Below are 72089 nucleotides of genomic sequence, written 5' to 3' on the forward strand. Positions count from 1 at the left end.
TTAAGTCCAAGTGGATCAAGGACCTCCACATCAAACCAGACACACTCAAACTAATAGAAGAAAAACTAGGGAAGCATCTGGAACACATGGGCACTGGAAAAAATTTCCTAAACAAAACACCAATGGCTTATGCTCTAAGATCAAGAATCGACAAATGGGATCTCATAAAACTACAAAGCTTCTGTAAGGCAAAGGACACGGTGGTTAGGACAAAACGGCAACCAACAGATTGGGAAAAGATCTTTACCAATCCTACAACAGATAGAGGCCTTATATCCAAAATATACAAAGAACTCAAGAAGTTAGACCGCAGGGAAACAAATAACCCGATTAAAAAATGGGGTTCAGAGCTAAACAAAGAATTCACAGCTGAGGAATGCCGAATGGCTGAGAAACACCTAAAGAAATGTTCAACATCTTTAGTCATAAGGGAAATGCAAATCAAAACAACCCTGAGATTTCACCTCACACCAGTGAGAATGGCTAAGATCAAAAACTCAGGGGACAACAGATGCTGGCGAGGATGTGGAGGAAGAGGAACACTCCTCCATTGTTGGTGGGATTGCAAACTGGTACAACCATTCTGGAAATCAGTCTGGAGAATCCTCAGAAAATTGGACATTGAACTGCCTGAGGATCCAGCTATACCTCTCTTGGGCATATACCCAAAAGATGCCCCAACATATAAAAAAGACACGTGCTCCACTATGTTCATTGCAGCCTTATTTATAATAGCCAGAAACTGGAAAGAACCCAGATGCCCTTCAACAGAGGAATGGATACAGAAAATGTGGTACATCTACACAATGGAATATTACTCAGCTATCAAAAACAACGAGTTTATGAAATTCGTAGGCAAATGGTTGGAACTGGAAAACATCATCCTGAGTGAGCTAACCCAATCACAGAAAGACATACATGGTATGCACTCATTGATAAGTGGCTATTAGCCCAAATGCTTGAATTACCCTAGATGCCTAGAGCAAATGAAACTCAAGACGGATGATCAAAATGTGAATGCTTCACTCCTTCTTTAAAAGGGGAACAAGAATACCCTTGGCAGGGAAGAGAGAGGCAAAGATTAAAACAGAGACTGAAGGAACACCCATTCAGAGTCTGCCCCACATGTGGCCCATACATATATAGCCACCCAATTAGACAAGATGGATGAAGCAAAGAAGTGCAGACGGACAGGAGCCGGATGTACATCGCTCCTAAGAGACACAGCCAGAATACAGCAAATACAGAGGCGAATGCCAGCAGCAAACCACTGAACTGAGAATAGGACCCCCGTTGAAGGAATCAGAGAAAGAACTGGAAGAGCTTGAAGGGGCTCGAGACCCCATATGTACAACAATGCCAAGCAACCAGAGCTTCCAGGGACTAAGCCACTACCCAAAGACTATACATGGACTGACCCTGGACTCTGACCTCATAGGTAGCAATGCATATCCTAGTAAGAGCACCAGTGGAAGGGGAAGCCCTGGGTCCTGCTAAGACTGAACCCCCAGTGAACTAGACTGGTGGGGGGAGGGCAGCAATGGGGGGAGGGTTGGGAGGGGAACACCCATAAAGAAGGGGAGGGGGGAGGGGGATGTTTGCCCGGATACCGGGAAAGGGAATAACACTTGAAATGTATATAAGAAATACTCAAGTTAATAAAAAAAAATATTTAAAAAAAAAAGTGGTCCTCAGTCCCAAGCTTGTCTCTGTGAGTAAATTACATTTGTACTTATCAAGACTGACCTCTAGCTTATATGTCTTCAGTATCTTTAACAGTTTACAATAAGTTAGTAACTGTTTTAAAAGATCGGAACTTTATCATTTTATCCATGTTTTGTTTGAGCCTTAAAGTTATAATTCTTGAATTAATTATGTTTATTATCAAAGGAAAACATTAAATCATAAATAAAGTTCACAGAGAGACTGGGAACCTTATTTTCCTGATCCTTTTATGGTGTACTTTATAAAATGCCATTTTTATATGACTTAATTTTAAAATAAACCATCTTGGAAACCTGGTATTGCCTCCTTAGTCTAAAAAGGGCAGCACATTGATGAGCAGAGGGGATACCATGTGATCTCCCTAAGCGAGATGTCAGTAAATCACATGGCATGATTGCATCCTGATGAGGTCACCAGCCAAGATGTTGGCAAGCCACATTATTGTTATTTACTGCAAGGCGAGCCTAGGTCATCAGCTGATGGTTGCAAGCTACATGATACTCTAAGGTAAGCCCATCAAGGAACTTACACTTTGCCTAAACAAGAGTCAAGTCCAGGTTACATGCATGGTACATTATAGAAAAGGCAGTAGGCATCTGGCTCTGGGTTGGTTGCTAACCGGAGCCATGAGTAAGTTTCAAGTGAACTGTGAGTTATAAGGGAGAGGAACATCAGACAACGCTACCATTCCATCTTGTAATTACCTAAATGAGTTTAGGTGCTAGAACTCAAAGGTTATGATTTTGACCCAGCAGTGGTCATTTGTATCCAGGATAGTTTTGTACCAAGAGCTGACAAGTGAAGTGCACACGTGGTCTCCCAGGGGAGCTCTTCACATTAGCCTGCGGCCAGGTGGCGCATAGGATCAAGATAAAAACAAGGTCAGTGTCCAGTTGCTTCACACATCCTCTAAGTTTTGAAATTACCAAGCACACCTGAAAAGTTCGGGGGTGTTACAGTTCCAGGGTGAAGAAACCACAGGAAGGTTCTCAGAGCTTTCGTCTAATGGTTCTCACACCAGTGGAAAGATCTCTGATGCCTTTGACCAAGCCAGCCTTAGGATTCAATAAAAGGTAGCTCTAGTGAGATTTCAGACCTAACTAAAGCACCTCTGTGCTGCACGGATGTTCTGGTCAAAAGTTAGCATGGCCTCCTACCTATGTCAGACTGTGTCTGGGAGAAGCAGTAAGGTGAAAGGATGGAAAAGAAAAGAAAAGAAATGAAAAGAAAAGAAAAGAAAAGAAAAGATAGTTTCCTGAAAGAAAAGAGTAGCCCTGTTTGACCCTCTTGCATCTGGGGCCCAGAGCGAATGAGAGCCAGAGGTTTTCTGTGGTTGAGCTTAAGCCCCAATAGACTCAGATTTCCCACCCTGGGTTTCTGCACCACTTCAGCAGGAAACAATCGTGAATTCCTCTTATAAACTAGCCCCAAAGGCCTACAAACATCATGGTCAGCTTTTCCACAGTCACAGATCCACCTCTCAGTACCAGTACTCTGCATTAGTTACTTTTCTGTTCCTTGTGATCAAACACCTGACAGAGTAAACTTAAGGGAAGAAGAAACCATCTTTCCTTGGTGAAAGGACACAACCTGTCACTGGGGAAGGCATGGCTGCAGGGGCTCTACCAGCAAGGCAGAAGGTGTTAGTCGGATTATCACGCCTCATCCGTTGTTTTTATTCTTTTATTTGTATGTATGTGAGAGGTGGGGAATAAGTATGCAAGTCAGTTCATTCCCCCTTTCAACCACATGGTTCTGGGAATGAGACTCAGGCCCTTAGACTTGAGGGACAAGTACTTTTACCCAACAAGCCACCTTGCTGGCCAATAGTCACTGTTAACTTAAGTTAACTGTTAAGTTAACTGTTAAGTTAGTAACTTCCCCAATCAATACCCTTTAGCGAACAAAAAAAAAAAAAAACACCTCTTGAAATTATAGCACTGTTATCTTCATGTACATTTCTTGAAATGGAATGCCCATATAAATAAAATGTACTATTAATGATTTGATGCATGGATCCTAACCTCTGAACACCCAGTGGCAGTTTATGCATATAACAAGAGAGCTGTCTCCTCTCTAGGTGGTGTGTCATAGTTTAGTCGGTCCTAGACTGGTAAGGTTTTACCTTATCTGCTGGGGATGGAGGAAAGACTCCCTCTGTCTATTGTCCAAATGAATTGTCTTGGTTGTAAGGTACTCATCCACATTGTTATTAAAATCTCTGATCAAATGTTTTAGGATAAGATTAAAAACAAACCTCACCCCACTCCAGAGTAAGAACATGAAATGATCCTCAGGAAAAGCTTCAAATCGCTCCTGTGTCAAGGACAACAAGCTTTCAAGTCTTTATTTGATAGTTTACTTTGAAACAGTTTTTTCAAGACAAGATTTCTGTGTAACACTGGCTGTCTTGGAACTCACTCTGCAGACCAGGCTGACAACTGTTACCTTGTCTCCTTCTGGTGTTTTGTTTTGTTTTGTTTTTTTATACTGTGCCTGTTTTTGTGTGTGTGTGTGTGTGTGTGTGTGTGTGTGTGTGTGTGTGTGCGCGCGCGCGCGCCCCCATGCACGCATCTAACATTACATCAGCTCTTCTAAATGTGTATGCTATAAAACACAGTTAGAAGACAAGGAATTTTTCAATTTTAAAATTTGATGGAATATTAATGACCTTAGTCCACATCCAACTTTCCACAATGAAGAAGTGTAAGCTTAAAGAGACTACATAATTAGCTAAGTGGTTAACCTGAAGAAAGTGAATAGACCACACCCAGCTTTCTCTGTTCCAAACCCTAATCTCTTTTCTGAACATGCTAGAAACTGTCACCATATGTGCATCAGTCCAACTAGATAGCTCCCTTCACAGAGTGTATTCTGTGGACCTGACATAATTATCTAAACATAAGTACTTCCTCACTACGGAATTCTATACTTAATGTAATTTCTGCTTATATTAACAAGTACCTACCAGCATACTTATGAAAATTAGAAAATAAATACCACCCTGAATTCTAAAAAAAAATTGTAAAGATTGACCGAGGAATACTGTGGTTTTCTTTCGTAGTCTAATTCTAAAATTATAATTATTTGATGACTTTTATAGTTAGTAAAATTCACTATATAATTATTTAATTGCAATAATGTCATGAATTTCCTTAAGCATGGCACTTCTCACACATAAATCAATTGTCTGAACAGTTGAGTTTTACTCCAGCCCACAGGCTGCACATACTTATTAATAGTTCTGCAAGCCATATGGAGTGCCTAAAAATTTGCTGCAGGGTATGTCAAGGATAGCATCTGCTATGTAGAGGGATACAACATGCCTAGTGATTGAGTTCTTAAGGTTCAGTGGGTAACTATCACATCAGCAAAGACGATTTTCTTCTGGGTAATTCTTATACCCTGATACCTAATGCTGGGGTGTAGATTTCTACAAAACTGCCAATGAACTGTAAAGTTGTTTGGCTAAGTCTTCACCTGGAGGACAATTCAATCCTGTCTGTTGTTTAAGATTAGACTATTTTCCTTTTACAAATGTACAGAGACTCCATTTTATTATGAAAAAGTATGGATTGAGCCAAAGGCTTTGTGCATGCTAGGGGCACACTCTACCATTGAGTTATAGCCATAGCCCTAATAATTCAAATATATTCACTGATGTAAAGACACATGTTCTCATAGATTTATATTCAGGCAGATCTTTGAATTCTTTTACAATGTTAAAAGAAAATGTAGACTCGTTGTCTGAATTCTTTAACAGACAGATGAGCTTCTGAGAGGTAAACTGAAGCTTTTGGAGTACATCTCTGTTCAACATAACAGTGTCCTGTATTTATTGGACTGACTGGATTGTTCCTTCCTCTAGTTTGTGGCTCTCTACTAAACTGTCAAGGATATTTAAGCATCACACAGGACCCTTTAAGACACAACTTTAGTCTTTGGTAGATGACACCAGTTGTCTTCAGTGAGCAAAATGTGCAAGTTGATGCTTGAAAGGATTCCTACAACAGTGCTGTGGATTTTAAAGACAAATAATTTCATGTCTGTTTTTAAAAAGTGAACAACCAAAACAGATACCCTCAGCATCCCAAAACAGGCCGCATGGAGAAACCAGTGGAAAGATGTATTTCTTACTGACTGCGCTGTTTCAGCTCTTGTGCAATCCTATCTTAACTTTGTTGGCTTCGTTGCCATGTTCTTCTGGCTTTGTTTGTGGTTTGTTTTTTGAAATTTAAATACAAGAACACTTTGTTTGCCATACAAGAGGGTACACCAAGATGAAAAATGTGCAGTCTTTAGAGTCAGACAATGAAAACCAGTATCTTATATCTGGTGTGTATTTGATGCAGGCTTTGATCCTGAGATGAGGTTGTAGAGTGCCTGTGCCCAGGTCCCACCAGTTTTCCTTCTCTGAAAAAAAAAACCAGAATATGTTTATCATTCTGTGACCCAGCTAGCTGAATCCCTGAGGTGGGACACTGACTATTGACTGGAACTAATAAACACGTCTAGACTGTTACTCGGAACACTGAAAACCAGAACTGATCTTGGCTGCCTCCCTACCATGCTGCTCTAGACAGCACCTGAACACTGTGCATCTTTTTACTCACTGTCCATTCTCAGGGTAAGCTGCAGCACTCTGTGAGCTCCGCCCCCATTACTTTGGTCCCACTATTGTGACATTGGGAACTTCTTTGAAATTTCAGCCTACCTCTAGGGATATGTTGGGGTGCTCCCCATGAGTGTCCTCTGCAGAGGTATATTTCAACAAAGTCTAACCACATGTTTGCCAAGACACAACAAAAACTTTTACTGAACAAAAATATTTTTCTACAGATTGAATGGTTTGAAAAGATATTTCAGATGTTAGCCTAAATGCTAATCACAGTGAGTGTTGTGTCAATGTAGTACCAAGAATGCTTCAGGCATTACATACCTGAGAAAGGAGAAAATCCTGCCTTATGAAGCAAAAAAGGGGATTGGGAAGAATGTGTGTCTACAATATTAGTAACTGTTTATGTCATCAATATATCTACTGATTCACTCATTAACAAATTGTTAGCAACTTATTTTTAAGAATGTCCCTCGATGCTCCTGTGTAGGGGAATGCCAGGGCAGGGGAGGTGGGAGGGAGTGGGTGGACTAGTGAGGGAGCACCCTCATAGAAGTGGGGATGGGGTGGGGTGGGGGTGAGATAGCTTGTTTCTAGAGGGGAAACCAGAAAATGGAATAACATTTAAAATGTAAATAAAAATTACCGGGGCTGGGGATTTAGCTCAGTGGTAGAGCGCTTACCTAGGAAGCGCAAGGCCCTGGGTTCGATCCCCAGCTCCGAAAAAAAAGAACCAAAAAAAAAAAAAATTACCATTAAAAAATAAAAAAAGAAAATTAAGAAGCAGTCATATTCATCTGACCAGTGTTCTCTTAAAGCCATTTCCAGGATTATAGTAATTATGGAACTCAATTATATTTTTTGTTTATCACTCTTGATAATAAACATTGAAAAAATATTCTAAAACAAAACAAAACAAAAGTCCTACAGGATTGCCCATACTCTGCAATTCCTCAAGATATAACAAGCATTCATTTCTTTTTTTTTTACAAAGACATTATTATTTTTTTTATTAACTTGAGTATTTCTTATTTACATTTCGAATGTTATTCCCTTTCCCGGTTTCTAGGCAAACATCCCCCTAATCCCTCCCCCTCCCCTTCTTTATGAGTGTTCCCCTCCCCATCCTCCTCCCATTGCCACCCTCCCCCCCCCAACAATCACGTTCACTGGGGGTTCAGTCTTAGCAGGACCAAGGGCTTCCCCTTCCACTGGTGATCTTACTAGGATATTCTTTGCTACCTATGAGGTCAGAGTCCAGGGTCAGTCCATGTATAGTCTTTAGGTAGTGGCTTAGTCCCTGGAAGCTCTGGTTGCTTGGCATTCTTGTTCATAAGGGGTCTCGAGACCCTTTGAGCTCTTCCAGTTCTTTCTCTGATTCCTTCAACGGGGGTCCTATTCTCAGTTCAGTGGTTTGCTGCTGGCATTCGCCTCTGTATTTGCTGTATTCTGGCTGTGTCTCTCAGGAGAGATCTACATCCGGCTCCTGTCGGTCTGCACTTCTTTGCTTCATCCATCTTGTCTAATTGGATGGCTGTATATGTATGGGCCACATGTGGGGCAGGCTCTGAATGGGTGTTCCTTCTGTCTCTGTTTTAATCTTTACTTCTCTATTCCCTGCCAAGGATATTCTTGTTCCCCTTTTAAAGAAGGAGTGAAGCATTAGCATTTTGGTCATTCTTCTTGAGTTTCATGTGTTCTGTGCATCTAGGGTAATTCAAGCATTTGGGCTAATAGCCATTTATCAATGAGTGCATACCATGTGTGTTTTTCTGTGATTGGGTTACCTCACTCAGGATGATATTTTCCAGTTCTGACCATTTGCCTATGAATTTCATAAAGTCATTGTTTTTGATAGCTGAGTAATATTCCATTGTGTAGATGTACCACATTTTCTGTATCCATTCCTCTGTTGAAGGGCATCTGGGTTCTTTCCAGCTTCTGGCTCTTATAAATAAGGCTGTGATGAACATAGTGGAGCACGTGTCTTTTTTATATGTTGGGGCATCTTTTGGGTATATGCCCAAGAGAGGTATAGCTGGATCCTCAGGCAGTTCAATGTCCAATTTTCTGAGGAACCTCCAGACTGATTTCCAGAATGGTTTTACCAGTCTGCAATCCCACCAACAATGGAGGAGTGTTCCTCTTTCTCCGCATCCTCGCCAGCATTTGCTGTCACCTGAGTTTTTGATCTTAGCCATTCTCACTGGTGTGAGGTGAAATCTCAGGGTTGTTTTGATTTGCATTTCCCTTATGACTAAAGATGTTGAACATTTCTTTAGGTGTTTCTCAGCCATTTGGCATTCCTCAGCTGTGAATTCTTTGTTTAGCTCTGAACCCCATTTTTTAATAGGGTTATTTGTCTCCCTGCAGTCTAACTTCTTGAGTTCTTTGTATATTTTGGATATAAGGCCTCTATCTGTTGTAGGATTGGTAAAGATCTTTTCCCAATCTGTTGGTTGCCATTTTGTCCTAACCACAGTGTCCTTTGCCTTACAGAAGCTTTACAGTTTTATCAGATCCCATTTGTCGATTCTTGATCTTAGAGCATAAACCATTGGTGTTTTGTTCAGGAAATTTTTTCCAGTGCCCATGTGTTCGAGAAAGCATTCATTTCTAAGGGAGAATGGTTACCTATTTTAGTAACCATTCAAAGATATACAAATATACTTTTGTGACTTTTCCCACTTTAAGTGACTTAAAGCAACCCACAAAGGGTGTGTGTGAAATGTAAGAGCGTTGATTTGTCTGTGCACGTATGCACGTTGCAGTGTTTCACCCAGAAGACCTAGTTTCTTCTACTTGAGGAGGAATTTATAATAAAAGCAAATAAAACTTTAAGCCTTATTCCAAAAGAAGTTACTTATGAAGACCATGACAGTATTTGATTGAGTCCCACAGATAGGAAAACAAATGGTGAATCTTCCTTGTGTCATTTAGAGACAAGAAAACCAGAAGAATGAGGAAAAGGAATTCAGAGAGTGCTGTTCACTAAGGGCACAGTAGATCAGTCACCCTATGTCCTTGTAGTTTCTTACACTTACATGGCATATATTCTATCTACTGAGTCATCTCCCCAACTGTCTTAGCTAGCATTTTATTGCTGTGGAAAAAACACCATGACCAAGGCAACTCTCATGGGGAAAAAATTAATTATGGTTGGCTTACAGTTTCAGAGGTTCAGTCTATTATCATCATGGTAGCATGAAGGCAGATATGGCGCTGGAGGAGGCAAGAGTTCTACATCTTGATCCGAAAGCAGCTAGGAGACTGTCCTGCAGACAGCCAGGAAGAGACTCTGAATTCACCCTGGGCAGAGATAGAACACTAATAGACCTCAAAGCCTGCCCACACAGTGGCCTACTTCCTCTAACAAGGCCACGTCTAATAGTGCCATTTCCCATGGGCCAAGCATTGAAACACACAAATCTATGGGAGCCAAACCTATTTAAACCACCACACCAACCCACGGTTTGTTACTCTTCAATGACTTACGTTTAAATGTCTCAAATACTATTTGAAGTTTGGTTTAGCAGAACAAACAAGGTCTAGCAACAGCAGCAACGACAGCCACTATGCTTTGCATTTTATAGGGTTTCTCTTTCTGAGAATGATACATTTCCTTTGCTTCTTAGTTTTCATTCTTGATTTAAAACAGAGAAACATTATGCTGTGTAGAGGAATTTTAACCCATTAACATGGCTGCTCTGGCTGGAATAAAGACACGTCCTTAGCACATACCTTTAATTCCAGGAGACAAAGGCAAGCAGATTTGTGAGTCTAAGGCCAGCCTGGTACAGAGAAAGTTCAAAGTAAAGAAAACCTTAGGTCCAGAAGTAGTCGTACATGCCTTTAATCTCAGTACTCAGGAGACAGAGGACGATGATCTGAGTTCTTGTAGTCAGTTTGGTGAGTCAGTGAATCAAGAGGTAGTACCTGAAATGGAGTCCATATCAGTTCAGTTTTGGAGTTCTTACAGGGACAGCTTAACAGAGACAAGTTGCAGAGAGAACAAGCTAGACACAGGTGAAGACAGACTGAGCCAGACTGTGAGAAGGAGCCAGGAGATTAGAACAGATTGCCAGAGTTAGTCTAAGGCCAAGCAAAACATTTCAGAGAGAAGCTGAGAGAAATTAAATTGAATCAGTCAACTTAGAGAGGAGATTGGGCCAGAATAGCTGTATTGAACCAGCCAGCCAGCATTCAGAAAAGGATAGAAAGGGTGGATTATTCATCAATCAAGCCCTTCAAGATAGCAATTCCATCAAGCAAATAAAAGTGACTTTTACATGGCTGCATTTTTAATGTCCTTAAGAGCTTTTTAATGAAATATTTTTTCCTTTTGAGACAGGGTTTTTCTGTAGTTCTGGATGTCCCAAAAAATCACTTTTTAGACAAAGCTGGCCTTGAACTCAGAGAGCCTCCTGCTCTGCCTCCCAAATTCCAGGATTAAAGGTGTAAGTCAGCAGGCCTGACTTAAAAAAAAAACAAGCAAAAAAACAAGACATTGTAAAATAAGAGTATTGATCACAAATATTTATTAACCATTTATCAATCATGGGTAAAGACTCTAAAATGAAATTCCCCAAGTGATACAGATAAAAGTGTGACTAAACAATATGATTATAGAGTTGAAAGTTGATTAAGGATGATAGTGAGGCAAAGGCTCACTAAGACAAAAAGGACAGGACAATATATGCTCAACACAGGTACATACACGTGCACAAGCATGCATGTACAAGGAGGAACAACATATTCACAACACATGTACAAATACACACAGGTGCATCCATTAGGAGAAGAGATGTGCTCACAACTCATGTATACAATGCATGTACACAGACACACATGGACCTACATTAGAAGAGGTATACTTATAATACATGTACATACATACACACATGTATGCACAAGGAGGACCAGTGTACTCACTACACATGCACATTTTTTTAATATATAAAGAAGAGCTGATTAAATCACTGAGTTGCTAACAAAACAGATGCAAATAGGTTGTTAAAATGTGTCTCTAGGTTAGGAACAAGACCTGGGCACTTAGTTGTATTCATTACTGACTCTGCTGTCCTTTCATGTTTAGAAATTACTGTAACAATTCCTGTTAATACGTTAAGAATATTGTGTCAAATGAAATAGAAGTAGAGTTGTGCAAATGAGACATAAATTTAGTGTGGTTAAAAAGGAACTTGAAGGAATTTTTACAAAAAAAAAACAAAAATTGAAGAGTATATCTCTCCTCTCTCTCTCTCTCTCTCTCTCTCTCTCTCTCTCTCTCTTTCTCTCTCTCTCTAGTATGTGTGTGTTTATCTGTGTGTGTTTGTGAGTCTGTCACGATTCTGCCATTTTTAATATATAGTCATATTGGCATTATCTCTTCAGATGAAAGTCCATACTACAAAACTGTATCAATTTAAATCTCATGAGAATGAATGGACATTATTTATCCAGTCTTTACACACACAATCACACACACACACACACACACACACACACACACACACACACACACACGTACAGTTACACAAAAACACATACATATGATGCGTTCACAATCAATGATACTTTAATAAAAATCACTTGAGTTTTTAAGTTATATTTGAATACTTTAATTTTTTAGTTTTTTCTAAAACTCCTTAATGCATATCTTTTACATGGAATTTTTATATCTATATTTCTCAAAGACATCAAAAGAAAATACATGCCAGGGTTTTGTTCATGTGGGGTTTTTTTTTCAACCTAGACATGATTTCATCAGTGAAAATTTGATTTAATGAGTGCTGCCTTCTAATGGCATTCTCAACCGGATGCCATGGAGATATGCAAATGAAGGAAAAGACATTGTCCTCATTCTCGGGGATTTACAATATAATAGGGGAACAAAGTGCAGATGAAAAGTATAACAGCTCTTTCAAAAAGGACATGAAAACAGGAACAAATTAACTTAGCACAAAGCAGCAGCGCTAAGCCATCAAGCAGTGGTGGGTGCTGAGGAAGGGTGCACCCTCTCAAGTGGACTTAATGAAGACAAGTCATTGTAAATAGGTGTTTGAGGGAGATGAATGGAGTGCAGACTTTCCATTCAGGGAGCATGGCACCATCTCTGGAGATAAAAAGACAAAAGATTGAGGTTCAGAGATCTCAAAGACATATAAAATTTGTGTGCTCACAAAATGACCAGGATAGTAAGACATCCTGAAGGGTGCAGTAGTGGTATTTATAGCCTGGGGGCAACTAAAAGCATCTAATTGCACTTAAGACCCACCTAGTCAGAAGGAATCAATGCCTGGTACTGTAAACATATCCCACAACTTGTGGCTAATGGATCCTAGAGGGGAACCAATTAATGCTGCTTCTCTAACCCAGTATAGTTTCTAAGTGCCACGTAAATACTCATTCTTATAATGCACAAGTAAGCATAGTTCTTACTCCTCTTTAAAGAAGTTTCTCATCCAGCAGACTATGACAGAAAAATGTAACCAGTGAAAAACGCAGAGAGCAACAGACTGAGGGATGCCCACCCCAACTGACATACCTATAACACAACACCTACGTCTAAGGCTCGGCGGGTAACACGATGCAAGAGAGAGTAGAAAGATTGAAAGAGCCAGACATCAAGATGTCTACTGCATGAGAGTGTCTCCTATAGATGACAGGAAGACTGCATCAGGAAATTGCTACATTATGGTCGCTTAAGCCGCACCTGGAAAATGACAATACCAACTGATATGTCAACATGGGTGGGGGAACTCTCATGATAAATAAAGAGCTATAGGCAAGTAATTGTGGCTGAGAGTGAATCAGTCTTCTTCAGGGGACATATCCTCTCATAGGTTATCAGTCATGTTGTTGAGACTGCATGGGTATGGCATCTACACTACACTAGTGAAAGACACAATCTCACCATGAAGTTCCTGATCCTCTGACTCTTACAATCTGCCTCCTCTTCCTTTAATGATTCCTGAGCCTTGTATGGGAGTATCTATGGGGACTTGCCTCCTCAATTCTGCATTTTGATCTGTTGTGGCTTTTATAGTGGTCTCCACCTGTTGCAGAAAGAGTTTCTTTTTTTTTTCTTTTCTTTTTTTCTCTCCATCTTTATTAAATTGGGTATTTCTTATTTACATTTCAAATGTTATTCCTTTTCCCGGTTTCCATGCCAACATCCCCCTAACCCTTCCCCCTCCTGTTCTATATGGGTGTTCCCCTCCTAATCCTCCTCCCCATTACCACCCTCCCCCCAAGAATCTCCTTCACTGAGGGCCCAGCCTTGGCAGAGCCAAGGGCTTCCTCTTCCACTGGTGCCCTTACTAGGCTATCTATTGTTACGAATGCAGTTGGAGTCCAGGGTCAGTCCATGTATAGTCTTTAGGTAGTGGCTTAGTCCCTGGAAGCTCTGGTTGTTTGGCATTGTTGTTCATATGGGGTCTCAAGCCCCTTCAGATCTTTCAGTCCTTTCTCTGATTCCTTCAACGGGGCTACCAACTCAGTTCAGAGGTTTGCTGCTGGCATTCGCCTCTGTATTTGCTGTATTCTGGCTGTGTCTCTCAGGAGAGATCTACATCCAGTTCCTGTTAGCCTGCACCTCTTTGCTTCATCCATTTTATCTAATTGGGTGGCTGTATATGTATGGGCCACATGTGGGGCAGGCTCTGAATGGGTGTTCCTTCAGTCTCTGTTCTAAGCTTTGCCTCCCAATCCCCTCCAAAGGGTATTCTTGTTCCCCTTTTAAAGGAGTGAAACATCCGCATTTTGGTCATCCTTCTTGAATTTCACGTGTTCGGTGCATCTAGGGTAGTTCGAGCATTTGGGCTAATAGCCACTTATCAATGAGTGCATACCATGTGTGTTTTTCTGTGACTGGGTTACCTCACTCAGGATGATATTTTCCAGTTCCATCCATTTGCCTATGAATTTCATAAAGTCATTGTTTTTGATAGCTGAGTAGTAGTCCATTGTGTAGATGTACCACATTTTCTGTATCCATTCCTCTGTTGAAGGGCATCTGGGTTGTTTCCAGCTTCTGGTGATCATGATCTTCTGATTTCAAACATCTTGATTTAGTTACAATCCAATACACAGGTTCTTGGAGAAGTTATCTTTCCTGCCCCCCACTTTTGAGTGCCTTCCCTGGAGCTGTGGAGGATGACACAAAGGGTAATAAAGGGGGGGAGTGGAGGAGGAGGAGGCAAAGGAGGAGGAGGAGAGCTGGGGAAGTGGCTGCTCCCGGTGTAGGGAGATGTCTCCAGCCAGGGCCAAGCAGCAGCAGCAGCAGCAACAGCAGCAGTAGCAGCAGCAGCAGCAGCAGCAGCAGCAGCAGCAGCAGCAGCAGCAGCAGCAGCAGCAGCAGCAAAGGGTCTGTGTTGCTAAGAGGCTTTTGGTCTCTTTCTCTCCTTCTCTCATGGCCAAGAGAAGGAGGGTGGAGGGGGCTCTGGAAGCAGGCGAGTAGAGGGGCTGAGGGGGTAGGAGTCGTGGATGGGGGTTTTCTAAGAAGAAGAAACTCCTCTCCTCTCTCAGGCTCAATCCCCCACTCAGGGCTCAGAGCTGGAGGGTGGGGGAGGAACTCAGCCGTCTTCCCCCCACCCCCCTCAATTCAAGGTTGAAGTGGGGTAAAATTAGTGTCCTGTCCCTTTAAAAATAGAAATAAAAGGTGCCCCCCCTCTGCCACTCCCTCTCTCTTCATCATCAGCTGCTGCTGCTGCTGGGGTCTCTCTGCTTGGGGCGGGGGGGGGGGGGGGGGAGGCTCGGGTAGAAGAGACGGGAGGCACTCACTCAAGAGTTTCTTTGAGGTGTGGGGACTAAACTTCTCCGTGGATAAAGGACACATATTTAGAATGTAGTTAGGGATTATGCTAGTTTAGTAAAATAACCACTGTAGGTTCTTTTCCAAGATCCAGGACCTCTCTACCCCTGGATAAGGTTTCTAGTACTATACATGGTTTCCCCTTTGTTGAGCAGGTTTTAAGTCCAATTAGAGAGCTGGTGGTTACTTCTGATGTATGTGTACCCTTACAGTTATTTGGCTGTCTTAGTCCTTGATATGGTTGCTAAGTATAGCTGGGTAGGACAGTTGATTGCTTCCTACCTTTGGAAGTTTGTGTGGCCCTGTTTCTTCAGTAATAGGCAATAGGCAATTTCTTTCCACCTCTTGAGGTGGGGGGTCTGCGGGAGTGGGCAGCAAAGGTCAATAGCAGTGAGCTGTATATTTTAGAAGTCCCTTGAATATCACTGACCAATAACTCAAAAGAAGTGATCTCATGTCAGATACTGGGGTTTTGGTTAGGTGATCTTTGGCTCTTAAAGGAAGCACCTACGTGGGAAAAACTCATTTAAACTGTATTCTTACTTTTAAGTAGTTAATAATATGACTCTTTATGATATTTTTTAGACATCCTTCTTTCCCTCCCTTCTAATTCTTTTGTATTTACATCCATCCCCGACCCTAACAAACTCTCATGTTCCCATTTTCCTGATCATACTACATGCACCATGCTATTCCTCTTTACCATCTTCTGTCCTTCCTCTATATTTACCTGCCTGACCCCTCCCTAAAAATCCTGCTGTTTTCTATATCCTTGGTCAGATCACCTGTGTCCTGCTTGGATTTATTTTTACCCCTACCATGCCCCTTTTACTTTCCTGCTTTCTGAAGTTATTCCTAGATAAAGATGTACTCGTATCTGAAGATTTAGAGCTAGGAGCTTCTGATGAGAGATCATTTGTCTTTCTGAGTTTGGGTCAGCTAATTTAATAAGATCTTTTTTAGTCCTACCCATTTATCTGCAAAATTTATGATTTTATTTTTCTTCATAGATAAGTAGTATTCCATAGTATTCATTCATGGTACAAAGTTCATTTCCAAGCTGTAGAGCAACAACAAACATGGATGAGCAAACATTTGTGGAGTTTGATGAAGAGTAGTATGGGCATATGCCAAGGCATGGTATATCTATGTCATATGGTAGATTTATTTGTATGCTTCTTGAGAAGCCTCCACACAAATTTCCATAATGGCTAGACCAGTTTGCAATTCCATTAACAGCAAATGAAGGTTCCTTTTCCCTCACATACTCTCCAGTATTTAATGTCAGTTGTTCTGCTGATATTTGTCATGCTGGCTGCTCTAAGATAAAATCAACAATTTGCATTCACCTACTATTCCATAATATCTAGGGACAATGATTTTTTTGTTTGGTTTTGGTTTTCTGGGTTTTGTTTTGTCTTATTGTAGATATTTCTTAGCCATTTTTTCTTTGTTTTGAGTATTCTTTATTCAAATGCTAGGCCTATTTTTCAAATAGGTCATTTGTTTTGTTTAGATTTTTTTGTTTGAGTTGCCTATATATTTTCAATATTAATTATCTAGATGTACAGTTGACAAAGAGTCTCTACCATCCTGTGGGCTGCCTTGTCACCCTGCAAATTGTTTTCTTTAGCTGTGCAGAAAATTTTTAGTTTGACCATGAAGTCACACTTGTCAATTGTTGACCTTGGGTAACTGATGGACCTTGTTAATTTCTGAGCAAATAGAGTCCTATTTAGGAAGTCCTTTCCTACCCATGTCATGTAAGGTACTGCCTATCTTTTCTCCTACAAGTTTTAGTATTTCAGATTTCCTATTTAGGTCTTTGACACAGTTGGAGTTAGTGTTTTTGTGAAATGATAGACACTAGTCTATCTATTGTCATTCTTCTGCATGTGGACATCCAGTTTTCTAAGAACCATTTGTTGAGGATGCTTTCTATCTCTGAGGATGTAATTCTACATGAACTTTAGTCTAGTTTTTTCGATTTTCTGAAGAGTAAAATAGGAATTTTTATTGTGATTGCACTGAATCTGTAAATAGTTTTTGGTAAAGTTGTTACTTTTCACAATGCTAGTTCTCTCATTCCATGGTCTTTCTCATTTCTTTCTTCAGAGGTCTGAAGGTTTTTTGGTTCTGTTTTTGAGCAAACTTTTTAATTAATTAATTTATTTATTTATTTATTAATCATTCCATATGTTTACATCTCAAATGATATCCCACTTCCAGGTCACTCCTCCATGAACCCCCTACCCCCCAGCTTCCCTCCTCTCCTCCCCTTTGCCTGTATGAGGGTGCTCCCCCACCCATTTCTCATCCCACCCATCTAGCATCGCCCTACACTGGGGCATCAAACCTCCACAGGACCAAGGGCCTCCCCTCCCATTGATATCAAACAAGGTCATCCTCTGCTGCCTATGTATCTGGAGCCATGGATCCCTCCCTCTACACTCCTTGGTTGGTGGTCTAGTCCTTGGGAGCATTGGGTGGTCCATCCAGCTGATGTTGTTCTTCCAATGAAGTTTCAATCCACCTCACCTTCTCCAATAATTCCACCATGCCCCACTAGGGTCTCTGAGCTCAGTCTGATGGTTGGTTCCAAGCATCCACATCTGCATTGGTCAGTTGCTGGCCAAATCTCCCAAGGAGCAGCCACACCAGATTTCTGTCAGCAAGTGTCTCTTGGCAACGGCAACAGTAATCGGTTTGGAGTCTGCAGACAGGGTGGATCCCGAGGTGGAACAGTCCACAGATGGCCCTTCCTTCAGTTTCTGCTCCATTTTATGTCCCTGTCCTCCCTTTGGACAGGTACATTTCTTTGAGAACAACTTTGGACAGGTACAACTTTGAGATGGATGTGTGGCCCCATCCCTCAACCGGGGGCCATGCCTATCTAGTGAGGTGGTCTCTACAGGTTCTATCTCTCCTTCTTTGCTAAAATCATCCCCCATTAAGCCCTGGGAGCCTCTTGTTTTCCTGGAGTCTGGGACCCTCCAGTGGCTATCCCCATTTCCTTATGACCTCCCCACCTACTACATATTTTTATTTGATTTCCTGACCCTCTGTACCTCTCGCCTGTCCCTTCTAGTAACTGATGATGTCCCCCTTATTTCCTCTGCCTTCTCTCTCCCTCCCAGCCCCCTCCCCCATTCTCTCCACCTCCTGCTATCATTCTGTTTCCCACTCAATGCAGGACTGAAGCTTCCACACCCTGGTCTAGGTTTGAAGTTTTCATTGGAGAGATTCTTCACTTCCTTGGTTAGATTTATTCCTAGATACTTTATTTTCTTTAACATTATTGTGAATGAGTGTGTGCCCATAATTTCCTTTTCATATGTTTGTTGGTTTAAAAAAATTATTAATTTGCACAAGTTGATTCTGTATCCTGCCACATTGCAGAATTTATCATTTCTAGAAAATTTTAAGGTAGAATTTTGAGATTCTCTAATATATACCATGATGTAATCTGAAAATAGAGATTGTTTGACCACTTTCCCTATTTATATCCCTTTAATTTCCTTATTTAGCATTATTTATCTATCTACAGCTTCTTCAAAAATGAAATTAAAAAAGAAATAGGGGTAGTGGACAATCCTGTCCCATTCCTGAATTCAGTAGAATTGCTAAACAAGGCTCCCAAACCCCATGGGAGAGAGATCTCACCTTCCAGACAGGTGGGCACTCCTAAGACTACACGGCAGGAGAGACCTCCAGTACTGCCCACACTTGCCCACATCCCTAGCCCAAGGGGAAACTATATAGGGCCTCTGGAACAGGAAGATAGGGGCAATGAATGCTGCAGTCCAGACACCACCCAGATCTGAAGGGACCTGGTCAAACATCTCCTTGCACCCAAATCCCATGGGAGGGAGAGCTAGACCTACAGAGGGGCAAACATGCCTGGGAAGCCAGAGGAGACTACTCTCTGCCCACATTTCTGACTCTAGAAGAAAATGCCTAGCACCATGTGGGCCCCCTGTGCACAGGTCCCAAGCGAAGGCGGACAGGCCCTTCTGGTAGCTGCCCTCATGGAGAGATGAAAGCTGGATCTGAGAAGCGACTCCAGGCTCCAGACCAGAGGGAGGACCAACTTTTCTGCTCCAAGTGACCTGCCTGGTGGACTCAGGACTCACAAAGGCAAAAGTCCTCCTGGACTGGGTACTTCTGGTTTCTAGCTGGGGCCTGAAACTCGCTGATCCCAGCCCAAAGCTCCCTGCTCCCAAACCCCATGGGAGAAATAGGTCACAGCCCAGACAGGGGGGCACTCTGAGACTACAGGGCAGGAGAGACCACCAGCACTGCCCACCCCTGCCTAAATCCCTGGCCCAAGAGGAAACTGTATAGGGCCTCTGGGAACAGGAAGAGAGGGGCACTCAATGCTGCAGTCCAGACTGCCTGGATCTGAAGGGACCCAGTCAAACAACTCCCTGCACCCAAATCGCGTGGGAGGGAGAACTAGACCTTCAGAGGGGCAGACATGCCTGGGAAGCCAGAGGAGACTACACTCTGCCCACATTTCTGACTCTAGAGGAAAACACCTAGTGCTATCTGAGACCCCTGTGCACAGGGTCCCGAACAAAGGTGGGACAGGCCTTTCTGATGGCTGCCCTCACAGAGAGCTGAAACCCAGCTCTGAGAAGCAATTCAAGGCCTGAGACCAGAGGTAAGACCAACATTTCTGCTCCAAGTGACCTGCCTGCTGGACTCAGGACACACAACCACAGGAAAACCTGAAGACCAGTAGACGGGAACAACTACTGAAAGCAGAACACTCTATGTCCATAACAGGCTGAAGGAGAACAGGAAAAGAGGTCTACAGCACTCATATCACATAGGCCTAAAGGACGGTCTAACCACTGTCAGAAATAGCAGAACAAGGTAACACCAGAGACAACCTGATGGCAAAAGGCAAGCACAGGAACCCAAGCAACAGAAACCAAGACTAAATGACATCATTGGAGATCAATTATCCCACCAAAGCAAACACACCAGAAAAGCAAGATCTACATTAAAATCACATTTAATCATGATGATGGAGGATTTCAAGAAAGACATAAAGAACTCCCTTAGCCATTTTACCAAAAGCAATCTACAGATTCAATGCAATCCCCATCAAAATACCAATCCAATTCTTCAAAGAGTTAGACAGAACAATTTGCAAATTCATCTGGAATAACAAAAAACCCAGGATAGCTAAAGCTATCCTCAACAATAAAAGGACTTCAGGGGGAATCACTATCCCTGAACTCAAGCAGTATTACAGAGCAATAGTGATAAAAACTGCATGGTATTGGTACAGAGACAGACAGATAGACCAATGGAATAGAATTGAAGACCCAGAAATGAACCCACACACCTATGGTCACTTGATTTTTGACAAAGGAGCCAAAACCATCCAATGGAAAAAAGATAGCATTTTCAGCAAATGGTGCTGGTTCAACTGGAGGGCAACATGTAGAAGAATGCAGATCGATCCATCCTTATCACCCTGTACAAAGCTTAAGTCCAAGTGGATCAAGGACCTCCACATCAAACCAGACACACTCAAACTAATAGAAGAAAAACTAGGGAAGCATCTGGAACACATGGGCACTGGAAAAAATTTCCTGAACAAAACACCAATGGCTTACGCTCTAAGATCAAGAATCGACAAATGGGATCTCATAAAACTGCAAAGCTTCTGTAAGGCAAAGGACACGGTGGTTAGGACAAAACGGCAACCAACAGATTGGGAAAAGATCTTTACCAATCCTACAACAGATAGAGGCCTTATATCCAAAATATACAAAGAACTCAAGAAGTTAGACCGCAGGGAAACAAATAACCCTATTAAAAAATGGGGTTCAGAGCTAAACAAAGAATTCACAGCTGAGGAATGCCGAATGGCTGAGAAACACCTAAAGAAATGTTCAACATCTTTAGTCATAAGGGAAATGCAAATCAAAACAACCCTGAGATTTCACCTCACACCAGTGAGAATGGCTAAGATCAAAAACTCAGGTGACAGCAGATGCTGGCGAGGATGTGGAGAAAGAGGAACACTCCTCCATTGTTGGTGGGATTGCAGACTGGTAAAACCATTCTGGAAATCAGTCTGGAGGTTCCTCAGAAAATTGGACATTGAACTGCCTGAGGATCCAGCTATACCTCTCTTGGGCATATACCCAAAAGATGCCTCAACATATAAAAGAGACACGTGCTCCACTATGTTCATCGCAGCCTTATTTATAATAGCCAGAAACTGGAAAGAACCCAGATGCCCTTCAACAGAGGAATGGATACAGAAAATGTGGTACATCTACACAATGGAATATTACTCAGCTATCAAAAACAATGAGTTTATGAAATTCGTAGGCAAATGGTTGGAACTGGAAAATATCATCCTGAGTGAGCTAACCCAATCACAGAAAGACATACATGGTATGCACTCATTGATAAGTGGCTATTAGCCCAAATGCTTGAATTACCCTAGATCCCTAGAACAAACGAAACTCAAGACGGATGATCAAAATGTGAATGCTTCACTCCTTCTTTAAATGAGGAAAAAGAATACCCTTGGCAGGGAAGGGAGAGGCAAAGATTAAAACAGAGACTGAAGGAACACCCATTCAGAGCCTGCCCCACATGTGGCCCATACATATACAGCCACCCAATTAGACAAGATGGATGAAGCAAAGAAGTGCAGACGGACAGGAGCCGGATGTAGATCTCTCCTGAGAGACACAGCCAGAATACAGCAAATACAGAGGCGAATGCCAGCAGCAAACCACTGAACTGAGAATAGGTCCCCTATTGAAGGAATCAGAGAAAGAACTGGAAGAGCTTGAAGGGGCTCGAGACCCCAAAAGTACAACAATGCCAAGCAATCAGAGCTTCCAGGGATTAAGCCACTACCTAAAGACTATACATGGACTGACCCTGGACTCTGACCCCATAGGTAGCAATGAATATCCTAGTAAGAGCACCAGTGGAAGGGGAAGCCCTGGGTCCTGCTAAGACTGAACCCCCAGTAAACTAGTCTATGGGGGGAGGGCGGCAATGGGGGGAGGGTTGGGAGGGGAACACCCATAAGGAAGGGGAGGGGGGAGGGGGATGTTTGCCCGGAAACCGGGAAAGGGAATAACACTCGAAATGTATATAAGAAATACTCAAGTTAATAAAAAAAAAAAGAAATAAATAAAAGATCATGCCATTTTCAAGAAAAAAAAAAAAAAGAACTCCCTTAGAGAAATGCAGGAAAACACTAATAAACAAGCAGAAGCCTATAGAGAGGAAATGCAAAAATCCCTGAAAGAATTCCAAGAAAACACAATCAAACAGATGAAGGGATTAAAAATGTAAAAAGAAAAAGGGACCAGATCAACAGTTCTCTGCACCCAAATCCTGGGGGAGGGAGAGATAAACCTTGAGAGAGGCAGACATGCCTGGGAAGCCAGAAGAGACTACACTCTACCCACATTTCTGACCCCAGAGGAAAACACCAAACGCCATCTGGGACCTCGGTGCACAGGGGCTCCTGGGAAAGGTGGCACAGGCCCTCCTGGTTGCTGCCCTCACGGAGAGCTCATAAGCAACACCCCACCAGCAAACTTGAGCCTCGGGCCCACAGGTAAGACCAACTTTTCTGCTGCAAGAAAGCTGCCTGGTGAACTCAAGACACAGGACCACAGGAACAGCTGAAGACCTGTAGAGAGGAAAAACTACACGCCCAAAAGCAGAACACTCTGTCCCCATAACTGACTGAAAGAGAGGAAAACAGGTCTACAGCACTCCTGACAAACAAGCTTATAGGACAGTCTAGCCACTGCCAGAAATAGCAGAACAAAGTAACACTAGAGATAATCTGATGGCGAGAGGCAAGCGCAGGAACACAAGCAACAGAAACCAAGACTACTTGGCATCATCGGAGCCCAATTCTCCCACCAAAACAAAAATGGAAAATCCAAACACACCAGAAAAGCAAGATCTAGTTTCAAAATCATATTTGATGATGATGCTGGAGGACTTCAAGAAAGACGTGAAGAACTCCCTTAGGGAAACACAGGAAAACATTAATAAACAAGTAGAAGCCTACAGAGAGGAATCGCAAAAATCCCTGAAAGAATTCCAGGAAAACACAATCAAACAGTTGAAGGAATTAAAAATGGAAATAGAAGCAATCAAGAAAGAACACATGGAAACAATCCTCGATATAGAAAACCAAAAGAAGAGACAAGGAGCTGTAGATACAAGCTTCACCAACAGAATACAAGAGATGGAAGAGAGAATCTCAGGAGCAGAAGATTCCATAGAAATCATTGACTCAACTGTCAAAGATAATGTAAAGCAGAAAAAGCTACTGGTCCAAAACATACAGGAAATCCAGGACTCAATGAGAAGATCAAACCTAAGGATAATAGGTATAGAAGAGAGTGAAGACTCCCAGCTCAAAGGACCAGTAAATATCTTCAACAAAATCATAGAAGAAAACTTCCCTAACCTAAAAAAAGAGATACCCATAGACATACAAGAAGCCTACAGAACTCCAAATGGGTTGGACCAGAAAAGAAACACCTCCCGTCACATAATTGTCAAAACACCAAACGCACAAAATAAAGAAAGAATATTAAAAGCAGTAAGGGAAAAAGGTCAAGTAACATATAAAGGCAGACCTATCAGAATCACACCAGACTTCTTGCCAGAAACTATGAAGGCCAGAAGATCCTGGACTGATGTCATACAGACCCTAAGAGAACACAAATGCCAGCCCAGGTTACTGTATCCAGCAAAACTCTCAATTAACATTGATAGAGAAACCAAGATATTCCATGACAAAACCAAATTTACACAATATCTTTCTACAAATCCAGCACTACAAAGGATAATAAATGGTAAAGCCCAACATAAGGAGGCAAGCTATACCCTAGAAGAAGCAAGAAACTAATCGTCTTGGCAACAAAACAAAGAGAATGAAAGCACACAAACATAACCTCACATCCAAATATGAATATAACGGGAAGCAATAATCACTATTCCTTAATATCTCTCAATATCAATGGCCTCAACTCCCCAATAAAAAGACATAGATTAACAAACTGGATACGCAACGAGGACCCTGCATTCTGCTGCCTACAGGAAACACACCTCAGAGACAAAGACAGACACTACCTCAGAGTGAAAGGCTGGAAAACAACTTTACAAGCATATGGTCAGAAGAAGCAAGCTGGAGTAGCCATTCTAATATCAAATAAAATCAATTTTCAACTAAAAGTCATCAAAAAAGATAAGGAAGGACACTTCATATTCATCGAAGGAAAAATCCACAAGATGAACTCTCAATCATAAATATCTATGCCCCAAATACAAGGGAACCTACGTATGTAAAAGAAACCTTACTAAAGCTCAAAACACACATTGCACCTCACACAATAATAGTGGGAGATTTCAACACCCCACTCTCATCAATGGACAGATCGTGGAAACAGAAATTAAACAGAGATGTAGACAGATTAAGAGAAGTCATGACCCAAATGGACTTAACGGATATTTATAGAACATTCTATACTAAAGCAAAAGGATATACCTTCTTCTCAGCTCCTCATGGTACTTTCTCCAAAATTGACCATATAATTGGTCAGAAAACGGGCCTCAACAGGTACAGAAAGATAGAAATAATCCCATGCGTGCTATCGGACCACCACGGCCTAAAACTGGTCTTCAATAACAATAAGGGAAGAATGCCCACATATACGTGGAAATTCAACAATGCTCTACTCAATGATAACCTGGTCAAGGAAGAAATAAAGAAAGAAATTAAAAACTTTTTAGAATTTAATGAAAATGAAGATACAACATACTCAAACTTATGGGACACAATGAAAGCTGTGCTAAGAGGAAAACTCATAGCGCTGAGTGCCTGCAGAAAGAAACAGGAAAGAGCATATGTCAGCAGCTTGACAGCACACCTAAAAGCTCTAGAACAAAAAGAAGAAGATACACCCAGGAGGAGTAGAAGGCAGGAAATAATCAAACTCAGAGCTGAAATCAACCAAGTAGAAACAAAAAGGACCATAGAAAGAATCAACAGAACCAAGAGTTGGTTCTTTGAGAAAATCAACAAGATAGATAAACCCTTAGCCAGACTAACGAGAGGACACAGAGAGTGCGTCCAAATTAACAAAATCAGAAATGAAAAGGGAGACATAACTACAGATTCAGAGGAAATTCAAAAAATCATCAGATCTTACTATAAAAACCTATATTCAACAAAACTTGAAAATCTTCAGGAAATGGACAATTTCCTAGACAGATACCAGGTATCGAGGTTAAATCAGGAACAGATAAACCAGTTAAACAACCCCATAACTCCTAAGGAAATAGAAGCAGTCATTAAAGGTCTCTCAACCAAAAAGAGCCCAGGTCCAGACGGGTTTAGTGCAGAATTCTATCAAACCTTCATAGAAGACCTCATACCAATATTATCCAAACTAATCCACAAAATTGAAACAGATGGAGCACTACCGAATTCCTTCTATGAAGCCACAATTATTCTTATACCTAAACCACACAAAGACACAACAAAGAAAGAGAACTTCAGACCAATTTCCCTTATGAATATCGACGCAAAAATACTCAATAAAATTCTGCCAAACCGAATTCAAGAGCACATCAAAACAATCATCCACTATGATCAAGTAGGCTTCATCCCAGGCATGCGGGGATGGTTTAATATACGGAAAACCATCAACGTGATCCATCATATAAACAAACTGAAAGAACAGAACCACATGATCATTTCATTAGATGCTGAGAAAGCATTTGACAAAATTCAACACCCCTTCATGATAAAAGTCCTGGAAAGAATAGGAATTCAAGGCCCATACCTAAACATAGTAAAAGCCATATACAGCAAACCAGTTGCTAACATTAAACTAAATGGAGAGAAACTTGAAGCAATCCCACTAAAATCAGGGACTAGACAAGGCTGCCCACTCTCTCCCTACTTATTCAATATAGTTCTTGAAGTTCTAGCCAGAGCAATCAGACAACAAAAGGAGATCAAGGGGATACAGATCGGAAAAGAAGAGGTCAAAATATCACTATTTGCAGACGATATGATAGTATATTTAAGTGATCCCAAAAGTTCCACCAGAGAACTACTAAAGCTGATAAACAACTTCAGCAAAGTGGCTGGGTATAAAATTAACTCAAATAAATCAGTTGCCTTCCTCTATACAAACGAGAAACAAGCCGAGAAAGAAATTAGGGAAACGACACCCTTCATAATAGACCCAAATAATATAAAGTACCTCGGTGTGACTTTAACCAAGCAAGTAAAATGTCTGTACAATAAGAACTTCAAGACACTGAGGAAAGAAATTGAAGAAGACCTCAGAAGATGGAAAGATCTCCCATGCTCATGGATTGGCAGGATTAATATAGTAAAAATGGCCATTTTACCAAAAGCAATCTACAGATTCAATGCAATCCCCATCAAAATACCAATCCAATTCTTCAAAGAGTTAGACAGAACAATTTGCAAATTCATCTGGAATAACAAAAAACCCAGGATAGCTAAAGCTATCCTCAACAATAAAAGGACTTCAGGGGGAATCACTATCCCTGAACTCAAGCAGTATTACAGAGCAATAGTGATAAAAACTGCATGGTATTGGTACAGAGACAGACAGATAGACCAATGGAATAGAATTGAAGACCCAGAAATGAACCCACACACCTATGGTCACTTGATTTTTGACAAAGGAGCCAAAACCATCCAATGGAAAAAAGATAGCATTTTCAGCAAATGGTGCTGGTTCAACTGGAGGTCAACATGTAGAAGAATGCAGATCGATCCATGCTTATCACCCTGTACAAAGCTTAAGTCCAAGTGGATCAAGGACCTCCACATCAAACCAGACACGCTCAAACTAATAGAAGAAAAACTAGGGAAGCATCTGGAACACATGGGCACTGGAAAAAATTTCCTAAACAAAACACCAATGGCTTACGCTCTAAGATCAAGAATCGACAAATGGGATCTCATAAAACTACAAAGCTTCTGTAAGGCAAAGGACACGGTGGTTAGGACAAAACGGCAACCAACAGATTGGGAAAAGATCTTTACCAATCCTACAACAGATAGAGGCCTCATTTCCAAAATATACAAAGAACCCAAGAAGTTAGACCGCAGGGAGACAAATAATCCTATTAAAAAATGGGGTTCAGAGCTAAACAAACAATTCACAGCTGAGGAATGCCGAATGGCTGAGAAACACCTAAAGAAATGTTCAACATCTTTAGTCATAAGGGAAATGCAAATCAAAACAACCCTGAGATTTCACCTCACACCAGTGAGAATGGCTAAGATCAAAGACTCAGGTGACAGCAGATGCTGGCGAGGATGTGGAGAAAGAGGAACACTCCTCCATTGTTGGTGGGATTGCAGACTGGTACAACCATTCTGGAAATCAGTCTGGAGAATCCTCAGAAAATTGGACATTGAACTGCCTGAGGATCCAGCTATACCTCTCTTGGGCATATACCCAAAAGATGCTCCAACATATAAAAAAGACACGTGCTCCACTATGTTCATTGCAGCCTTATTTATAATAGCCAGAAGCTGGAAAGAACCCAGATGCCCTTCAACAGAGGAATGGATACAGAAAAAGTGGTACATCTACGCAATGGAATATTACTCAGCTATCAAAAACAACGACTTTATGAAATTCGTAGGCAAACGGTTGGAACTGGAAAACATCATCCTGAGTGAGCTAACCCAATCACAGAAAGACATACATGGTATGCACTCATTGATAAGTGGCTATTAGCCCAAATGCTTGAATTACCCTAGATGCCTAGAACAAATGAAACTCAAGACAGATGATCAAAATGTGAATGCTTCACTCCTTCTTTTAAAGGGGAACAAGAATACCCTTGGCAGGGAAGAGAGAGGCAAAGATTAAAACAGAGCCTGAAGGAACACCCATTCAGAGTCTGCCCCACATGTGGCCCATACATATATAGCCACCCAATTAGACAAGATGGATGAAGCAAAGAAGTGCAGACCGACAGGAGCCGGATGTACATCGCTCCTGAGACACAGCCAAAATACAGCAAATACAGAGGCGAATGCCAGCAGCTAACCACTGAACTGAGAATAGGACCCCCGTTGAAGGAATCAGAGAAAGAACTGGAAGAGCTTGAAGGGGCTCGAGACCCCATATGTACAACAATGCCAAGCAACCAGAGCTTCCAGGGACTAAAGACTATACATGGACCGAATCCAAGAGCACATCAAAACTATCATCCACCATGATCAAGTAGGCTTCATCCCAGGCATGCAGGGATGGTTTAATATACGGAAAACCATCAATGTGATCCATTATATAAACAAACTGAAAGAACAGAACCACATGATCATTTCATTAGATGCTGAGAAAGCATTTGACAAAATTCAACACTACTTCATGATAAAAGTCCTGGAAAGAATAGGAATTCAAGGCCCATACCTAAACATAGTAAAAGCCATATACAGCAAACCAGTTGCTAACATTAAACTAAATGGAGAGAAACTTGAAGCAATCCCACTAAAATCAGGGACTAGACAAGGCTGCCCACTCTCTCCCTACTTATTCAATATAGTTCTTGAAGTTCTAGCCAGAGCAATCAGACAACAAAAGGAGGTCAAGAGGATACAGATCGGAAAAGAAGAAGTCAAAATATCACTATTTGCAGATGATATGATAGTATATTTATGTGACCCCAAAAGTTCCACCAGAGAACTACTAAAGCTGATAAACAACTTCAGCAAAGTGGCTGGGTATAAAATTAACTCAAATAAATCAGTAGCCTTCCTCTACACAAAAGAGAAACAAGCCGAGAAAGAAATTAGGGAAATGACACCCTTCATAATAGACCCAAACAATATAAAGTACCTCGGTGTGACTTTAACCAAGCAAGTAAAAGATCTGTACAATAAGAACTTCAAGCCTCCGTAGAAAGAAATTGAAGAAGACCTCAGAAGATGGAAAGATCTCCCATGCTCATGGATTGGCAGGATTAATATAGTAAAAATGGCCATTTTACCTAAAGCAATCTACAGATTCAATGCAATCCCCAACAAAATACCAATCCAATTCTTCAAAGAGTTAGACAGAACAATTTGCAAATTCATCTGGAATAACAAAAAACCCAGGATAGCTAAAACTATCCTCAACAATAAAAGGACTTCCGGATGAATCACTATCCCTGAACTCAAGCAGTATTACAGAGCAATAGTGATAAAAACTGCATGGTATTGGTACAGAGACAGACAGATAGACCAATGGAATAGAATTGAAGACCCAGAAATGAACCCACACATCTAAGGTCACTTGATTATTGACAAAGGAGCCAAAACCATCCAATGGAAAAAAGATAGCATTTTCAGCAAATGGTGCTGGTTCAACTGGAGGTCAACATGTAGAAGAATGCAGATCGATCCATCCTTATCACCCTGTACAATGCTTAAGTTCAAGTGGATCAAGGACCTCCACATCAAACCAGATACACTCAACCTAATAGACGAAAAAGTGGGAAACATCTCGAACACATGAGCACTGGAGAGAATTTTCTGAACAAAACACCAATGGCTTATGCTCTAAGATCAAGAATTGACAAATGGGATCTCATAAAACTGCAAAACTTCTGTAAAGCAAAGGACACTGTTGTTAGGACAAAATGGCAACCAACAGATTGGAAAAGATCTTTACTAATCCTACAACTGGTAGAGGGCTTATATTCAAAATATATAAAGAACTCACGAAGTTAGACTGCAGGGAAACAAATAACCCTTTTAATAAATGCAGTTCCGAGCTAAACAAAGAATGCACAGCTGAAGAATGCCAAATGGCTGAGAAGCACCTAAAGAAATGTTCAACATCTTTAGTGATAAGGGAAATACAAATCAAAATAACCCTGAGATTCCACCTCATACCATTCAGAATGGCTAAGACAAAAAACTCAGGTCACAGTGGTCTCTGGTGAGGATGTGGAAAAAGAGGAACACTCCTCCATTGTTGGTGGGATTGCAGACTGGTAAAATCATTCTGGAAATCAGTCTGGAGGTTCCTCAGAAAATTGGACATTGAAATACCTGAGGATCCAGCTATACCTCTCTTGGGCATATACCCAAAAGATGCCCCAACATATAAAAAAGACACATGCTCCACTATGTTCATTGCAGCCTTTTTCATAATAGCCAGAAGCTGGAAAGAACCCAGATGCCCTTCAACAGAGTAACGGGTACAGAAAATGTGGTACGTCTACACAATGGAATTCTACTCAGCTATCAAAAACAATGACATTATGAAATTCATAGGCAAATTGAGGGAACTGGAAAATATCATCCTGTCATCCCAATCACAGAAAAACACACATGGTATGTGCTCATTAATTAGTGGCTATAAGCCCAAATGCTTGAATTGCCCTAGATGCACTGAACACATGAAACTCAAGACAGATGATCAAAATGTGAATGCTTCACTCCTTCTTTAAATGAGGAAAAAGAATACCCTTGGCAGGGAATAGGGAGGCAAAGATTAAAACAGAGGCAGAAGGGGCTGGGGATTTAGCTCAGTGGTAGAGCGCTTACCTAGGAAGCGCAAGGCCCTGGGTTCGGTCCCCAGCTCCAAAAAAAAGAACCAAAAAAAAAAAAAAAAACCAGAGGCAGAAGGAACACCCATTCAGAGCCTGCCCCACATGTGGCCCATACATATACAGCCACCCAATTAGATAAGATGGATGAAGCAAAGAAGTGCAGGCCGACAGGAGCCGGATGTAGATCGCTCAGCCAGAATACAGCAAACACAGAGGCGAATGCCAGCAGCAAACCACTGAACTGAGAACGGGACCCCCGTTGAAAGAATCAGAGAAAGAACTGGAAGAGCTTGAAGGGGCTCAAGACCCCATATGATCAACAATGCCAAGCAACCAGAGCTTCCAGGGACTAAGCCACTACTCAAAGACTATACATGGATTGACCCTGGGCTCCAACCTCATAGGTAGCAATGAATATCCTAATAAGAGCACCAGTGGAAGGGGAAGCCCTTGGTCCTGCTAAGACTGAAACCCCAGTGAATGTGATTGTTGGGGGGAGGGCGATAATGGGGGGAGGATGGGGAGGGGAACACCCATATAGAAGGGGAGGGGAAGGGGTTAGGTGAATGTTGGCCCGGAAACTGGGAAAGGGAATAACAATCGAAATGTAAATAAGAAATACCCAAGTTAATAAAGATGGGAAAAAAAAAGAATTCCTAAATACATTTCTCCATGTATACTGATGTTGACTGTTTATTTCTCATATCTATGTTTTACTGTGTTGGAATATGTTCTCTCTAGTCCTATATTTTCTATTATTATGAAGGCATGTTGGAATTTGTCAAAGACTTTTTATGAATCTACCAAGATGATGGTGTGGTTTTTCTTTGCTTTCTGTCAATTTGTATAGGCAGGTCTCTGAGCTCAAGGGTTGTCTACAGAAAAAGTTCCAGGATAGCAAATCCTAGGCAGTGAACAAGTTAGAAAACAGAAAGCTAACTTTCTCACATGAAAATAGCTTCTATGTCTAAATTTGGCAACCAAAAGTGCTTTGCCCAACAAATCACAAAGAGCTTGCTATGTTAAAAATGTACTTGCTGCCCTTCTCCAAGCAAGAGGCTAAGGTCATAAAATGCTTATTTGATTTGTGGGATAATCAAAAGGCAACGTGAGTTAAAAGATTCAAATGATATGCAAATAATAGGCCAGACTTTGGTCTGCAAGAACTGAACTATCAAGAGAGCTATTACAGCTCTTTCAGAATTTTATCTAGCAGATTTTCTGACTTTGGTCAGAAAACTCACATGCTATCTAGATAGCTAACACAGCTCCTTTAAAATTTTGTTTAGTTTTCTGACTTTAGTCCAAAAACTCAAGAGCTATCCAGAGACCTATTATAACTCTTTTAGAAATTTTCTAGCAGCTTTTCTAACTTTAGTCAGAAAACCCATGTACTACCTAGAGATCTATGTAGAAAGCTATACTGAGCAGACCACAGAGCTGTCAGATTGCACAGATCAATGACTCCAAGTAGTTTCTTCAGCCTTTCCCAACACCCCTTTCTCAGGACCTCCAAATAAGCTGAGATTGGTCCTCAGCGAGGAAGCCTAAGAAAAGAGCTCCTCAGCTGTCAATAAAGAGGCCTGGTGGCTTAGTCTACTTAATGAGAAACAAAATCAAACCCACAAAAATTAAAAAAGAAAACCTTACATTAAGACCTATCGTGAGTTAACATTCTGTGTTGTTTGACCTCACCAGATACAATATTTACACAGAGATCTGTGAATGTAAAGAACCTACATTTAGCTCCTAAGAAAACGTCTTTGCTAAAAGCTTGAAAATACTTTTACCTCTGTCTGGTGTGTGTGTGTGTGTGTGTGTGTGTGTGTGTGTGTGTGTGTGTGTGTGTGTGTTTAAATGTGTGTGTGAATGTGTGTGTAGCTGGGGGAAGTTGTTCAATTCATGAGACTTCTAGTCTCAGCAGTTCTTACCTGGAGCTCAACACATAGGAGGTCCTAGAGCGGTGTCAGTTTTCAGTCTTTGTTGGAATACCAGAAAAGTAGGTTCTAACACCAGTGAAGGAATGGTCAGAAACAGATAGATGAACTTACCAGTGAGAATGAGGGCAAACAAGCAAAAAGCAAACTCTTCCACCATGTCCTTGTATGTGGGCTGCTACCAGCAGGTGTGGCCCAATTTAGATTGGATCTCCCGCCTTAAATACTCCAATGAAGAAAAAAGACCTTCATAAGTATGTTTAGCTGCTTGGGTTTTAGTTAATTCCAGAAGCAGTCAAGTTGACAATCAAGATTAGCTATTACATTAAAATAGCTGTCAATATATGACTGTTTGTATACTATTTATAAAATACTTAAACAGGATCCCGGCCCGCAGCAGCTCTCTGCTCCCAGACCCCGTGGGAAAGAGACCTCACCGCCTGGTCAGGTGGGCACTCCTGAGGCTGCAGAGCGGAAGAGACCACCAACACTGCCCACCCCTGCCCTCATCCCTGGCGCAAGAGGAAACTGTATAAGGCCTCTGGGCTCACGTGGGGGAGGGCCCAGGAGCGGCAGGACCCCTGCCTGAGACACCACCAGAACCTGAAGGAAACAGACCGGATAAACAGTTCTCTGCACCCAAATCCCGTGGGAGGGAGAGCTAAACCTTCAGAGAGGCAGACAAGCCTGGGAAACCAGAAGAGACTGCTCTCTGTACATACATCTCGGACGCCAGAGGAAAACACCAAAGGCCATCTGGAACCCTGGTGCACTGAAGCTCCCAGAAGGGGCGGCACAGGTCGTCCTAGTGGCTGCCGCCTCAAAGAGCCCGTGGGCAGCACCCCGCGAGCGAACTTGAGCCTCGGAACGACAGGTAAGACCAACTTTTCTGCTGCAAGAAAGCTGCCTGGTGAACTCAAGACACAGGCCCACAGGAACAGCTGAAGACCTGTAGAGAGGAAAAACTACACGCCCGAAAGCAGAACACTCTGTCCCCATAACTGACTGAAAGAGAGGAAAACAGGTCTACAGCACTCCTGACACACAGGCTTATAGGACAGTCTAGCCACTGTCAGAAATAGCAGAACAAAGTAACACTAGAGATAATCTGATGGCGAGAGGCAGGCGCAGGAACACAAGCAACAGAAACCAAGACTACATGGCATCATCGGAGCCCAATTCTCCCACCAAAACAAACATGGAATATCCAAACACACCAGAAAAGCAAGATCTAGTTTCAAAATCATATTTGACCATGATGCTGGAGGACTTCAAGAAACACGTGAAGAACTCCCTTAGGGAAACACAGGAAAACATTAATAAACAAGTAGAAGCCTACAGAGAGGAATCCCAAAAATCCCTGAAAGAATCGCAAAAATCCCTGAAAGAATTCCAGGAAAACACAATCAAACAGTTGAAGGAATTAAAAATGGAAATAGAAGCAATCAAGAAAGAACACATGGAAACAACCCTGGATATAGAAAACCAAAGTAAGAGACAAGGAGCTGTAGATACAAGCTTCACCAACAGAATACAAGAGATGGAAGAGAGAATCTCAGGAGCAGAAGATTCCATAGAAATCATTGACTCAACTGTCAAAGATAATGTAAAGCAGAAAAAACTACTGGTCCAAAACATACAGGAAATCCAGGACTCAATGAGAAGATCAAACCTAAGGATAATAGGTATAGAAGAGAGTGAAGACTCCCAGCTCAAAGGACCAGTAAATATCTTCAACAAAATCATAGATGAAAACTTCCCTAACCTAAAAAAAGAGATACCCATAGACATACAAGAAGCCTACAGAACTCCAAATAGATTGGACCAGAAAAGAAACACCTCCCGTCACATAATTGTCAAAACACCAAACGCACAAAATAAAGAAAGAATATTAAAAGCAGTAAGGGAAAAAGGTCAAGTAACATATAAAGGCAGACCTATCAGAATCACACCAGACTTCTCGCCAGAAACTATGAAGGCCAGAAGATCCTGGACTGATGTCATACAGACCATAAGAGAACACAAATGCCAGCCCAGGTTACTGTATCCTGCAAAACTCTCAATTAACATAGATGGAGAAACCAAGATATTCCATGACAAAACCAAATTTACACAATATCTTTCTACAAATCCAGCACTACAAAGGATAATAAATGGTAAAGCCCAACATAAGGAGGCAAGCTATACCCTAGAAGAAGCAAGAAACTAATCATCTTGGCAACAAAACAAAGAGAGTGAAAGCACACAAACATAACCTCACATCCAAATATGAATATAACGGGAAGCAATAATCACTATTCCTTAATATCTCTCAACATCAATGGCCTCAACTCCCCAATAAAAAGAAATATATTAACAAACTGGATACGCAACGAGGACCCTGCATTCTGCTGCCTACAGGAAACACACCTCAGAGACAAAGACAGACACTACCTCAGAGTGAAAGGCTGGAAAACAACTTTCCAAGCAAATGGTCAGAAGAAGCAAGCTGGAGTAGCCATTCTAATATCAAATAAAATCAATTTTCAACTAAAAGTCATCAAAAAAGATAAGGAAGGATACTTCATATTCATCAAAGGAAAAATCCACCAAGATGAACTCTCAATCATAAATATCTATGCTCCAAATACAAGGGCACCTACATATGTAAAAGAAACCTTACTAAAGCTCAAAACACACATTGCACCTCACACAATAATAGTGGGAGATTTCAACACCCCACTCTCATCAATGGACAGGTCATGAAAACAGAAATTAAACAGTGATGTCGACAGACTAAGAGAAGTCATGAGCCAAATGGACTTAACGGATATTTATAGAATATTCTATCCTAAAGCAAAAGGATATACCTACTTCTCAGCTCCTCATGGTACTTTCTCCAAAATTGACCATATAATTGGTCAAAAAACGGGCCTCAACAGGTACAGAAAGATAGAAATAATCCCATGTGTGCTATCGGACCACAACGACCTAAAACTGGTCTTCAATAACAATAAGGGAAGAATGCCAACATATACGTGGAAATTGAACAATGCTCTACTCAATGATAACCTGGTCAAGGAAGAAATAAAGAAAGAAATTAAAAACTTTTTAGAATTTAATGAAAATGAAGGTACAACATACCCATACTTATGGGACACAATGAAAGCTGTGCTAAGAGGAAAACTCATAGCGCTGAGTGCCTGCAGAAAGAAACAGGAAAGAGCATATGTCAGCAGCTTGACAGCACACCTAAAAGCTCTAGAACAAAAAGAAGCAAATACACCCAGGAGGAGTAGAAGGCAGGAAATAATCAAACTCAGAGCTGAAATCAACCAAGTAGAAACAAAAAGGACCATAGAAAGAATCAACAGAACCAAAAGTTGGTTCTTTGAGAAAATCAACAAGATAGATAAACCCTTAGCCAGACTAACGAGAGGACAAAGAGAGTGTGTCCAACTTAACAAAATCAGAAATGAAAAGGGAGAAATAACTACAGATTCAGAGGAAATTAAAAAAATCATCAGATCTTACTCTTAAAGCCTATATGCAACAAAACTTGAAAATCTGCAGAAAATGGAAAATTTCCTAGACAGATACCAGGTACCAAAGTTAAATCAGGAACAGATAAACCAGTTAAACAACCCCATAACTCCTAAGGAAATAGAAGCAGTCATTAAAGGTCTCTCAACCAAAAAGAGCCCAGGTCCAGACGGGTTTAGTGCAGAATTCTACCAGACCTTCATAGAAGACCTCATACCAATATTATCCAAACTATTCCACAAAATTGAAACACATGGAGCACTACCGAATTCCTTCTACGAAGCCACAATTACTCTTATACCTAAACCACACAAAGACCCAACAAAGAAAGAGAACTTCAGACCAATTTCCCTTATGAATATCGACGCAAAAATACTCAATAAAATTCTGCCAAACCGAATCCAAGAGCACATCAAAACAATCATCCACCATGATCAAGTAGGCTTCATCACAGGCATGCAGGATGGTTTAATATACGGAAAACCATCAATGTGATCCATTATATAAACAAACTGAAAGAACAGAACCACATGATCATTTCATTAGATGCTGAGAAAGCTTTTGACAAAATTCAACACCCCTTCATGATAAAAGTCCTGGAAAGAATAGGAATTCAAGGCCCATACCTAAACATAGTAAAAGCCATATACAGCAAACCACTTGCTAACATTAAACTAAATGGAGAGAAACTTGAAGCAATCCCACTAAAATCAGAGACTAGACAAGGCTGCCCACTCTCTCCCTACTTATTCAATATAGTTCTTGAAGTTCTAGCCAGAGCAATCAGACAACAAAAGGAGATCAAAGGGATACAGATCGGAAAAGAAGAGGTCAAAATATCACTATTTGCAGATGACATGATAGTATATTTAAGTGATGCCAAAAGTTCCACCGGAGAACTACTAAAGCTGATAAACAACTTCAGCAAAGTGGCTGGGTATAAAATTAACTCAAATAAATCAGTTGCCTTCCTCTATACAAAAGAGAAACAAGCCGAGAAAGAAATTAGGGAAACGACACCCTTCATAATAGACCCAAATAATATAAAGTACCTCGGTGTGACTTTAACCAAGCAAGTAAAATATCTGTACAATAAGAACTTCAAGACACTGAGGAATGAAATTGAAGAAGACCTCAGAAGATGGTAAAATCTCCCATGCTCATGGATTGGCAGGATTAATATAGTAAAAATGGCCATTTTAGCAAAAGCAATCTACAGATTCAATGCAATCCCCATCAAAATACCAATCCAATTCTTCAAAGAGTTAGACAGAACAATTTGCAAATTCATCTGGAATAACAAAAAACCCAGGAGAGCTAAAGCTATCCTCAACAATAAAAGGACTTCAGGGGGAATCACTATCCCTGAACTCAAGCAGTATTACAGAGCAATAGCGATAAAAACTGCATGGTATTGGTACAGAGACAGACAGATAGACCAATGGAATAGAATTGAAGACCCAGAAATGAACCACACACCTATGGTCACTTGATTTTTGACAAAGGAGCCAAAACCATCCAATGGAAAAAAGATAGCATTTTCAGCAAATGGTGCTGGTTCAACTGGAGGTCAACATGTAGAAGAATGCAGATCGATCCATGCTTATCACCCTGTACAAAGCTTAAGTCCAAGTGGATCAAGGACCTCCACATCAAACCAGACTCACTCAAACTAATAGAAGAAAAACTAGGGTAGCATCTGGAACACATGGGCACTGGAAAAAATTTCCTGAACAAAACACCAATGGCTTATGCTCTAAGATCAAGAATCGACAAATGGGATCTCATAAAACTGCAAAGCTTCTGTAAGGCAAAGGACACTGTGGTTAGGACAAAACGGCAACCAACAGATTGGGAAAAGATCTTTACCAATCCTACAACAGATAGAGGCCTTATATCCAAAATATACAAAGAACTCAAGAAGTTAGACCACAGGGAAACAAATAACCCTATTAAAAGTGGGGTTCAGAGCTAAACAAAGAATTCACAGCTGAGGAATGCCGAATGGCTGAGAAACACCTAAAGAAATGTTCAACATCTTTAGTCATAAGGGAAATGCAAATCAAAACAACCCTGAGATTTCACCTCACACCAGTGAGAATGGCTAAGATCAGAAACTCAGGTGACAGCAGATGCTGGCGAGGATGTGGAGAAAGAGGAACACTCCTCCATTGTTGGTGGGATTGCAGACTGGTAAAACCATTCTGGAAATCAGTCTGGAGGTTCCTCAGAAAATTGGGCTTTGAACTGCCTGAGGATCCAGCTATACCTCTCTTGGGCATATACCCAAAAGATGCCTCAACATATAAAAGAGACACGTGCTCCACTATGTTCATTGCAGCCTTATTTATAATAGCCAGAAACTGGAAACAACCCAGATGCCCTTCAACAGAGGAATGGATACAGAAAATGTGGTACATCTACACAATGGAATATTATTCAGCTATCAAAAACAACGAGTTTATGAAATTCGTAGGCAAATGGTTGGAACTGGAAAATATCATCCTGAGTGAGCTAACCCAATCACAGAAAGACATACATGGTATGCACTCATTGATAAGTGGCTATTAGCCCAAATGCTTGAATTACCCTAGATCCCTAGAACAAACGAAACTCAAGACGGATGATCAAAATGTGAATGCTTCACTCCTTCTTTAAATGAGGAAAAAGAATACCCTTGGCAGGGAAGGGAGAGGCAAAGATTAAAACAGAGACTGAAGGAACACCCATTCAGAGCCTGCCCCACATGTGGCCCAAACATATACAGCCACCCAATTAGACAAGATGGATGAAGCAAAGAAGTGCAGACCGACAGGAGCCGGATATAGATCGCTCCTGAGAGACACAGCCAGAATACAGTAAATACAGAGGGGAATGCCAGCAGCAAACCACTGAACTGAGAATAGGTCCCCCGTTGAAGGAATCAGAGAAAGAACTGGAAGAGCTTGAAGGGGCTCGAGACCCCATATGTACAACAATGTCAAGCAACCAGAGCTTCCAGGGACTAAGCCACTACCTAAAGACTATACATGGACTGACCCTGAACTCTGACCCCATAGGTAGCAATGAATATCCTAGTAAGAGCACCAGTGGAAGGTGAAGCCCTGGGTCCTGCTAAGACTGAACCCCCAGTGAACTAGACTATGGGGGGGAGGGCGGCAATGGGGGGAGGGTTGGGAGGGGAACACCCATAAGGAAGGGGAGGGGGGAGGGGGATGTTTGCCCGGAAGCCTGGAAAGGGAATAACACTCGAAATGTATATAAGAAATACTCAAGTTAATAAAAAAAATTTAAAAATTAAAAAAAATAAAATAAAATACTTAAACACAACACTCCTTAAAGGAGAATCCAGTCCTTTGATTTGTGTACTACCTATTCAAGTTCACAGTTTAGCAGTATTATGAATATAAACTTGACCCTTACAAAACAAGGCTCAGGTGTAGGGCAGATGAAATCAAATCAAATCACATCAAACTATCAGGCAAAATCAGTATGCCGGGCCCCAAAACTGCTAGTTATCATTAAGGGACACTTTCTAGATGGACTCAGATGCTGACTCTGGAGAATGGTGGCAAATATGGAAAGGTCCACTGTCGAGAACTGTGACCTGGGAGGTCAGTGACACACCTGTAGCCTAGGAGATCAGAAAGGCTACCACGGCAATGGACCTGTGTCCAGAGCAGGCCACTTTGGGAGAACCCCAATAGGGAGCAACAGGCATAAGAGCATGCGGGAAAGCCTTCTAGCTTGGTGTTTCACTCTTTGCTTTTTATCTTTCTGTAGCATTTGGGGATGGTCAGACCTCTGATGGGTCTATAAAGGCCTTGGGGTTCATTGTCAAACTGGAGCTCTAGGGAGTTTCAAAAGAACACAGAATCTAATGATAGGAAGGGAGAAACAAGAAATAGGAAAGTATTCTTCTCACTGTGTAGACCATCTCCAGCCTAATATAAAGGATGTTTGCATAGAGACATACTTATAGCTAGAATATAAATAGTCACTTGTTATCAACTATGTTGTAAATCATATTTTCCACATCAGTTCCTGGTGTGTAGCAAGTACCATAAAATAATTAACATCAAAACCTCAAATACCCAGATGTCACACTAAAACTACTAAGTCAGAAATTCTTGGATGAGGTCCTAGAGTCGGCCCTTTAGAGCAAGATCCTATAGTGACCCTCACACACCCAGTTTCCTCACAAATGGGCAAACATCTACTTAATAAATGAATCGTTAAGCTGAATGTGCAAGCTCATAAGTGAAATTCCAGTGCTGGGGAGAGAAAAGCAGGAGTTCAAAGTCATCCTTGACTGTGTAGCAAGTTTGAGGCTAGCCTCAGCTAGAAAAGGTTCAGCTCAACAATGGCAACAAAACATGTTATTTATGGAAATTCCTAACATTTTAAAGTCTGTCTTGTTTTATAAAGACAATCGGATTCTCAGGGCTGGCATTCTAGCTGACTGGATGAAAGGGTGAACTTAAGATTTAATGAGAGACATGCATGCAGTTACACATACACACACACACACACAACACATATATGTACATATACACACATACACATACATCTGCTTTCACACACACATGCACATATAAACATGTACACACAACCACTTTCACACATTTAAGCATGCACACATACCAACACATACATAGTAACACACATGCACAAACATACACATGCATGTATACACACATGTGCACATGTACACACAGAGAGACATGAACACACATGTACATGCATACACACATGCCTGCATGCACCCTCCCACACACGCATCCTCAAAGGCCATTTGGTGATTGAAGCAATACAAGGCTGTTTATAGGGACTGATCTATCTTTATTAACACAGTATCCTGGAGTCTGACAGGAGATGCGAAGCCCTGGCCAGACAATCAACATTTGGCTATGGAATCCTAACTCATTCACTCTACATGATTATTGGACATTTCAATATGCTGGCATTACTTAATGGTGAAAATTTGGGAAGGGAATTTGACTATAAATCCACTTCCAGGGGGTCCCTGTACCTCTGGTGTCCATGGATGTCTGTACTTACATGGACATACACAGGTGTTTACACACAGACACACGCAGACTAACACAACTGAAGATAATTCCTTAAAAGTGGACATGTCCTCTATACCAGATTGACTGCACATTGGAGACAACCAAGAATTACTTGAAAGCTAAATGCAACCTGGGTCAAGAGATTGATGCTGAAATGAGGGATTTGATGAAAAAACTAGAAAAGTTAAGAAAGACTTTTTATTTAATTAATAATATTAGACAGATACACTCTTTTAATCATCTTAACCAGTAAAGATCAAAGTTTCAAGAAAGTAAACAAAAATATTGTTATGTAGGATGCTGTAACATTTTTGTAATTAAAATTATTTCAATTTTTTTTTAAATCAACTCCCTTTCTCTGCTTTTTACTGTTGTCTCCTCAATTGGTCAGTTTTTATTACTATTTTTTGGACATTTTATGTATTTACATTTCAAATGTTATCCCCTTGCGCCCCTCTTGAGCACCCCCTCCCCCTGCTTCTATGAGGATGCTCCCATTCCCACCCACCTACTCCCACCTCAACACTGTGGCAATCCCCTACACTGGGGAAAAGAGCATTCACAGGACCAAGGGCCTCTCCTCCTATTGATGCCAGACAATGCCATCCTCTGATACACATGCGGCTGGAGCCAAGGGTCCCTCCATGTGTACTCATTGGTTGGCGGTGTAGTCCCTGGGAGCTCTGGGGGGATCTGGTTGGTTGCTATTGTTGTTCTTCCTATGAGGTTGCAAACCCCTTCAGCTCCTTCAGTTCTTTCTCTAAGTCCTCTATTGGGGTCCCCATGACAGTCCAATAGTTGGCTGCAAGCATCCTCATCTGTATCAGTAAGGCTCTGGCAGAACCTCTCAGAAAACATCTATATCAGGTTCCTGTCAGCAAGCAGTTCTTGGCATCAGCAATAGTGACCGGGTTTGATGGCTGCATATGGGATGGGTTTCCAGGTGGGGCAGTCTCTGGGTGACCTTTTCTTCAGTCCCTGGTCCACTTTTTGTCCCTGTATTCCCTCCCGTGAGTATTTTGTTCTTCCTTCCTTCCACATTTTGGTCTTCTTTCTTCTTGAGCTTCATATGGTCTGTGGATTGTATCTTGGGAATTCTGAGCTTTTGGGCTAATATCCACTTATCAGTAAGTATATACCATGTGTGTTCTTTTACGACTGTGTTTCCTCACTCAGTATGATATTTTCTAGTTCCATCTATTTGCCTAAGAATTTCATGTAGTCATTGTTTTTAACAGCTGAGTAGCACTCCATTGTGTAGATGTACCACTTTTCTGTGTCCATTCTTCTGTTGAAGGACATCTGCATTCTTTCCAACTTCTGGCTACTATAAATAAATTTCTTAAAATTTAAAAGCATGACTGACTGCTCCAAAAAGCCGTCTTTGCATTGTTCCTGGGTCGTGCTCCCTGTTCACTGTAGCCGTCTTTGCCGCCTACCACCTCCTGCAACATGGACTCCAGCAGCTTTCTCGCCAGAGTCCTCGAACTCGACTTGTTCCTTACTCTCAGCATCAGACTACGGGCGTGCCACACCATGTCGAAGAAGGCAGTGGACACCAGCCAAGATCACCACCAAGCATTTGAAGGAGAATAAGGAAGCTGTGGAGGAGAAAGAGAATGGAAGAAATGTGCCTGCCAATGGGAGCACTCAAAATGAGGAAAATGGGGAGCAGGAGGCTGACAATGAGGTAAATGAAGAAGAGGAAGAAGATGGGGAAGAAAAGGAGGAGGAGGAAGAAGGTGACAGTGAGGAAGAGGATGGAGATGAGATGGAGACGAAGATGAAGCTGAGGCTCCAACGGGCAAGCAGGTAGCTGAGAAGGAGGGTATTAACACCAAGAAGCGGAAGACTGATGAGGATGACTAGACAGCCAAAGGAAAAGCTAACCCTACGCACCGTGACCTATTCACCCTCCACTTCCGGTCTCAGAATTTAAACTTAGCCACCTTCTTGTAGAGAAGCAGGCCCCTCACGCCCACAGTGAGCAGTGCCACCCACAGATGACATGTACTCCCCACCACCCCACCAAAACCACAACATGGGAGGAGAAAAAAACAGAACTTCCCAGACCGTGTTCTTTTTTTCTTAAAAACATTTTAAAAGGAAAATGTGTTTGTATTTTTTATTTACATTTTATATTTTTGTACATATTGTTGGGGTTAGCCATTTTTAATAATAACAGGTGACCGACCCAGCATTCAGAGCATTTTCTGTCCTACTTCAGACTTTACTTGTAGTGTGACCATGTTCATTATAATCTCATGGGAGAAAAATGAAAACCTTTAAAAACAAACAAACAAAAAAAAACCAATCCTATTCCAAGCATTCCAGTAACGTTTTTGTGTATGTACCTAGCTGTACTATAAGTAGTTGGTTTCTATGAGATGGTTAAAAAGGCCAAAAATAAAAAGATTTTTTTTCCAAATTTTTTGTCTGTGAAGTTGCTGTTTATCTTTTTATTTTTTATTTTATTTTTATTTTTGGCTTGTTTGCTGTATATGTGAAACAATGTCCAACAATAAACTGGAATTTTATTTTGCTGACTTTTTCTAAAAAAATTTTTTAAACGTCATGTAGTTTTATTTTGATGTGTGTATTTTGTAAAGTACAATAAGGAAAAGAGTGCATATCAAATGCAAACTCTCCCCTTAGCACAAAGACCCGGGAAATGAGACATGTGGTTATGAAGGGCTTCTATTAAAGTCTATTGATTCCAGAAGAATCCATATACCTATATTGTTCCTAGGATTCTACATCCCAATCGTAGTTAAATCCTTTTCCTGTCAGCAAGATTTCCCTTTCATTTATTCAACATATACTTACTAAGCAAGTTCTTGATGTCATACACTAGTAATAGTGGCACAAACTTTGTGGGAGTAACGAACCATGACTCATTGGATTTAAGGCCCAGTCCATGGCAAAAACCCCAGAGATGGTATGTAGCCTCCTCTTTTCTTTCCCTCCATCTTTAATAAATTGGGTATTTCTTATTTACACTTCAATTCTTAGGTTTCCAGGCCAACAGCCGCCTACCCCTCCTCCTCCCCTTCTATATGGGTGTTCCCCTCCCCATCCTTACCACATTACTGCCCTCCCCGCAACAATCACGTTCACTGGGGGTTCACTCTTGGCAGGACCAAGGGCTTCCCCTTCCACTGGTGATCTTACTAGGATATTCATTGCTACCTATGAGGTTGGAGCCCAGGGTCAGTCCATGTATAGTCTTTGGGTAGTGGCTTAGTCCCTGGAAGCTCTGGTTGGTTGGCATTGTTGTTAATATGAGGTCTCAAGCCCCTTCAAGCTCTTCCAGTCCTTTCTCTGATTCCTTCAATGGGGGTCCCGTTCTCAGTTCAGTGGTTTGCTGCTGGCATTCGCCTCTGTATTTGCTGTATTCTGGCTGTGTCTATCAGGAGAGATCTACATCCGGCTCCTGTTGGCCTGCACTTCTTTGCTTCATCCATCTTATCTAATTGGGTGGCTGTATATGTATGGGCCACATGTGGGGCAGGCTCTGAATGGGTGTTCCTTCAGTCTCTGTTCTAAACTTTGCCTCCCTATTCCCTCGCAAGGGTATTCTTGTTCCCCTTTTAAAGAAGGAGTGAAGCATTCTCATTTTGCTCATCCTTCTTGAGTTTCATGTGTTCTCTGCATCTAGGGTAATTCGAGCATTTGAGCTAATAGCCACTTATCAATGAGTGCATACCATGTGTGTTTTTCTGTGATTGGGCTAGTACACTCAATATGATATTTTCCAGTTCCATCCATTTGCCTATGAATTTCATAAAGCCGTTGTTTTTGATAGCTGAGTAGTATACAATTGTGTAGATGTACCACATTTTCTGTATCCATTCCTCTGTTGAAGGGCATCTGGGTTCTTTCCAGCTTCTGGCTATTATAAATAAGGCTGCTATGAACTTAGCGGAGCATGTGTCTTTGTTATATGTTGGGGCATCTTTTTGGTATATACCCAAGAGAGGTATAGCTGGGCCCTCAGGTAGTTCAATGTCCAATTTTCTGAGGAACCTCCAGACTGATTTCCAGAATGGCTGTACCAGTCTGCAACCCCACCAACAATGGAGGAGTGTTCCTCTTTTTCCACATCCTCGCCAGAGGCCACTGTGACCTGAGTTTCTTGTCTTAGCCATTCTGAAAGGTATGAGGTGGAAACTCAGGGTTGTTTTGATTTGTATTTCCCTTATGACTAAAGATGTTGAACATTTCTTTAGGTGTTTCTCAGCCATTCGGCATTCCTCAGCTGTGAATTCTTTGTTTAGCTCCGAACCGCATTTATTAAAAGGGTTATTTGTTTCCCTGCAGTCTAACTTCGTGAGTTCTTTGTATATTTTGGATATAAGCCCTCTACCAGTTGTAGGATTGGTAAATATCTTTTCCCAATCTGTTGGTTGCCATTTTGTCCTAACAACAATGTCCTTTGCCTTACAGAAGCTTTGCAGTTTTATGAGATCCCATGTGTCAATTCTTGATCTTAGAGCATAAGCCATTGGTGTTTTGTTCAGAAAATTCTCTCCAGTGCCCATGTGTTCGAGATGTTTCCCACTTTTTCTTCTATTAGTTTGAGTGTATCTGGTTTGATGTGGAGGTCCTTGATCTACTTGAACTGAAGCTTTGTACAGGGTGATAAGCATGGATCGTTGTGCATTCTTCTACATGTTGCCCTCCAGTTGAACCAGCACCATTTGCTGAAAATGCTATCTTTTTTCCATTGGATGGTTTTGGCTCCTTTGTCAAAAATCAAGTGACCATAGATGTGTGGGTTCATTTCTGGGTCTTCAACTCTATTTCATTGGTCTATCTGTCTGTCTCTGTACCAATACCATGCAGTTTTTATCACTATTACTCTGTAATCCTGCTGGAGTTCAGGGATGTGATTCCCCCTGAAGTCCTTTTATTGTTGAGGATAGTTTTAGCTATCCTGGGTTTTTTGTTATTCCAGATGAATTTGAAAATTGTTCTGTCTAATTCTTTGAAGAATTGGATTGGTATTTTGATGGGGATTGCATTGAATCTGTAGATCGCTTTTGGTAAAATGGCCATTTTTACTATATTAATCCTGCCAATCCATGAGCATGGGAAATCTTTCCATCTTCTGAGGTCTTCTTCAATTTCTCTCTTCAGTGGCTTGAAGTTGTTATTGTACAGATCTTTTACTTGCTTGGTTAAAGTCACACTGAGATATTTTATATTATTTGGGACTATTATGAAGGGTGTCGTTTTCCTAATTTCTTTCTCGGCTTGTTTCTCTCTTGTGTAGAGGAAGGCTACTGATTTATTTGAGTTAATTTTATACCCAGACACTTTGCTGAAGTTGTCTATCAGCTTTAGTAGTTCTCTGGTGGAACTTTTGGGGTCACTTAAATATACTATCATATCATCTGCAAATAGTGATATTTTGACTTCTTCTTTTCCAATCTGTATCCCCTTGATCTCCCTTTGTTGTCTGATTGCTCTGGCTAGAACTTCAAGAACTATATTGAATAAGTAGGGAGAGAGTGGGCAGCCTTGTCTAGTCCCTGATTTTAGTGGGATTGCTTCAAGTTTCTCTCCATTTAGTTTAATGTTAGCAACTGGTTTGCTGTATATGGCTGTTACTATGTTTAGGTATGGGCCTTGAATTCCTATTCTTTCCAGGACTTTTATCATGAAGGGGTGTTGAATTTTGTCAAATGCTTTCTCAGCATCTAATGAAATGATCATGTGGTTTTGTTCTTTCAGTTTGTTTATATAATGGATCACATTGATGGTTTTCCGTATATTAAACCATCCAGGCATGCCTGGAATGAAGCCTACGTGATCATGGTGGATGACTGTTTTGATGTGCTCTTGGATTCGGTTTGCCAGAATTTTGTTGAGTATTTTTGCGTCGATATTCATAAGGGAAATTGGTCTGAAGTTCTCTTTCTTTGTTGGGTCTTTGTGTGGTTTAGATATAAGAGTAATTGTGGCTTCATAAAAGGAATTCGGTAGTACTCCATTTGTTTCAATTTTGTGGAATATTTTAGATAGTATTGGTATGAGGTCTTCTATGAAGGTCTGATACAATTCTGCACTGAACCTATCTGGACCTGAGCTCCTTTTGGTTGGGAGACCTTTAATGACTGCTTCCATTTCCTTAGGAGTTATGGGGTTGTTTAACTGGTTTATCTGTTCCTGATTTAACTTTGGTACCTGGTATCTATCTAGGAAATTTTCCATTTCCTGCAGATTTTCAAGTTTTGTTGCATATAGGCTTTTATAGTAAGATCTGATGATTTTTTTTAATTTCCTCTGAATCTGTAGTTATGTCTCCCTTTTCATTTCTGATTTTGTTAATTTGGATACACTCTTTGTGTCCTCTCCTTAGTCTGGCTAAGGGTTTATCTATCTTGTTGATTTTCTCAAAGAACCAACTTTTGGTTCTGTTGATTCTTTCTATGGTCCTTTTTGTTTCTACGTGGTTGATTTCAGCTCTGAGTTTGATTATTTCCTGCCTTCTACTCCTCCTGGGTGTATTTGCTTCTTTTTGTTCTAGAGCTTTTACGTGTGCTGTCAAGCTGGTGACATATGCTCTTTCCTGTTTCTTTCTGCAGGCACTCAGAGCTATGAGTTTTCCTCTTAGCACAGCTTACATTATGTCCCATAAGTTTGTGTATGTTGTACCTTAATTTTCATTAAAGAAGAAGAAGAAGTCTTTAATTTCTGTCTTTATTTCTTCCTTGGCAAGGTTATCATTGAGTAGAGCATTGTTCAAGTTCCATGTATATGTGGGCGTTCTTCCCTTATTGTTATTGAAGACCAGTTTTGGGCCGTGGTGGTCCGATAGCACGCATGGGATTATTTCTATCTTTCTGTACCTGTTGAGGCCCGTTTTTTGACCAATTATATGGTCAATTTTGGAGAAAGTACCATGAGGAGCTGAGAAGAATGTATATCCTTTTGCTTTAGGATAGAATGTTCTATAATATCTGTTAAGTCCATTTGGTTCATGACTTCTCTTAGTCTGTCTATGTCTCTGTTTAATTTCTGTTTTCATGATCTGTCCATTGATGAGAGTGGGGTGTTGAAATCTCCTACTATTATTATGTGAGGTGCAATATGTGCTTTGAGCTTTAGTAAGGTTTCTTTTATGTATGTAGCTTCCCTTTTATTTGGAGCATAGATATTTAGGATTGAGAGTTCATCTTGGTGGATTTTACCTTTGATGAATATGAAGTGTCCTTCCTTACCTTTTTTGATGAATTTTAGTTGAAAATTGATTTTATTTGATATTAGAATGGCTACTCAGCTTACTTCTTCAGACCATTTGCTTGGAAATTTGTTTTCCAGCCTTTCACTCTGAGGTAGGGTCTGTCTTTGTCTCTAAGGTGTGTTTCCTGTAGGTAGCAGAATTCAGAATTCAGGGTCCTCATCGCGTATCCAGGTTGTTTTTTTGTTTTGTTTTGTTTTGTTTTTTATTAACTTGAGTATTTCTTATATACATTTCGAGTGTTATTCCCTTTCCCGGTTTCCGGGCAAACATCCCCCTCCCCCCTCCCCTTCCTTATGGGTGTTCTCCTCCCCACCCTCCCCCCATTGCCGCCCTCCCCCCAACAGTCTAGTTCACTGGGGGTTCAGTCTTAGCAGGACCCAGGGCTTCCCCTTCCACTGGTGCTCTTACTAGGATATTCATTGCTACCTATGAGGTCAGAGTCCAGGGTCAGTCCATGTATAGTCTTTAGGTTGTGGCTTAGTCCCTGGAAACTCTGGTTGCTTGGCATTGTTGTACATATGGGGTCTCGAGCCCCTTCAAGCTCTTCCATTTCTTTCTCTGATTCCTTCAACGGGGGTCCTATTCTCAGTTCAGTGGTTTGCTGCTGGCATTCGCCTCTGTATTTGCTGTATTCTGGCTGTGTCTCTCAGGAGCGATCTACATCCGGCTCCTGTCGGTCTGCACTTCTTTGCTTCATCCATCTTGTCTATATGGGTGGCTGTATATGTATGGGCCACATGTGGGGCAGGCTCTGAATGGGTGTTCCTTCAGTCTCTGTTTTAATCTTTGCCTCTCTCTTCCCTGCCAAGAGTATTCTTGTTCCCCTTTTAAAGAAGGAGTGAAGCATTCACATTTTGATCATCCGTCTTGAGTTTCATTTGTCTAGGCATCTAGGGTAATTCAAGCATTTGGGCTAATAGCCACTTATCAATGAGTGCATACCATGTATGTCTTTCTGTGATTGGGTTAGCTCACTCAGGATGATATTTTCCAGTTCCAACCATTTGCCTACGAATTTCATAAAGTCATTGTTTTTGATAGCTGAGTAATATTCCATTGCGTATCCAGGTTGTTAATCTAACTTTTTATTAGGGAATTGAGACCATTGATGTTGAGACATATTAAGGAATAGTAATTTTTGCTTCTGTGAGATTTGGTGGTGAGATTTTGTTTGTGTGCTTTTCTTCTCTTTGTTTTGTTGCCTAGATGATTAGTTTCTTGCTGTTCTTAGGGTAAAGCTTGCCTCCTTATGTTGGGTTTACCATTTATTATCCTTTGTAGGACTGGGTTTGTAGAAAGGTATTGTGTAAATTTGGTTTTGTCATGGAATATCTTGGTTTCTCCATTTAGTTAATTGAGAGTTTTGCAGGATACAGTAACCTGGACTGGCATTTGTGCTCTCTTAGGGTCTGTATGAAATCTGTCCAGGATCTTCTGGCTTTCATAGTCTCTGGTGAGAAGTCTGGTGTAATACTGATAGGTCTGCCTTTATGTGTTACTTGACGTTTTTCCTTTACTGCTTTTAATATTCTTTCTTTGTTTTGTGCATTTGGTGTTTTGACTATTATGTGATGGGAGGAGTTTCTTTTCTGGTCCAATCTATGTGGAGTTCTGTAGGCTTCTTGTACATTTATGGGCATCTCTTTCTTTAGGTTAGGGAAGTTTTCTTCTATGATTTTGTTGAAGACATTTACTGGTCCTCTGAATTGGGAGTCTTCACTCTCTTCTAAACCTATTATCCTTAGGTTTGCTCTTCTCATTTAGTCCTGGATTTCCTGTATGTTTTCGACCAGTAGCTTTTTTTGTTTTACATTATCTTTGACCGTTGTGTCAATGATTTCTATGGAATCTTCTGCTCCTGAGATTCTCTCTTCTATTTCTTTTTTTTTTATTTAGAGAATACTTTATTAGTTTTTGTAATCAAACCCACGTAGATAAGACCTTACATATTTAATACAGTGCGTTACCCCTGTACAAATGGAAAAAACTTAAGTTCAACATTTCTAGACCAATATGGCTGTTAATTTCTGTACAGTGCCAACTCAACACAGTAAACGGGGATAATTTTTTCCATAGTTGACAGCACAGCTAAAGTTTCCAAAAATTCAAATTATATATCTGTATATATATATTTATATTTATATAAAAAGACCAATAATAGCAGTGTGTTATGCATCAACAGCAGCAACAGCTTTTCCAGGTTCTGCAGTCATCTGAACAAAACTGTAGAGACATCCAGCACACTCCATTAAAAAAAAAAAAGTAAAAAAACAAAACCCGAGAAAACAGCACAGTTCTGTTACTCTTGTGGTACCTGGCACCATTTTTTTTTAAAATTAGCTTCTCAATCATCATCTGGGAAGAAAACATTCTGAGCAACATCATTAAAAACAGATCTGATAAAGCACGGTCACTACTAAGTATCATAAAGCAGGTACAAGCTATTTTACATTCACAGAGGTATGATACAGTACTGTCCTACATCTATAATACTAGAGGATACAATTTAAAAGGCATTATTTGAGACTTGATTCTACTTTTCCAGCAGAGGGCCCAAAGGATGGTGTGACATAGCTTTGTAAAGAAACATACTCTAGACAGGATTTCCTTTCACTAGTGGCACACTTCTAAGGATTCATTCTCTCCATGAATGTCAGCTAAAACCGTTATTAAAAAAATGAAATATCCCTAAAACAAAACCGTATAACCACTGGATTCACATGAAGATGACCTAGTGGAGACAAGCTGGACCTCACCTTACCAACAAGCTATCAAATCTGTTATGTTTAAACAGTGAGACCTCCAAGGAAGGAGATGCCAAGTAGTGCTTCAAAGCTTCGGACCACAATCAAACACAGCATCATTTTCAACAGAAGCAGAAGCTCATCTGAATATGCCCAAGGATGCTGACATCAACATTAAATCATCTGCTCACTCATCCAGGAAGAAGGGGAGATTAGTTACTACTGTACTTTATTGTGTTCAACCAAATCACCATGTTACAAAAATAGCAGGCTGCCATAATAAAAAATAAGGCTCCTCTATCCAGCACCAGATAGCATCATTTTACTTTCAAGCCTAGAAATTGCGCACTTGTATATAAACCAACCGAAGATGAGGATTGAGAGTTCATCTTGGTGGATTTTTCCTTTGATGAATATGAAGTGTCCTTCCTTATCTTTTTTGATGACTTTTAATTGAAAATTGATTTTATTTGATATTAGAATGGCTACTCCAGCTTGCTTCTTCTGACCATTTGCTTGGAAAGTTGTTTTCCAGCCTTTCACTCTGAGGTAGTGTCTGTCTTTGTCTCTGAGGTGTGTTTCCTGTAGGCAGCAGAATGCAGGGTCCTCATTGCGTATCCAGTTTGTTAATCTATGTCTTTTTATTGGGGAGTTGAGGCCATTGATGTTGAGAGATATTAAGGAATAGTGATTATTGCTTCCTGTTATATTCATATTTGGATGTGAGGTTATGTTTGTGTGCTTTTCTTCTCTTTGTTTTGTTGCCAAGATGATTAGTTTCTTGCTTCTTCTAGGGTATAGCTTGCCTCCTTATGTTGGGCTTTACCATTTATTATCCTTTGTAGTGCTGGATTTGTAGAAAGATATTGTGTAAATTTGGTTTTGTCATGGAATATCTTTGTTTCTCCATCTATGTTAATTGAGAGTTTTGCAGGATACAGTAACCTGGGCTGGCATTTGTGTTCTCTTAGGGTCTGTATGACATCTGTCCAGGATCTTCTGGCCTTCATAGTTTCTGGCGAAAAGTCTGGTGTGATTCTGATAGGTCTGCCTTTATATGTTACTTGACTTTTTTCCCTTACTGCTTTTAATATTCTTTCTTTATTTTGTGCGTTTGGTGTTTTGACTATTATGTGACGGGAGGTGTTTCTTTTCTGGTCCAACCTATTTGGAGTTCTGTAGGCTTCTTGTATGCCTATGGGTATCTCTTTTTTTAGGTTAGGGAAGTTTTCTTCTATGATTTTGTTGAAGATATTTACTGGTCCTTTGAGCTGGGAGTCTTCACTCTCTTCTATACCTATTATCCTTAGGTTTGATCTTCTCATTGAGTCCTGGATTTCCTGTATGTTTTGGACCAGTAGCTTTTTCCACTTTACATTATCTTTGACAGTTGAGTCAATGATTTCTATGGAATCTTCTGCTCCCGAGATTCTCTCTTCCATCTCTTGTATTCTGTTGGTGAAGCTTGTATCTACAGCTCCTTGTCTTTTCTTTTGATTTTCTATGTCCAGTGTTGTTTCCATGTGTTCTTTCTTGCTTCTATTTCCATTTTTAATTCCTTCAACTGTTTGATTGTGTTTTCCTGGAATTCTTTCAGGGGTTTTTTTGTCTCCTCTCTATGGGTTTCTACTTGTTTATTTATGTTCTCCTGGAATTCTTTCAGGCATTTTTGCGATTCCTCTCTGTAGGCTTCTACTTGTTCTCTAAGGGAGTTCTCCACGTCTTTCTTGAAGTCCTCCAGCATCATGATCAAATACGATTTTGAAACTAGATCTTGCTTTTCTGGTGTGTTTGGATATTCCATGTTTATTTTGGTGGGAGAATTGGGCTCCGATGATGCCATGTAGTCTTGGTTTCTGTTGCTTGGGTTCCTGCGCTTGCCTCTCGCCATCAGATTATCTCTAGTGTTACTTTGTTCTGCTATTTCTGACCGTGGCTAGACTGTCCTATAAGCCTGTGTGTCAGGAGTGCTGTAGACCTGTTTTCCTGTTTTCTTTCAGCCAGTTATGGGGACAGAGTGTTCTGCTTTCAGGCATGTAGTTTTTCCTCTCTACAGGTCTTCAGCTGTTCCTGTGGGCCTGTGTCTTGAGTTCACCAGGCAGGTTTCTCGCAGGGGAAAAGTTGGTCCTACCCGTGGTTCCAAGGCTCAAGTTTGCTCGCGGGGTACTGCCCAAGTCCTCTCAGTGGCGGCAGCAACCAGGAAGATCTGCGCCGCTCTTTCCGGGAGCCTCCATGCACCAGGGTTCCAGATGGCATTTGGTGTTCTCTTCTGGCGTCTGGATGTGCCCAGAGTGCAGTCTCCTCTGGTCTCCCAGGCGTGTCTGCCTCCCCGAAGGTCCAGCTCTCCCTCCCACGGGACTTGGGTGCAGAGAACTGTTTATCCGGTCTGTTTCCCTCAGGTTCCGGCGGTGTCTCAGGCGCAGGGGTCCTGCCGCTCCTGGGCCCTCCCCTACGGGAACCCAGAGGCCTTATACAGTTGCCTCTTGGGCCAGGGATGTGGGTAGGGGTGGGCAGTGTTGGTGGTCTCCTCTGCTCTGCAGCCTCAGGAGTGCCCACCTGACCAGGCGGTGAGGTCTTTCTCCCACGGGGTCTAGGAGCAGAGAGCTGCTGCGGGCCGGCCTCTCTTCTATTTCTTGTATTCTGTTGGTGATTCTTGTATCTACGACTCCTTGTCTCTTACTTTGGTTTTCTATATCCAGGTTTGTCTCCCTTTGTGCTTTCTTTATTGCTTCTATTTGCATTTTGAATTCCTTCACCTGTTTGATTGTGTTTTCCTGGAATTCTTTCAGGGATGTTTTTCATTTCCTCTCTATAAGCTTCTAATTGTTTATTTGTGTTTTCCTGCGTTACTCTAAGGATGTTCTTTATGTCTTTCTTGAAGTCCTCCATCATCATGATCAAATGTAATTTTAAATCTAGATCTTGCTTTTCTGGTGTGTTTGGATATTCCATGTTTGTTTTGATGGGAGAATTGGGCTCCGATGGTGCCATGTAGTCTTGGTTTCTGTTGCTTGGGTTCCTGTGCTTGCCTCTCGCCATCAGATTATCTCTAGTGTTGCTTTGTTCTGCTATTTCTGACAGTGGCTAGACTGTCCTATAGGCCTGTGTGTCAGGAGTGCTTTAGACCTGTTTTCCTGTTTTCTTTCAGCCAGTTATGGGAACAGAGTGTTCTGCTTTCAGGCGTGTAGTCTTTCCTGTCTACTGGTCTTCAGCTGTTCCTGTGGGTGTGTGTCCTGAGTTCACCAGGCAGGTCACTTGGAGCAGAAAAGTTGGTCTTACCTCTGGTCTTGGACCTGGAGTCACTCCTCAGAGCCAGGGTTTCAGCTCTCTGTGAGGGCAGCAACCAGAAGGGCCTGCCCCACCTTTCCTTGGGAACCTGTGCACAGGCGTCCCAGATGCAGCTAGGCATTTTCCTCTAGATTCAGAAATGTGGGCAGAGAGTAGTCGGAGCCCATCTGGTACAGACACACACAGGTCCTGTGCAAGCTGCTTCAGTCTCTGTGAGTTCATATGTGTTATGATCATGTTAATGTAAAGGGTCTTATTTTTTTGGTGTTCTTCATGCCCTCTCTTTCTCTCTTAGATTCTTTCTGTCTTTTCTTCTGTATGATTACTGAGTCTTGAGGGGATGAATTTGGTGGAGACATCCCATTTAGGGCTAAGTGTTCAAATGTCTCTCACTCTGCATAACGTCTGATATCAGGTCTCTATTTCTTCCCATCTTCTGCAAGAGAACCTTCACTGATGATGGCTGAGCAAGGCACTAATCTATGAGTATAGCAGAGTATCATTAAGTGTTATTTTATTGCAACATTTTTGTTGGTTGTGGTGGTGGAGGTTTGCGTGTTTGTTTGTTTGTTTGTTTGCTTGCTTGCTTGCTTGCTTGCTTGCTTGCTTAGAATAGTAGTATTTAGTTTGGTTTTGTCCTAGACCCATGGGCTATTTAATCTCAGGTCCTTCACTAACCAAGCAATGTTGGGTATAAACTGCATCCATTTGGTTTGCAGTTCCTTAATGGCTAAGGATGCTCAACATTTCTATAAGTGTATTTTTAGCTGTTGGAGTTTCCTCTATTGAAAGTTCTTGGCTAGATTTGTACCCCATTTTTATTGTGTTGATATAAGCTCTCTATCAGATATGTTTTTATTGGATATTTTTTGTATTTACATTTTCTATCAGATATGTAATTGATAGAAAACCTTTTCTGTAGGTCATGGTTTTATCCAAATGACAGTGTCTATTGCTATGCAGAAGATTTTTCAGTTTTTTTAGGTCCTGTTAACTAATTATTTATCTTAGTGCCTGAAATATTGGTGTTCTGTTCAGAAAGTCTTTTCCAGTGCCAATGAGTTTAAGGCCTTTCCTAACATTCTGTTCTATGGGATTCTGTGCATTTGGTTTTTGTTGGGGTCTTTGATCCATTTGTAGTATATATCTGTTATGTCTATTTGGTTTATAATATCATTTAAATCAAGTATTTCTCTGTTTAGTCTTTATCTGTGCTACCTGTCCATTGGCAAAGTCTGAGTATTGAAGTCTCCCACTATTAGTGTGATTGAAGCTAAAGCACTGTTTTTCTTACAAACTTGGGTGCCTTGTAGATGGTGCATAGATGTTACAAATTGCAACGTCCTCTTGGGAGATTTTTCCTTTGCTGAGTATGTAGTGTCCTTCCCTATCTCTTCTGATTAGTTGTAGTTTGATGTTTGCCTATGAGATGGGTTTCAAGTTGGGCCAGTTATTGGTTGGCCATTCCTTCAGTCTCTGCTCCATCTTTGTTCCTGCATTTCTTTTAGACAGGATAAATTTTGTGCCAAAGTTTTCTGGATGCATTAGTATCCTTATCCCTCCACTGTGGGAGCCTGTCTGGCTATAGGAGGTTGCCTTTTCAGATTCCATGTTCCCACTGTTAGGCACGTTGGCTAGGTCACCCAAACTGACTCCTGGGAGTCTGCCCCATCCCAGATCTCTAGGACTTCCTAGAGATACCAACACTACCCCCAGAAGCTGCAGATTTCCATTTATTCTCCTGGTCCTCTTGGCTTCTCTCTTGTCTCTGCCCTTCCATTCTCCTCCCCATCCCCTCTCCCACCTAGTTACCTCCCTCCCTCTGTCTCCTATAACTAACCACCCACACCCCTTCTAAGTGTGATTCAAGCATCCTCCTTTGGGCCTTCCTCCTTGTTTAACTTCTTTGGGTCTGCAGGGTGTACCATGGCTATTCTGTACTTTATGGCTAATATCCACTTATCAGTGAGAAGATACCAAGAGAGGCTCTGCCCAGCAGCTGAGTGAAACATGTAGATACCCACAGCCAAACACTGGATGGAGGTAGGGGAACTATATATAGTTTATTTAAGTACATTTATTTCCTAAAAGTAAAGTTGTGACAATTTTTAGTGAATTATCCTTGGCTTGGTAAGTACATTTTTTTTTTTTTTGCTTATCATTTCTGGTGATGTTTCTTTCTTAGATATATTTCTTTATTTACATTTCAAATGTTATTCCCTTTCCCAATTTCCTGTCCATAAGCCCTCATTCCCTCCCCCTCCCCCATACAGGTATTCACCCCCCCATCCACTACCTTACCCCCGCACTCCCAACCCCTGACATTTCCCTGCACTAGGGGTCCAACCTTGGCAGGACCAAGGGCTTCTCCTTCCACTGGTGCCCCAACAAGGCTATTCTCTGCTACATATGCAGTTGGATCCCTGGCTCAGTCCATGTATAGTCTTTCGGTAAGGTTTAGTCCCTGGTATCTCTGGTTGATTGGCATTGTTTTTATGGGGTTGCAAGCTCCTTCAACTCTTTTAATACTTCCTCTAATGCTCCCCAAGGGGTCCTATTCTCAGCTCAGTGATTTGCTGCTAGCATTGACCTCTGTATTGGACATGATCTGGATATGTCTCTCAGGAGAGATCTATATCCGGTACCTTTCAGCGTGCACTTTTTAGCTTCATCAATCTTATCTAGTTTTGGTGGCTGTATATATATGGGCCACATGTGGGGCAGGCTCTGAATGGCCTTTCCTTGAGTCATTGCTCTAAACTTTGCTTCCATATCCCCTCCTGTGAATATTTTCCCCCTTTTAAGAAGGAGTGGGAGCATCTGCATTTTGTTCATCCTTCTTCTTGACCTTTCTGTGGTCTGTGGTTTGCATCTTGGGTAATTCAAGCTTTTTGGCTAATATCCATTTATCAATGAGTGCATACCAAGTGTGTTTTTCTGTGATTGAGTAACCTCACTTGGGATAATATTTTCTAGTTCATTCCACTTGCCAATGAATTTCATGAAGTCATTGCTTTTGATAGCTGAGTAGTACTCCATTGTGTAGATATACCACATTTTTTGATTCCATTCCTCTGTTGAAGGAAAATCTGGGTTCTTTCCAGCTTCTGGCTACTATAAACAAGGCTGCTATGAGCATAATGGAGCATGTGTCTTTTTTGTATGTTGGAGCATCTTTTGGGTATATGCCCAGGAGTGGTATAGCTGGGTCCTTAGGTAGTACTGTGTCCAATTTTCTGAAGAACCTCCAGACTGCTTTCCAGAGTGGTTGTACAAGTTTGCAATCCCATCAACAATGGAGGAGCATTCCTCTTTCTCCACATCCTCCCCAGCATCTGCTGTCACCTGAGTTTTTGATCTTAGCCATTCTGACTGGTGTGAGGTGGAATCTTAGGGTTGCTTTGATTTACATTTCCCTGATGACTAAGGGTGTTGAATATTTCTTTAGGTGCTTTTTGACCACTCGATGTTCCTTAGCTGAGAATGTTTTATTTAGCTCTGGACCCCACTTTTAATAGGGTTAATTGGCTCCCTGGAACCTAACTTCTTGAGTTCTTTGCATACTTTGGATATTAGCCCTATCAGATGTAGGATTGGTAAAGATCTTTTCCCAATTTGTTGGTTGTCATTTTGTCCTAATGACAGTGTCCTTTGCCTTACAGAAGCTTTGCAGTTTTATGAGGTTCCGTTTGTCAATTCTTGATCTTAGCGCATAAGCCATTGGTGTTTTGTTCAGGAAATTTTTCCCAGTGCCCATGTGGGAACTCTTATGGAAGATTTGAGGGGAGGATTGAAGCCCCTGAAGGGAATGGGAATCCTAGAAAAAGACCAACAGAGTCAACTAAACTGGGCTCCTGAGAGCTCTCAAAGACTTGAAGTTCCAGGGTTGGAGAATGCCCAGGGTTCCCCCACCTGCTCAGAGGAAAGGGAGATGGGGGGTGAAGGAGAAGAGTTATAGGACTGAGTGACCAGGAGGAGAGCAGTGAACAGGATGTAAAGTGATTTAATTTTAATATATGTTTCTTGGTCTTTCCCCCTGCCAATTTTTAGTATTTTCTTTGTTCTATACATTTTGTGTTTTGATTATCATGTACTGAAATGAATTTCTTTTCTGGTCTAGTCTATTTGGTGGTCTGTATGCTTCTTGTACCTTGATAGACATGCCCTGAGAATTGCCTTATCTGGCATCAATGTGAGGGTAACCCCTTGATCCTGTGGAGGCTAGATGAACCAGCATAGGGGAATGCCATGGTGCTGAGGGGAAACTGAAAAGAGTGATAACATTTGAAATGTAAATAAATTAAATAACCAATGAAAATATGGTAAAAGAGTAGTAAATTTTTCATCTATGATTTTATTGAAAATATATTCTGTACCTTTAACCTGGGTTTCTTCTTCCTCCTCTATACTTAGACTTGGTCTTTTCTTGATATGTCATGGTGTTTGTTTGTTTGTTTGTTTGTGGTTTGGGGGTTTTGTTTTGCTTTTCTTTTTAGGTTTAACATTTTCTTTGACTGGGGGATGGGACATGGAAGAGAGGAGGGAGAGATGAAGATCTTCAGTTAGCTCACCTGCTTTCCTGGAAGGATGGCTCATGTGTTCTCAGGCCTCTTGTGCTTTTTCATTATCTCTCTTTCTTCTGATTGTTTACTTTGTCCTATCCTAATTTTATTGTTTTATCTTATTTATTATTATTCTTTAGATACATGTTCATTTTCTATGGAGAGATAGAAAGGGTGTGGATTGAGATGGGAGGGGAAAGGATCTCAGAGGAATTCAGGAAAGGGAAATTATAATCAAAATATATTGTGCTGAAAAAACTAATTTTTAAACATTTTATTGGTTCTCTGAAAATTTCATATCATGGGCCCCAATCCAACTCATCAATCTGTCTCTCCATATTTACCTTCCACCCTTGCAACTTCCTCCCAGAAAGAAAGAAAAAATAATAAATACATACATACATACATACATACATACATACATACATGTAATAAATCAAATACCTAGCCATGGAAGCTGTCGGTGTGTCTAAGTGTGTCAGAGAGTATACCAATTTGTCCAAACAGTTTTACTAGCAAATGCTCATTGCAATGTGTCACTGGCCTAGTTGGAGGACTCTGGCTTCTGCACTCATGACACTGAGACCAGCTCTCCAGCATAACCCTGGCAAGGTTCAGAGACCATTCTCTGAAACTGGCAAGGGGTATGGCAATATGGCTCTCTTGCACTCATATCCTCAGGGCCAGCTCACCTGCACCCCTGCCACCAAGATTAGGTCTATTCTGCTGTTCTGGTATGGTGCAGGGCCATTTCTACTGCAGGGCAGATATCTGTGAATTCCAGAGCAGCCCAGTCTACAATGTGACTCTAAGGCAGCTAGGGTGTTTGAAACAGAAAAACCTTGTCTCAAAAATAAATAAACATATAAATAAATAAAGCAAACAAACAAATAGCATCTATTTCCAATAAAAGAAAAATAAATCTGAACAAGAGAATGAAGAAAATGGATCTTATACTTAGGGAACCTGTGGATAAGTGCTTGCCTCCTTTTTCCTTTTTCTCTTTCTTTCTGTCTTTCTTTTTTCCATTTTAGATCTTGAGTGGCAGTTACTCTCATTCTATACAAGTTATAAAGATGTTTTTCAAATTGTAAGTTATTCTGTCAAAGAACACTGGTCACATGGCCCTGGATCAGCTTTACTGTAAGCTATCATGTTTGCTTTTGAAAATTATTACATTATCAGCAAGAATCACTGTGCATATTTTCCCATGCAAAGCTAAGGTACCTGTATTTGCAAAAGAGGATGTGGGGATAGAAAGACTCAGAGGCCTTGGCTACTGCTCTTTTCATCAGCCTCCTCCCCCGGCAGCAGGACCTATTAGAGAGAAGCAACCTTGTCACCACAAACGTAGGCCCAAAGAAAAACGGAAATATGCAGCAACTCTATCTTGCTCAGTCTCTTTCACAAAGTAACTCCTCAGAAATATGATCAGCATTTGAGACAAGTGATTAAAAATTAAAAGGCCCTGACAAAGAGAAAAAGTCTACTCATATCAAAGATTTGAGAGCTTAATGAAAGGTGAACGTGATTGTGGGAAATGCAGTCTTTAATATCATTTCTCACAGTGAACAATTGACCCAAAGAAGCACTTGATGATTCAAATTATCATATATAGACGAAAGTGGTCCTCTTTAAGAGGGAGGTTGTGCCTTGGAGTACTTAAAGAGCAATATAAAAACTGGCCATGAAAACTGGAGGAACTCCATGGTGGCATTTGTCATTTGAGCAAGAAAATCAAGTATGAATGTAGATGCTTCATGAAAGCCTAACTGACTCAGAGCAACTTTCTGGGCATCTTTGTGCTGGCTCAGCAATGGTGAAGGAGGCAGAGAGGTCTCTGAAGGATCTGTGTGGCAGTCATCCGTGCACTCCCACCAAGCATCTACTTCTCTGTGCTAGGTGACAGCTTACAGGAATTCGGATGAACTCGGCTAGCCAGAGAATCTTCTGGTGAGGTTAACTCTGTGGCATTAGCTCAATGAAAGTTTTCTGGCCCAAATAGCAGCCAAGGTGTTCCACTGACAGGGATGAACACTTGATTGGATGATAAAACTGAAAGTTGCACCAAAAAAGCTGCAGGCTTCATCAGCAGGCCAGACGCACTTTGGTTAGGTGATTTGGCCAAGAGTTTGTGACTGTTTCACTGGTGTGTCTCCTTCAAAGATTTGCAGACTCTCCAACAATGACCTGCACTGGCAGTGGCTATTTGATTTTTTTTTAGACATTTTAACAAGCAGCCTATCAATAAGTTTGCAACCAATGTTGATTGGCTCGCATCCTCAGCAATGCATACCCTTATAAAATTTAAATTGTGTTCTTTGAGAATGGTTGAGACAGGACCTCACTTTGTGGTCTAGGATAGTATTAAACTCTGGATCTGCCTCAGCTTCTCAACTGCAGGTATTGCTGATGTGTGCCAAGACACGGGAAATATTTGTATGTACAAATTTGTAGAAAATTTATGATTCTGTATCACTGCCTGTGAGCGTCAACATAATCTAATTAATTTTTATGTTTGCATACAATGTAATGGGTTTCACTATGGTTCGTTTGACATAAGTCATTATTCTTTGCGTCAATCATTCATTCTTGCTTGAATGTCCCCTTTTCCCATCTGAATTTTCTTCCCCAAGATGTGCCCACTCTGCCTTTTTAAGCACATCATTTCATAGTTCCCCCACATCCTTTAAGATTTCTTCCTCCTCATCATGATCCTCTTTCTAGTTTCATCATCACACATGCATAAATATTATATACACACACACACACACACACACACACACATATATATATATATATATATATATATATATATATATATATATATATATGTGAGAGTGTGAGAGAGTGAAGGAGAGAGAGAGAGTGTGTGTGTGAAATGCACCCTGGTTCCTGGTTGAGCGAAGGCTTAAAACCCCGCTGAACCTGAAAGGAACAGTAAACACTTCGCCTGACTCACTGGTAAACTAGGCTTCATTACTAGTCACAGCCCTCCATAGATTTGTGGCCATCAGTCACATAAAGGCAATGCCCCAAGCCCCTTCACAGGTAGAGGATGTGACCACAGGTCACTTAGGCTCAAGATAGATCTCCATTATAATGAGGTACCTAAAGGCCTGAAGGCTTAGCCAATGAGCTTTCCTTCCCAGACACTCCTCCCTGCAAAAGGTATTTAACCTCAGGCAAACGCTGAGAAGTGGGGTATGGTTTTACTCATCCACTTTCCACCAGGAGGATAGATGTCTTAAAACCACAGACTGCCTTTTTTCATCTCAATTGGCAGTGAGAAGCCACAGAGAAGGCCTTTGCTGACAGAACTGCCATCTAATCTCCCATAGAAGGCCTCCCTGTGCTCTCAACCACCTCCACCACCAAGCCTGCAGCCTACCACGCCACTGTCAAGCCAGAGGCGCCTGGATGCCCAAGAGCCTGAGAACTGGATGGGCCCAGCCTCTTTGCAGACCTGGGGACCCCCAGCCAGCTCTAGCTGTGACCCTCACCTTGCCCAGGGAACGGTGTCCTGGGACTGCCCTGTGGCCCGGCACCCTCCTGGCGATGGCATGGGGTAAGTATGCCCAAGTGGCCAAACTCTATGGCAGAACAGACACAGAACCTCATAATAACCCTACAACACACACACACACACACACACACACACACACACACACACACACACACACACACACCATCCACTTTCAGCCAAATGCTATTATTTTGTTCAATATGTGTTAGATATATACATTTTGAACAAATTTAAATAAAACTTTAAGAAACAAATATTTATTAACTTTTATTATATGTTGGTCACAAGAAAGTGTACAAGACAAAAGATTAGAGTCATCTCTATCCATATAAGAAGGTGAACAAACGTCAGACAGAGCAGCTCTGAGTGGAGACTGAGGGTGACTGCAAGTGTGACATTAGAGGCTGGGGTGTAAATTCAGGATGTTAGAGCATCAGTTATGGTATGCCTAACTTCTGCCCTAAAAGTTGGGTCCATGGAAAAGAATCCTGAATGTAATAAACCAATTTACACTCCTGTAGTTTTGTTTTTTTGTAAATATGCTGCTGGAATGAAAATTCTAGAAACTGGGAGAGTGTGTCTGTGTCCAATTTAATATAAAAACTGTCAGATAACGAACACCTCACCAATAACTGTGCGGCTTGGAGAAGGAAGCCATATACAAGGGCTACTTTCTTCTTAAATTTTACACTTTTTCAGACAGAATGTTACTATGTAGCACAGGCTAACCTCAAACTCATGATCCTCCCGCCTCAGCCTACTGAATGCACTAATAGTTTTGAAATTGTGATGTTTGAAATATTAAACTTAAACATAATATAGTGCAAAGAACTCCAACATAATTCTCTTCATCTTTTACAGGTGAGGTCAAAAATTCCATCTCGACTTATGTTTGGGTTGGTGGTATTGCTTCAGGGCATGCTCCCTCATTATCTGTTCCCTTATGCAGCCACAACCTTTGCCTTTGGAGACTTAGAGCCATGAAGAATGCAAGTATTTACCCAGGTTGCAGTTGTTGCACACAGTCCCAAATGAGTCTTCTGCCAGAAAGAATACAGATGTTTATCCAGGTTGTAGTTGTGTCCAGCACCAAGTATGTTCTTCCACCACAAAGAATATGTCTACCCAGGGTAGAGTTGTATGCAACATGGAGTAGGTCTCCCTCAGGCAAAATCTTCAAGACATAAAAGGTCATCAGAAGTGTGCCGTCTTCCAAGACTCATGGTCTCCAGACTCTGTGCACTATTTAATTTACTATACCAAGTTTCTGGCAGCTGTCTTTCTTAACACACCCGAGCAAATGTGTAGTTCCTATCAGTGGGAAGGAACTACTAATAGATCTAATAGAATCTACTCCACCACAGATCTGAGTAGTCACCTGTTTTTTGTTGTTGTTTTGTTTTTGTTATTATTATTCTTTAATCTTTTACAGTCCAGTCTTAACCTCCTCCCTGTCTGTCCTCATTCCATTCCTCCTCCCCTGAGCCCCTAACTCCACGAGGATGTCCCCACCCACCACCACACCCCAATAGACTTCCCAAAGGTCTCAAGTCTCTCCAGGTTAGGTGCATCTTCTCTCACTGAGGTCAGACCAGATAGTGTATATGTGTCGGGGCCTCATATCAGCTGGTGTATGCTGCCTGTTTGGTGGCTCAGCGTCTAAGAGATCTCGAGGGTCCAGGTTAGTTGAGACTGCTGGTCTTCCTATGGGGTCACCCCCCTCCTCAGTTTCTTCCAGCCTTTCCCTAATTCAGCCACAGGGGGAGTCACCTGTTTTCCTTACCAATTAAATAGGGGGAATGATACTGCAATTAACATTTTACTGTATGTTAACTCATGGTTATGAATCATATTTCAAAGTCTTTTTAGCATGTCAAATTGTTTTTCTTTCTTGCTAAATTTAGTAAGCATTTTTGCTAACTAACAATGCTCATGGTATCTGGTAAATTAAAACAGAAGTAGAAACAGCCCACATACTTAAGCTCCAATTATTCTTCTGGGTTATTTGTATGCATTATCTCCAAAGACAATCTTTGTCTCAGCACTGCAGACAAAGCGGTCTTTCTCTGAGGAGTAATGATCATTTTGTGAACCTGTAAACTGAAATTCAGGAGGTTAAATACTTTGCCTCAGCTGCATAGATGGTATGTGACAGAATTTGGGGGAGGAAAAAAATGTGCTCAGAGCAAACAACCACGTGCTGTACTGTCTCCAAAAAGCACAAACCTCCAGCTATCCTGGTCATTATTGACCATGGGAAAAGCATCGTGTGTATGGCTGCATCTTTCTAATCTCTTTTCTTCAGTAGTGGGAATTGAGCTTTGATTCTCATACAAGGTAAGAGAACCTTTAATGCACTCAATCACGCTGGTTTTGTCTTTATTTTTGAGACAGGAACTCACTAAGTTCCTCAGCTGCCCTTGAATTTACTCTTTAGCCTGGTCAGCCTTGAAATTGTAATCCTCCTGCCTCATCCTCCATAATAACTGGGATTAAAAGCTTGTGCCAACATAGTCTAACTTCAAATGTGTTGTTTAACTTTTCACTGATTTTTAGTATGTAGTGTAAGTAAAAGTAAATAAACACAGAGAGTTTTATTAAGCAGCTCGATTTCAGAATCAAATTTCCTTCTATAAGACATGATACCTCTTATACAGATGGAAATGCACCTGAAACCATTATACAGTTAAGCAAGTTCTATACCTCTCAAAATGGAGCATTCCAATTTGTTTTTTATCTGTAAGATAAGAAAGTCAGTAACTGTGCAGCTATTGACAGAGTTGTAACTTTTAGCCTTAAAAGAGGTGTCTCTGCCTTCCCTCCCTCTCTTCCTGTCCATCTGTCTCCATCTTTCCTTCTCCTTCCCTCCCTCTCACTTTCTTGCTTTTGTCAGAAGAGTTCCATGCTGAAGGGCATGACCAGTACGGACTTAAGTAAAATAGGTATTTCCTTAAGTCCGGTCCTAAGGCACAGCACAGATGATCACTGTGACTCATTTCACAGGTCTCCTCTGCATGTGAACTTCCACAAGAGTCTATTCAACCAGGGGAACTAAGCAGAAAGAACAATGTCCCTCTATACAAGGTGGATTCTGCATTGTCCCACACGTAGCCTGTTGATGGCCGTGGGATGGCAAAGTCATCTTCATTAGACGGAATTTAATAGTGAATCAAAGTTCTCGTGGAGAATAGACGGATCTAAACTTTAGCCTCCCTTGGGTCCCGCTGAAAGATTAGAGGGAAAGAGTAGGGCCTTAGTAAGTTGAATGTATCAGATTGTTTTTCACTAATAGTTCTCTTGTAAAACTCTAAAGCCCACCCACTTTAACCCTTTAAAAAGGAGAGAGAGAGAGAGACAGGCAGAGTGGGAACAAACAGTCCCAGGTAGTATGCCGTGGGTATTGCTTTCATCATTGTTTTTAACAGGCTGCTATCCTTGCAGCAAGTTCCACGATGCTGCAAAGTGCCTATCAAAAGTAAAGCAATTTCCCTGTTAAAATTTGGTAGTCTGTATTCTACCATACCACAACTTGAATAAATAGTGTATACAATCAAATTCTTCTTTCTGTGGAAGTCTCAAAGCCCACACTTGGGAGGCAGGCCATTATTAAGATCCTGGGGGGTGGGGGTAACAAAAGGAATGAGGAAAGTTAAGAGTAGAGAAAAAATATGGAGCCTTGGGAAAGGAAGCAAGAGGCAGCCTCTGTGGGGCAGGACAGACACAGTTAACAAGGAAGAAGGAAGCAGAAACAAACGTGTTAGGTGATCTTTACTCCAAAGAAATCGCTGCTGGACAACTGGGCATTCTGCTCCTTGCCTTTTATTTTCACTTCCTTTCAAAGCATTGGCTAAGTGAAAAGAGAGATGGTGGCACTGGCTATCAAGGCTCGGCTATCAGCCGGCCTGTTCCAGGGTCTTTCATCTTTTGTTCATGCCTTACGATGAGCTGTGTGGTAACACTGGAGAGTCAATCTTATACCATCTATTGCACATAGATGTTAAGGAGGAAGGGGGAAAAATCACCAAATGGAAATTGCTACTCTCCCTAGTATAGAGTGGCACTGATAAGAATTAGTGAATCCAAAAAGATTTGCATGGGCTTCTTTTTTCCTCTGTGGGAGAAGGGTGGAGAAAGGCTTGGTTTATTTTTTCAGTGGGGTGAGAAAGAAGTTGTAAGAGAAGGAAAAGACATCGTGGAGGTTTTCCCGAGATCAGTGTTAGCTATGAGGATGCTGTCTGACTTGACAACAGAGCTAACACATGGAATGCTTGCTACCACTGCAAAGAAATGCTATCTTTTACAGAAGATTTCTATATTTAAAATCAATGTCTACCGTAGTTATGCCTTTCCCTAAATCTCTGCTAGAGACCAGGTTTAGAAACTCTTGGGAAAGAATGATAGGGTCTCTGTAGGCAGAGCCTTCCTCTAGGATGCAGAGAAGAACAAGGAACACAGTATTTCCAGAAATGGGAACAAGATGATAAGGACTAGAATAAACCCAGACAGGAGACAGCACCATTGTGGTGCATTGCCAAAGGGAGGGTCCTGGGTGAGTGAGAGAGGTTATATCTGTAGACGACATGAAAACTCTGCCCTATAGGAGAGGAGAGCCACAGATACAGGGCCATGAGAAACAGAGAAGACACCAGCCACTTTCTCCTACCTCCTTATTTCTTCCCATGATCCCTTAGAACAAAGGCCGACAGAAACCAAGGGGCAAGCAAACTTAGTACTGTCACACAGCCTCTTTTGTGGGACCAGGACTGAAATTAAAACAAACTTTTAATAAACTGATGGTGTGATTCCAAATGCAGAGCCACAGAGATCATCCCCTCTCTACAGAAAGAATGAAAGCTTTAATCTCAGGTCTGGGTGTCTGGAAATTGCTTTCCTTTGGGTGAGACTTTTCTCTGCCTCCTGCCTTCGTAGCAATTTCTCCAACAGGATGAATCACCAATATAATACACATGTCCTGTCTTTTGTATCGTTTATATAACATCTGAGGGAAAACAACTCAAGGGAGGGAAGATTTAGTATGGTTCCATGATTACAAGGCTTCTGCCATTGTGGTGGAGCAGCTAAGGTCATGGAGGACGAAGTGTTTAGCAAGACTATTCATATCACAGTATAGACCAAGACACAGACCTTGAGGCCAGAAACAGGTGCCAGGCTAGACCCTTCAAGGGCTTACCTGTACTGACAACAACATGCTAACTCAGCCCTTCTTGACTCTAAACTATAGCACTTCCTATATAGAACAAGTATTCAAAATGAGCCTGTAGCAGGCAGTTCAGATTTAAGTCACAAGTAGGGAGAGATTTCTTTGTGGAAAACCTTAGCAGTAGCAGTAACGGGTATCATCTGCTTTATCCTAGCCACGCCATTTGGTATTCTCATTTGGGGACAGCTATATGAAGTATTCTGATGTATTTTCTTCAAAAATCACTTTTATCTACTCCTTAAAATGTTTTGATGTCAGGCAGTGCTGTATATTGATTTTAGTCTAGATTTTCTACTCTTACCAGAGCAGAACATGCCACAATGAAGTTAACATTTATGAGAAGAGCTTCCTCGGGGAGGGTAAGGTGTGTTATAACATGTTAAGGCTGAAAAGAGACTTTAAAATTGATCTAAAACCTTTATTTACAAATGTGAGGCAGCAACCGAGAGACAGTAGCAGTTCTTTCATAGACACATCACTGGTGGTTAGCAGAGCTAAGAGTCCACTCTCCTGACTCAGTGTCTGGATTGCCCACCTTCCAGAGATGCACTTCCTGCCTGCATTCCTTTTTATATTCAGGATATACACCAAGGAAATTCTTAAAATTTCTTAAAAACATTTTTTCTCAAATTCAGTATGCAACATGTCCTGAGAAGTTGCCACTCCTGTCTTAAAACTTCCCTTTTCGTACTTTAACTAGTTGCTTCAAGAAAGGTCACCCTAATACTTCTCATCCAAAGCTGAAGGCACCCCCAGTGTGGAACCTCAAGCATATTTAAGAAGTCCTGGTCTTCTGAACTTAGCACTCCTCTGTAACTGAAAAGCCCTGGGTCAACAAAAATGATGAGCAGATCATACACTCAGACTCTCAGGCTTTTTTGGCTTCAGGGTTGGTTTTTGTTGTTGTTGTTGTTGTTTTGTTTTGTTTTGTTTTGTTTTTTTACAAATGTAGCTTGTTCTAAAAAGAAAAAACTGTACCTTATTGTGTTGTTTTCAGTTCCATGAAAGAACTTTTTCAGGGCCTACAGAGAGTTTCCTGGATATAAATCAATTTGACTTTCATTCTATTTTACTCTCTGACAACCACACTCTGATTTCTTACTCAGATTGCTTCTGCCTTATCATCTTTCTCTACAGTAACCAATGACATACAAACAGAAGGTACAACCTTCATGGCCATTGTGTGTTTGCTGTTTGCTTACAGATAGGTCACTGAGAGTCCATGCAAATCAGGGCACTCATAGCCAACTCATCTGGAATAGCAGGTGTGCTGTAGGAGAGAACTATAAATGACTCAGCTTGAATGATGGCCGTTGATGTTCCTCTCTGCTATGTTCCCTGCAGTTCACCTTCTGGGTCACACTATTCACATCCAAACTCTACAGGCATGCCCTGTGTGTCTAATGGTCCACTTAATGGGACATTGAACTTGAAACAGAAGACCACCAAGTATCTTCCCCAAGCTTTCTCAAAGGAAAGGGGGTACATTTTATCAGTAAGTTATTGAAGAAACATAAGCATATAAGTTATTTTGTCTCTGGCAATAAAACCAAAAGAGTTTATGAAAGTTTTACTCTCCTGATACAGGTTTACACAGTCAAAGTTAAAGTGTACGAAAGCAATCAGTGTCCTTGAGAAAGCCTGCGAATGCTGGCTGGACTGTATGAGGTTGCTCTCCAGGTGCTATGAGTGTTTCATTCCAGACTTCATTTTAGCCCCAAATACTAGAGGATTTAATAGTTTGCATTTGATGGCAATACTCGAAACAGCAAGGAGAACGGGGAGATACCCCGTGGTATGGAACAGAAAGGAGGTGTGGACGGAGAAGTGGCACAGAGGGAGCGTAGAGAACCTCCCTCCTGGAGGAAAGTCTCTACCCAGTTTTCCCATTTTCTAGGCATTTTCATCAGTACTGTTTCTAATAACATTTTGTATACAGTCTCCTTCACATTTAGCATGTAAATGATCTTTTAAAAATGTGACATTTTCAGAAAATGTGTCTTCCTCCTGGCTACCTCTTGTCCTCCTGAGAACTGGTAAGCCAGGTCAGTAAAGCTGTGTTGGCTTCCTTCATTTTCTCAGCTCCCTTGTTAAGTCAAGAACTTCCCCCCACAGAGTCAACTCATGTCCTCTTTTAATCCTAAGGGGACTGAAGGGCAAACACTCTTTTGAGGACAACAGCTATGTGCAAAATGAAGAAGAACCTAGAAGGGCAGGCAGAATATCTCTGCTTAGCCTGGCTGGAATGGAGAGAAAGGAGACATCCAGGGCAAGGCATTTTCCACAAGCAGAAAGGGACAGCAAGGCCACTGAGAGGCCTTTACCTAGGGCAGCCATGAATGTAGGCCTATGTCTCCTTATGCAGCCTAGGTGCCAGGGTTCAACAGCTCAGGCCCTAAGGCAATCAGACTCCTTGGAGACGAAAGGCTAGCAGCTGTTTTCTGGTCATTGACATTCTAGTTATAACCAGTTAAACCTTCATATTCCCACCAACTTCAGAATTAGGAACTGGTGCCCATTATTCCTTTGCTGCAACTTTTAGTCCAGTACACCTTTGATTTCTTTTTAAGTATAATATAAAGGGCAGGGACTGTATGTACCTCAGTGTGGCTCACTTGTCTACTATGAGAATCGAAGTTCAATCCTGTGGTGGTTGGAATCTGCTTCGCCCAGAGAGTGGCACTACTATGAGGTAAGGGCCTTGTGGGAGTAGGTGTGGTCTTGTTGGAGGAAGTATGTTGTTGCTGTAAAATTGTACAAAAGGCTGTCTTCTACCCACTCTAGCTCCGGCACCTTAGTGCCCCAAGATATCTGGTGCATATCTTCATCTCAGTCAGCAAAGCATCCCACCCGCTCTACTCCATCCCATATCACACTGCCGATGGCTTCTCTCTGAGCCTGACAACAATCTCTCTGCCCATCCAGTTCCCAAGGCAGGTTGCCACCATGCCAGACATGCACATGTCTCCAGCCACCACATACTCTCTAGAACTTAAATCGCCACATGAAAGAACACACAACACAATAACCTCTGATCCAATGGATAATATATAATTTGCTATCTAGACATACAAAGCCCTGTACAAATCCATCCCTTAAGAATATTCATAACAACATGTAAATGTGCAGAAGGGAATCTTAACATCTGCCTGCCTGTTCTCCCAGCTGCCTCCTCTACCGTTTCCAGTCTCTTCCTCCTCTCTAAAACGTTTCTCCTACCCATCCTTCCTTCTTGTCCAATGACAGGCCTCGTTCTATCTTGAACCTGCCTACACTTGTATAATGACATCATCCTACAGTGTATCACTGTGAGTGTGGGCTTTAAGACCTTCTTCCTAGCTTCCTGCAAGCCAGTCTTTTCCTAGCAGCTTTCAGATAAAGAACTCTCTCAGGTTCTCCTGCACCATGCCTGCCTGAATGCTGCTATGCTCCCACCTTAATAATAATGGACCGAACCTCTGAACCTATAAGCCAGTGCCAATTAAATGCTGTCCTTATAAGAGTTGCCTTGGGAGGTTACCCAATCACAGGAAAACACACATGGTATGCACTCATTGATAAGTGGCTATTAGCCCAAATGCTTGAATTACCCTAGATGCACAGAACACATGAAACTCAAGAGCGATGACCAAAATGTGAATGCTTCACTCCTTCTTTAAAAAGGGGAACAAGAATACCCTTGGCAGGGAATAGGGAGGCAAAGATTAAAACAGAGGCAGAAGGAACACCCATTCAGAGCCTACCCCACATGTGGCCCATACATATACAGCCACCTAATTAGATAAGATGGATGAAGCAAAGAAGTGAAAGCCATCAGGAGCTGGATGTAGATCTCTCCTGAGAGACACAGCCAGAATACAGCAAATACATAGGCGAATGCCAGCAGCAAACCACTGAACTGAGAACAGGACCCCCGTTGAAAGAATCAGAGAAAGAACTGGAAGAGCTTGAAGGGGCTCGAGACCCCATATGAACAACAACGCCAAGCAACCAGAGCTTCCAGGGACTAAGCCACTACCCAAAGACTATACATGGACTGACCCTGGGCTCCAACCTCATAGGTAGCAATGAATAGCTTAGTAAGAGCACCAGTGGAAGGGGAAGCCCTTGGTCCTGCAAAGACTGAACCCCCAGTGAACGTGATTGTTGGGGATTGTTGGGGATTCTAGAAGGGGAGGGGCTAGGGGGATGTTGG

The 72089-nt window shown here is 41.4% G+C and overlaps 2 non-coding genes and 1 pseudogene across 2 annotated transcripts; all 3 read left to right on the top strand.

The window, feature by feature from the left end:
* The first annotated feature begins 31954 nt into the window (after positions 1-31954).
* On the top strand, positions 31955-32017 carry LOC120102615 (U7 small nuclear RNA). Its single transcript, XR_015687316.1, has one exon. It is a non-coding gene; the product is annotated as a U7 small nuclear RNA (small nuclear RNA).
* Positions 32018-32102: 85 nt separating this feature from the next.
* Positions 32103-32164, top strand: LOC120102616 (U7 small nuclear RNA). Its single transcript, XR_015687317.1, has one exon. It is a non-coding gene; the product is annotated as a U7 small nuclear RNA (small nuclear RNA).
* Positions 32165-42840: 10676 nt separating this feature from the next.
* On the top strand, positions 42841-43239 carry Ptma-ps1 (prothymosin alpha, pseudogene 1; annotated as a pseudogene).
* Positions 43240-72089: the final 28850 nt, after the last annotated feature.

The sequence above is a fragment of the Rattus norvegicus genome, chromosome 4, assembly GCF_021556685.1.
Source record: "Rattus norvegicus strain SHRSP/BbbUtx chromosome 4, alternate assembly SHRSP_T2T, whole genome shotgun sequence".
Lineage (NCBI taxonomy): Eukaryota > Metazoa > Chordata > Mammalia > Rodentia > Muridae > Rattus > Rattus norvegicus.